At 31.9% G+C, this 52,570-nt stretch overlaps 1 protein-coding gene across 1 annotated transcript; it reads right to left on the reverse strand.

Moving 5' to 3' along the window:
- Positions 1-4,921: 4,921 nt before the first annotated feature.
- On the reverse strand, positions 4,922-46,995 carry LOC132754754 (leucine-rich repeat-containing protein 7-like). The gene is made up of 16 exons (XM_060745442.1): positions 46,533-46,995; positions 39,520-39,704; positions 30,960-31,077; positions 30,047-30,125; positions 24,003-24,092; positions 17,359-17,479; positions 16,079-16,153; positions 15,029-15,246; positions 14,379-14,508; positions 13,601-13,786; positions 13,129-13,228; positions 12,621-12,727; positions 11,817-11,957; positions 11,276-11,293; positions 6,409-6,547; positions 4,922-4,989 (listed from the first exon to the last, which is right to left on the reverse strand). The coding sequence occupies exons 2-16, from the start codon at positions 39,694-39,696 to the stop codon at positions 4,922-4,924; spliced, it is 1,767 nt and encodes a 588-aa protein (XP_060601425.1). The 5' UTR covers positions 39,697-39,704; positions 46,533-46,995.
- Between the last annotated feature and the right edge of the window lie 5,575 nt (positions 46,996-52,570).

Raw genomic sequence — 52,570 nt, forward strand, 5'->3', positions numbered from 1 at the left:
CACTCTAAATTCCCCAATTCCAAATACGGGATGTTACTTCAGGGGGGTAGGAGTTAATTCATTTTAATTTTATACTGGGCACCCTTTTGCTTTAAATTTCCAATTTTCTCTTCCCCAAAATTTTAAAAAAACCGGGTTCCATACAAATGGAAATTTTTATGAGAATGTTTAAGGGAAATTTTGGGAACTTTTAAACTTTTTCCCCATTTTTAAATTTTGTAAAGGGAAAAATAAATTTGAATACAAAAAAGGTTAGAAAAGAAAAAAAAATTTTGGTAAGGGTTTTTAATTTTAATGGGGAAAGATTTTTTTGGGCTGGAAAAAAAAACATATAGCGGGTATAGGTTTGGGACTATGAGATTGAGCTAATTGTGGCCACCCAAAGTGGGGGTATAAGAAAAATAAAAACCCTTTTCAGCCTGGCAGTTAGTTGGGGTTTTTTCTTCCCTTCAAGAACGGCAAAAGCCTCCATCGACTGAGTTTGGGTCAAATCTAAGAAATGATTTGTTAAATTAAACATGAGAAAAACACTTGTAGTTTATAATTGACCCTTTAACATCTGAGTTTGGTTGCCGGATCTTAGCAAAATCAGCAACTTTAAAAATTCATATGACGACAGAAGAGGAAAAAAATTCATGTGTCCCAGTGCAATTATTTCAGACACAATCGGTACACTTCAGTGTTGAAGTCCACCGACCCAAGAAGAGGCTTCCCCTGGCAATTTTACATTTGAACTACTACTTCAAATCAGGCATTAACAAAATAAAAGGTGGCGAATAAACTTCATATTTTTACAGAAAAAATGTATCGAAAAGAAAAAAGGATACAAACAAAAATCCCCGTTTCAACAACACATTATTGAATAAAAAGCTCTTTTAGAAAATTATGAATTTGAAACAAGGGACAAAATTCTTTCATAACTGTTTCTACTTAAACGCACGCATTTACTTTGATAGGAAAAAAACCACTAGCTTAATAAATAACTAACTTAAAAATGTTTTCTGGAAAAAAATCGCTTATACCAAAAATTTATGAAAACAATTGTAAATTTTAAAAAAAACATTAAAAGCCTTTTTAAAAGTTCGGGGTCTCATACCCAGGTTCTTAACATGACCTCCCTATTTTCAGTTGGCCAAGTTTGTAAATGATGTTACAAAGCCCATTCTAAATTTTACCCCTACAAATTAGTGGCTGCCCTGAAGACGCGCCGGTAATCTGTATCACCAAAAAAGAGGTGCCCCCAAATACCAGCACCATCCCGGTGGGAGGAGGAAGTTTAGAAATCTGAATTTAAAGTGACGGAGATGGGATCCTTTTAGGTTTTTCCTGAAAACAAACAAAATAATTCCGTGTGTCACACAAAAACAACGAAATGGTTTGGACCAAAAATGGATCCAGACCCCCCTGCGCCCGCCAACCAGGAATCCATCCCTTTTTCGCTTTACCAAAAACTCTATTACAAGTAGAGAAACTGATAGCGAACAGCATGGATCCTGATCTGGGTCCATGCTGGTCGCAAACGCACTATGTTGGTTTGTTGTGACGCAGCTCATATTTATGACATAATAATTATTAATGGTACAAATATTCTTCTAAAATATCTTAGAAGTTTTTTTGTCTACTGAAATCATGCCATTGATGATAGGAATTAATTGAATGAGAAAACTGTATAAGCTCATTTCTAAAAGAAGAAATTATGAGTTTTCCCCTGGCCAAAAAACAAAGACTTTATTCTCACCAAAGGATAATTCGGGAAGGGCTTTAAATCTTAATGTTGTGGAAGAACTTGTTGCCCAAACCCATTTGATTTTGATATATAACTTTTATTTGTATGTATTTTTGTAAACATGTAAAAAATGGGCAATAAAAATGTTAAACTAAAGGATAATCTCCAAAAATTAGTGAAGTTCTGTTTTTACAAAAAATTTCCCCAAATACCAAAACAAATTACTAAGGACATTATGAATTTTCTAACAAAAAAACAGGGAAGTTATCAATCATATGTTGGTAATATGGACGACAATGAAGCACTCTATCAAGAATTCAACAATTTAAGAAAAAAATTAATATTTGTATATTTTTAAATTGTGATTTGTTTTTTGCTTTATTTGTCTATGTTATAACAACCCGACATTGTTCATTTAACTCCAGAGGTTTACTTTACTTATTACCCAATTCTTTTTTTTAACCAAAATTAAATTTAACATTTTTGTTTATTCTAGGATTTTCTTCATTATATATGACAAACATTTAATTTAAATAACATTTATAGGTGAATTGATATTTATTTAGAAAGGAAGTTACAAGAACAAGTAAAAGCTACATGTCAAATTAGAATGCTTACCCTGAGAATCTCTGCGTCTCGAGCATTTTTTTCAAATAAATTTATGCCCGTATCCACTATCAGTAGAACTAGATTACTTGAGATGTTGGTGGTTCATCATTTTATACATAGCTATCCTCATCGACCTAGTTTGGTATATGTACAGGGTTGTTTGGTTCACGGGGAAAGAATGATCGTTATCTGTCAAAAAATTCCTCCGTTTGGATCATGAATATAATCTAAAGGAGAATTTCCGCGACCCACGTCTTTCCTGTACACCTGTTTAAGCGAGTTATCTCAGGTTTCACTTTGGTGGATGTTCACCTAGTGTTTCTGTTCCATGGGTAACTATAGTTACCCCAAGAATCCGTTTTTGATGACGGCTGATGTGACGTTTTCACCTTTTGGTTGTGAGCACTATAAACGTTCTTGACACGTTAGCACTGTCCGACGTTGATGGTCCGGCGAACTCACTTTGTCACATGTATCAGCCATAGTAACTCCTACTGTAATTGTCACTATTTTCTATACATTCTTTCCATTGTCAAGGTCACTATTTCTACCCATTCAGCTTGTGACCTTGACCTATTTAAAGATGTGTTACTGGTCTCTAGAAATTCCCCTTTAATATCTGGCATTGCCGTTTGGTTTGAAAAGTCCTTCATTGGAGAATTCCCCCTGGTTTGCTCGAATCATTACATTGATAACACCGTCGTAAGGCGAAGTTCCCTATGTTTGGTGTTTTGTGGTAGTTTTTCGTTGCCCTGGTGATTGAGGGATAATGGCGGGGCAGGTTTTGTAAGGTTTTGGTACTGGCCTGCTATCAATCTCTATTGGATCCCTGGAGATTTTGCACAGAAGTATTTGGCTGCAAAATTGAATTTAATGTTAACATTGTTAAAAAACTTTGCTGACTATAATTTTTATATGCAGAGAAGAAAATAAAATATGTGTGTGAACACTTAAAACCTTTCGCTGCCAGGAGGGGTTAAATTGTTTTAAAATTGATCCACCTATTTACCAAGAGGGTTTCTAAGAAATTACTATATTTATTTTAATTTAGTTATTTTATTATTTGTTATTAGTATTTATTAATAATTATTATAATATTTTTCCAAATCTTGCTAGTTTTAATAATAATTATTGGGCCCATGGTTAATTTTCTTTTATTTTTTTATTATTATTTAAATTTTTTATTATTTTTAAAAAAAAGGCAAAAAACCATTCCTTTTTTGGCAAATACGCCGAAAATTTAAAGGGGACGGCAAAAGGGCCGCCCCTTAGGGGCAGTGAAAGGGTTAAGAAAATAGAACAGAGTTCCCTTAGGGAACTTTTTTTGGCTCCCCAAAATTTTCAATTTAATACAAAATCGGGGTTTTTTGGAATTTTCCACTAAGCGGGTTTCGGACTCCCAGATTGAAATTTCACTATCCAAAACATTTTTGACTTGCATGTTTAGGGGTAGCCCGGTTGTGGGGAAGTTTAAAACCCTTTCCCTTTTCAAAAATTTTGGAGTAACCTTTGTTGTACAAAAAATTTTTAAAAAAAGTAGGGTTTGACTGGAAAAAGGGAAACAATAGTTTTCCCTTTTTCTCAAGCTTATAATAGTATAGGGAATGAAATTTAAATCAAAAACCATTTTCTGTCCTTCAATGAAGATCAAAATGTCTAAACAATCATTCTAATTTAACATTTAGAGATTTATTAGCTAAAATTTTCTAACATTTTGTTACATAATACCAAAATCTGGGATTGATTTTCAACACAACTCATTGACAAGTTTTATTATTTCAATCATCATTTTTAAATTAATTTCAAAATTTGTTTTGCTACAAAAGTAGCAGTAAAAATAATGTATCATCAATGCCATCTTGATATCAAAATCTATCAAAAACAAGCTCAACCATAATACAAAGTCAGCAGGTAAAATGGTTAAAAAGATGGACATAAAATTATCATATCTCACCATATATCTGTTTTCAGGATCAATATATTCCATCATTTCTTAAATGGGGTTGATCCTGGGCAATTAAACAAATTCTTTTTAATTAACTCAAACTCGGAGCTATCATTTACTTTTTTATAAATTACTCCTCGTTGGATTAGGTTTTGTCAATGGTGTTGATTGATCGACAATGTTTTCTTTTTGTAAAGGACTAGGAAAGAGGAAGGATGGGGTAATGACTTAAACTCGGGTCGGCCATGGTGTTTGTTCATACAGTTCGTCATTTCTTACTGTTTCAACTAATGCGAGATTGAGAATGAGACTTGGTTGGTGGAAAAACCCTGCTGGTTCGGTCATACGTAAAAACTACGAGTCAATTTGAATTATTTTCGGATTACTATAAATTCCTATTAATCAAACAGGGCACTAGTTTCATGATATGCAGCCACCCATTGACCCTTTTGTGAATTTATCCTTGCCAAGGTCACTTAGAATACAACCGTCGCGTCTAACGACCTTTTTGGTCGGTCACTGGCACTATTTCACTATAATTGTCGTTAAGTCTTTTGGTACATTTGTTGTTGTTGTTGGCGGAATTTGAAAAGCTCTTGGTTTCACTTCTTAACCTGTAATCAGAATCGAATCCTCGCATTCTACGTTGCCTTGAAGGAATCTGGGGTGATTTCCATGTGAAGCCATGGGCTTCTAGGATTGTCTGTTACTGCAAAATATGGAGATTTTTAATTATGATTTCATAAATTGGGTTTGTGACATGACATATTTCTTTTTTTTTTACAAAAATAGTGTTTTCATTCTGACTATTTCTTTTCTGTAATCATTGCCAACTATTTATATAAACACATTTAAATCAATTCTCTGCATTAAAATTGAATTTAATGGTAAAACGTTCACTAAGATGAAGAATAGCCTGTTCTTATAACTGTCATAATACAATAAGATTTGTTCGTTTTCTAAACCCAAATGAAGGAAGTCCCTCAGATTGGCAAACTATTCTCATTTCTGGCACAGGCAGACAGCAGAATTAAAACCATTCAACATGAAGATTGCTTTACAACGAAGGGATTTACCCCAAGATTAAGATGGGCAGGGTTTTTTTAGTTTATGTTTTTTTATGTTCCCCAACACTGTCAAGGAACAATATTTGGCGACACTCCAAAGCCTTTAGGTTATGGAGGGAAGATATTCGGGTGTGCAATATTTCAGGGTATTACCAAACAACCCTTTCAGTAAGCCAGTGGATAGCTTCCTCACATTGAAAGAAATATGAAGTAATAAGTTACTTAAACAGGCATGTATACCTATTTTGTTTATTTGGTTTTATGGCTCACCAACATTACTTCAGGTTCATATGCACTGATTTTGGCTAACCCGGGGTGTTAACAAACTTTTAAAGCAACCACCAAAGGTTAAAACCACCTCACCTGCTGGAGCCCAAATAGATGCAATATATTTCAGTAATTCCCAAACCGTTTTAGTCGCCTTTTATGATCACGGTGATTTGCAATTCTTGATGCCTCAACCTTAAAGGTAACCCCTGATCCGCAACTAGCGCAGCCATAATTACAGGTGAGAAGATTATCCACAGAGGTTCCTAACAAACATGAATAAACAAAAAATTAAACCCAATTACCTTAGAAGCTATATTTTGAGACAGTTCTGCAGGTGAGCAGTAAGTGAATTTGTTTGATGCCGCCCCTTTCCCACTAACAGCTGTAGAAATATCTGGGTGTAGATCCAAGGGAAGCTAACTCTAGGTCCCCTTGAAAACAACCATCATCCATCGTCTGTTGTCTTCAATATTAGATTTTTCCTTCTTTTTGTAATCACAATGGAGGTCATTATAAATATGTAACTGGTATTTAAAGTACAAGGTATCTCTATATTACATATGTCAAATTGACAATATAACCAGGAATAAACCAAAAATGTTTGAATGCAACAAGATTCATCAACTTTCTTATGTTAACAGTACAAAATAATCCACATGTAGAATTTTGTCATTATCCACAACAAGAAATAAGTATTTCCATGTACTAGTAATTATACTGACCAATCCTATTAAAAATGTTTTAAATTTTAGGACAGCTCATAAACTTGTTCTGCGCTTTTTAACAATTACCTTTTCTTGTACTACGCTCCGAAGCAGTCGGAGAGTTGTCTCGACTTCCATGTTTCTTATGCGAACGTTTATCATCGTCAGTCTCGTAAGACTGGGAGTGTCGCTGAAGCATTCGAGCCTTGTCTTTCGCCAACTTTTCCTATAATACAAACAGATTATTGTTAGTATCATCCAGATATTAATAAAGAAAAGTATCAACAGTGTCAAACATTATGACTAATTTATCATATTTCATAAGTTTAGTTTTTTTTAAGCCATAAAAAAGTCTAAATAACATTAAGCTATTTTTTTATCTACATTTGTGTTTCTCTTTTGTTACTTCTAAACATGTAAACTATATCAGGTTAAAGTTAGTTTATACATAAATAATTCTGCAAAAAAGCCACACTGATTATTTTTAACCCTTGCACTGCTAAAACAAATAATGTCTAAGCCTTGGCCACCAGTTCAGAGCAAGGTAAGTCTGTACTTATGTGCAGGACAGACCAGGCTTTTTATTGTTGGTAACTAAATTTTTGTATTTGATGATTACTAAATTCAAATTTCAAAGCAAGGAAAAGCCATTATGTTAATGGTTTCACAGTTTATCCTCTCCTAGTCCTACAGGCAAATTGAAATCATCTGTGTCCAGGCTGGCCAACAATTTAAACTAACAGTAAGTCTGAACTCAAGTAAGGTCTCAATCTAATCATCTTGATATTTAAAATCCATTAAAGTTGTAGTTCTAAGTTCATAATGGTCTAGCTTAATATCTTGAATTTTCTTTTATATTTTGGTTGGGTTTTACATTGCACCAACACAGTATAGGTCATATGGCAACTTTCAAGCTTTACTGTTGGAGGAGGAACTCAGGTGTCTCTACGTGCATTATTTCAGGCACAAACAGGCACCTTAGTTCTGTAACCTAACTGGATAGCTTTCTCACATGCAAAAATCCATAGATACTTGAAATATCTAAATATTAAACTAAAACAATATTGTTTTAAAGGCACTACTGGCAATTTTCTAACACATTTCACTCAAGTATGATTTAGAACAAACTACAAATAAAAATCTTATGCCGTATTTGAGAATAACTCCAATCCTGTATATTGACTTTTCATAATAATAAAAAAATCCCCCAAAAACAGATGCATGTTTTGTATCTGAAATTGAAGACAAATCATGGAAGTACCTTGTCATATTTATAGAGAGTGTAAGGTCAGCAAGAAAACCAGGCTTCGCCCACGTAACGTCCATCAAACCATCACCTTCTTGGAGTTAATTAAGTGTAGAGATGTTCTAATGTAAGGTGACGGAAATACAAACACGGGTTAGTTAGCTTACATACAGAAATACAAACAAACACACATATACAAACAGGCTGATAACAAACATGAAGCAGATCAGTGACAAAAAAGCTATTCAATATACAGTGATCTGATGTAATATAATGTAGTTTTAGTTTCCCTTGAAAATATATACAGAAACCAACATAAGCAGAGGCTGTGCTCAATCTCTTCTTATTTCAAAATACAAACACATCAGAATTAGGTGTGCAGAAGGGTTTTTTTTTTTAATCTTTTGTTTTTTTTATTTATTTTTTTTTAAAGAAATGTGGTGCAGAATTTGAACTAAATTTCATGTTTAACCTCAACAATCAGTAAAAGGAGAAAAGAAACTGACAAAATATAAAGTAACATAATATGGTAAGTATTTCCTTGACATTAATACGATTGAAACAATATCGAAATGTTCAAATCAGAAAAAATTTCCATACTTCGTAGAACCTTTAGAAATTCTCAAAAATTTTCAGTAATAAGCAACATTATTAATTAACATATCTTAAACAGATCTCAAAACCCTCTTGTAAGCTTAAACAGATCTCAAAACCCTCCTGTAAGTTTTTTTTGCATTGATGTCTTTTAATTAAATCATTACCTCTTAAACAATTTCAATGAAACACCATAATATATACAATCATAAAATTTTTACTCTATATGCAAAATTCGTAAATGTTTCTGTTCCAGAGATGGGGAAAATACTAATTTAAAATATAAGTTTAAAAATAACAACAAAGAACAAAAAAACAAAACAAAACATTTAAGTATCAAGGTGAATAAAAATACTAAAGACTATATGGGGCATGTTCAAAAACTACTATAAACTTCTAGTTGGATACAATCTTTTTATTCTTTCTTTTTGTTATAAATTTAAATGGCATGCAAATTAAAAGGGAGGTTAATATAAGAGGTTTAGAATATAATATTGCAAGATCAATAACCCATGCATTATATCATAAGTTGTGAAATCATTTTTTCCCTGTCAGTATTTATTATCAGTACTTGTTTCATTAATCTTTTTATTGACAAATCATGATAATAATAAAGTTACAATATTAAAGTTACAATCTATTTGGAATTGAAACATTCTAAATTTTCAAAATAGTGCATGTGACGATCTTTCCTTGAAACAAATTTAATCAATAAATGACTTTTGTTATGTTACTATTTATACTCTGATAATAAATACTTCATTTAACTAACAGAAAAATTGAAATTTAAAGAAAAATAAACATTCCATTTATATCAATTCATACTCACAACCCAAATATATAACAATAAAATTTCATCTTAAGACTTAATGTAAACAATTGCTCATAAATGCAAGTTTTCTATAAATAAACTTGTTTGCTTATCAGGCATAAAAAATGCTGAAATTTTTTTCAAGAGGAAGTCTCATCTCTAATCAGGGTTTTAATCTTTAATAGAATGGTGATCCATATCATTGGTTGAAATGCTGTTAAAATTGGTTGTTTTTTTCAGCCTGTAGATTTAAATATCCCCCTTTTTGACCATTGGCACATCTGTTGCCTTAGATAAAAATGTTATTGTTTTTTGTTTTTTTGTATATAACTGGGTTAAATGAGTAAGAATAGTTATAAGTATGATAAGTATATAATATGATAATAAAGACTAGAAATGTGTCATCATGCCACGGATGCCCCCGCATGCAGCCAAAATTTCAAATGTTATAATATTTAGTTCCAAATTTGTTTGCACAAATTATTTTTTTCATTTTAAGTTCAAAGCCCTTAAAACTTTTCAATGTTAACACAAACCATTTTCATACAATGTTCAAGGCACTGAAATTTTTCAGTCTAAACCTTTTGAAAATAGCATATTTCATATTTGTAGCCAAAATAATGGCTACATACATTTCAGCACTGAAACTGAAAGTTCAAAATTTTTCCAACATTCAAGAAAGATAAGTTTGTCCAAAATCATTGAACCACGACCAAATTCAAACTTAAACTGCTTATTCCTACGATGTATCTATATTATTTTCAAAGTAAAAGGGACATAACTCTGCCAAAAAATCATCGAACCATGACCAAATTCCAACTTGACCTGCCCATTCCTTTGACATATCCATATGTCAAATTTGAGTTGTTGGGTAGATAATGAACAGAAACTGTAAATTTCATATTATTTTCAAAGTGAAAGGGGCATTACTCTGCCAAAAATCATTGAACCATGATCAAATTCCAACTTGGCCTGGGCATTCCAAAAACATATCCATATGTCAAATTTGAGTTGAATGTGTTGTACCGTTGGGGAGATAATAAACAGAAACTGAAAATTTCATATTATTTTCAAAGTGAAAGGGGCATAACTCTGCCAAAGATCATTGAACCATGACCAACTTTGAACTTGACCTGCGCATTCCTGTGACGTATCCATATGTCAAGTTTGAGTTGAATGTGTTTTACCATTGGGAAGATAATGATCGGAAACTGAAAATTTCATATTATTTTCAAAGTGAAAGGGGCATAACTCTGCCAAAAATCATTGAACCATGACCAAATTCGAACTTGACCTGTATTTTCTCACGACATATCCATATGTCAAATTTGAGTTGAATGTGTTGTACCGTTGGGGAGATAATGAACGGAAACTGAAAATTTCATATTATTTTAAAGTAAAAGGGGCATAACTCTGCCAAAAATCATCGAAATATGACTAAATTCGAACTTGACCTGTATTTTCTCAAGACATATCCATATGTCAAGTTTGAGTTGAATGTGTTGTACCATTGGGGAGATAATGAGCGGAAACTGAAAATTTCATATTATTTTAAAGTAAAAGGGGCATAACTCTGCCAAAAATCATCGAACCATGACCAAATTCGAACTTGACCTGTATTTTCTCATGACATATCCATTTGTCAAATTTGAGTTGAATGTGTGCAATCGTTACTAAGATAATGAACGGAAACTGATGATGACGGAATGACAGAATGACGGAATGACGGATCAGGGTAACACTATATGCACCGGCCATTACATGGCGGGGGCATAAAAATGTATACATCCAATATATATGCATACAAACAGTGATTTAAAGCTCACCGATGATTTATTTCTCCGCTGGAAATAATAGCAAAATAAGCCGTAAGCATGCAAACTTAATAATTAACACTTCAAGCGAAAAAATAAACTGTTAAAAAATATCACAGAAAACTTAAAATAACAACAAAATTTTGTTAATCTACATTAAAAGTAAACTATTTTTTATACATTAAGTTTACTGGCATTAAGAAATCCCACTTCAAAAACCAAATTCATAAACATGTAGAATTACAAATGTTCATGTAAAAAAATTCAATTTTATCACCTTTTTTTTTACATTTTACATTTTTAATAACCAAATAAGAAATTCATATCTTCTTTAGTTCACAATCTGAACCTTGTTTTTATAGGGAAGTAAACCCCCAATAGAAGGTGTCCTATTCAAAGATCAAGTAAAATTAACAACAAAATAACCCATAACCAAAGTATATTAAAATACATTATATATTCTACATATTTATTTTCTAAAATTTCTACCGGTATTAAGAAGAATTTCTACAAACAAATAACAATATTCACAAAAATAAAACAAATATTTAAACAATTCTCATTAATTTATATAACAGCATGTACAATGTCTTTACAGAACTTCATTTTCTTTAAGATTCACCCTACCTAGATGCTCACATTTACATAAAAAGAATTTCGAAAAATTCACAGAATCAATTAAAATCAATAAATCTCATGTTGCATTAGAATTTAAACAAGAATCTGTGAAATCATGTATCAACATAGTAATATTCCTTCAGCTTTTGATATTGATAAAACCATGAATCCTTTTTGACATGTTTTACTAACTTTTTAATTTGTTAGACAAATCAAAATAAGATTCAGTCTGCCTAATTTCATTTCATTTGTGTTTCTTTTTTTTGGATAATTTCATTAAATTTATGTAACAAGATATTATCATTGAAAGCTTCATTGCAGAACTAAGCAAAAACAGAAAATAATATGACAGAGAAAGTTTCACATACTACGACAAGAAATATATATGAAAGGGGGGTAACTCTTCATTTACCTCTTCATAAGCTGGGTTATCTTCCCCTTGTCTAACACTAGATCCATTACTCATTTGTTGTCTAAGGGCAAGATTTTTGAGGTGCCGAGCTTTCTCCCTCATTTCTTTCGGGTATGGTGTTGGTTGACGTATTAAACTGCCCTGTACGTGAAATGTTAATAACATTATGTTATATAATCTTATTACCAACAATTACCATTCATAAACTTTGAGACAAATTTGAAATATTTCACACCTATAAGTAACACTTTAGATGGTTATTAAATGCCCCGGATTAAAATTTATTTAGTAAATATAAATTTTACATTAAACTTCTAAGTCAAAACCTCCCTCGTGATACTTTCACAGTTACATTTAATACAAATTTTATTTTCATATAGTAGTTTTCAAGCTTTTACTTGCATAGGAATATCCCTAGAAAGTTTTCTGTGCATTATATCATGCATGAGCTAAAATCCATCAATCTTGAAAAAAATTTACTAAGTGACATAATCCAACTCTTCTTGGTTTTTTAAAATTACATGGAGCATTTGTTGATTCAAAATCAGTAACTATAATTCTAAACCCATATTGTAGCAACAGAAAAACCCGCACTGTGGCAAATGAATTTACCCAAACATCCAGTACAGACCAAGATTAGTAGGCATATTTGTGCAATATGATCATGGTCTGCACTGTTCGCTATTCAGCTGAAATTATCCCTAAAACTGATGAATGATAATATTTTTGGGTGGTAAGAGATAATAAATCATCCTAGGAGACATATTACAGCAATACAAACAGTATTTATATAACAACACTCACATCAACATCAGAATCATCACCAAACTCAAAATGTATTTGTTGCCTGTTACGTCTTTCTTCCTCCCACATGGAGGCGTGAAAACTGTCAGTATCTCCACCATGATCACCTGATAAAATATAAACAAACTTACACAATATTTGACCATTTACATGCTGTGTTTTTTTCTGAACAGACTTGTGACAGCTGTTAAAAGTTATTTTTATACATCAATACAATTTTGTAAATTTTTCTGGTCTTTAACTCAATCAGATGTTGTGACAATTGGCTGGTCTTGTTTCAAAGTATCAAGGATTAAGCACTTATTTATTTAAATAAAAAAAAAAAAATTAGACCAATAAGGAAGAGAAAATAATGAAGAGAATCATTTAAAAATCACAGCCTTCAAAAAACTTATGTATAATGCAATAGACGAGTGAAGGTATTTCATAAAATTTCTTTTACACTTGTATGATATACTGTATTTTACCAACTATTGACATAATAATTAAGTAAATTTATTTTGGTTACCTGACTCCTGAAGTGGTCTCTGTGGCAAGAGGTAGCAGGTAAGAATCTTACGTCCAGTATCTGGTTCATGCTCTGATTGGTAGGTAATCAATGGTCTTGTCTATGTAATAAACATAAAAAGAATGTTAAAAGTCTGTCTTCATTTTCAAAATTTCCTTGACTTTATTAGGAATTGATACTACATGTATAGGAAACTTGAGAATTTCTTGACAATTTCAGTCAGACCATTCAAGGAAAGGATTTTATAATAAAGATCAGTGTCTACACATTAAATTTATGACAATTGTTTTGATAAAGCAGCAGCTATTGTAATAAATGTAACAATATAAGTACTGTCAGAAGTACTTTTGGTTTACTTAATTATGTCACAACCCTTTTTCCTCAATTTGACAAAATATTGCCCTTATATTTCCTAAAATGAAAAGGCTAAGACCTCTTCAAAATTTTTGGGGAAAAAGCCTGAAAGCAATACCTGATTTTCTGACAACCACAGTGCCTGTAATTCCTTACACTTGACAATTGTAAAGGGAAGACATCTCAGCTGATTGGCACTCAAGTTGAGAACACGTAATCTTGGAATACGTCCTATCTCATCCGGTATATAGGACAATTTGTTACTCCGTAGAGACAACACTGTGATACCACTGCAACTACCAAGCTGTGAAATATAATAATAACCTTTCAAAATATCAGCAGGTCCTAAACTATCTTATAAATTATTAAATATTTATAACTGGCACCTTACATTTCACTTGTACTATAGTTTGACCTCATATAATTATGCAGTAAGGAGGCTAATGTTGTTCATATTGTACCCCGTGCAACTTTATACCCTAATTCTTTATTTAGCAATTTAACAAACAAAGTTTTTGGTGTTAACTATCAAGCTAATAAGTAGAACTGAGGTGTTTCAATCAAGGTGCCGGCTCCTTACCTTAAATATATAATAGACCTTCATAAGCAAGAAAAGCTATTAGTAAAATAAGAAATTTGGAATAAGAAAAAAAAAGTGTCAGTACCAAGTTAAAACCAACCAAAATCATCAATAAATAAATAGATATTTTTATCACACACACATATTTTATGTAAGGCAGTAACAAAAGCAAAAAAATATTGCTATATAGTCAGTTTACCTGCATAATGCATGAATTTTAAATCTGCACTACTGTAACCACTTTGTTTTGAAGATTTCATATTTTCGAAAAATTAATTCAAAATGATTAAGATGAACTCTTTAACAAAATGATTACCTCTGCAGGAATGAATTTCAACTCATTTTCATCAGCATATAATGTTCGTAGATATCTCAGAAGTCCGAGACTTGATGGCAACTCCTGTAAACTATTTGCACTAACGTTCAACTCGGACAATGCAGACAAGCTGGAATATATTATATATCAATTTCATATTATAAACAATATGACTCAAGATGTAAAGTGCAATTCAGTACAGTAATAATCACTAAATATTTTAAATGGACTTGTCAATTTTTCAATCTAGACAAAACTATTTATTACTTTTAAGGAAATTTTAAAATATGTACTAATTGAATAATAAACAATGCAGACTATGGTCTAACTGCTGATCTAGGTCTGCACTGGTTGCTTGGGGAGACTCTGTTGTTGCCATTAAGGATATGTGTTAAAACAATATATACATGTAATAAGAGAAGTATCAAACAATGGAAACGGGTTCTTTGATGAAAGGTGGTCTTTAATAAAGGTAATTTTGTACTGAAATAGTATATAGAAAAGTATAATTGTGATATTTAGTAGCATGTTTCCTTTATAGGTTTAAGTTGTTTGTTGATCAAAGGTTTGACTGTAACAATGTAATCATGCAATTTGCTTTGTATTTACATAAATGTATTTTGCAAAAGAAGATGCTACAAACGACTTACCCTCCTAGGTTTTGTGGTAGAGTAGTGAGTAAATTATCATCCACCTTCAGTGTTGTAAGATTTCCTAATTCACCTATAGAATCTGGAAGAGACTGAAGCTGATTGGTTGTTAGATGAAGATCAGCCAATGAAACGCAGCCTTCTATCTCTGATGGCAGAGTTTGTAGACAGTTCTTGCAACCATCAAAGAACATTAGTTGTTTCAAGTTACCAATTGTCTGCAATAAATGACATGTTATCAAAGCTCTGAACTCTGCGTGCAATGTGCAATTCTTGTGTTGCAGAAGATAATACAAATTGAATTCCATTTAAGATATACTATGCTCTAATTTGATATGAGAAAATATTGACAATTTCTACACAAGACTAACTTTACTTAACCTGTTATAGGGAGCGCAGCTTCCAATGCAATTTATGAATTCTTTTATTCAAATAAGACAAAATAGTTAAGAATTTTATGGATTAGTGTAGTCTATCTTTAAGAACGTTTTCCGAAGTTTTCTTATAGACATTAATTATAGGCAAAATGAAAAATGTTCAATAGAATTTCTTTAAACTTGGCATGTTGTTAGAATATGATAATTGTGGTCACCGTTCTCGTTTTTGAGTTATCTGCCCTTACTAAATTTGCCCTTGCTAAATCTGCCCTTGCTTGCTAAATAGTTAATAGTGATAGGGAATAAAAGGTGCTTGTAATCACAATTACTCATACACATTGAATAGTATAGACTTGCTTATAAACCATTCCTTTTCTTTACTATGTAGACAGTAACAAAATTGGGTAATGGAAAAAGGGCTCATATATTCACAAATGACAAATGAAATAATCAAATGGGCTTCTAAATTGTCAAGTGACTAAATAATCAGACTGCTGAATGAAGAGTAATGTCATCTTCACTTTAGTTTGAAACTAAACATTCCCTAGTAAACTCACCAATTTTATAACAGGTTATCTACTAAGTATAACAATTGTCAAGTAAAAACATAACCTGTGCCAGTTATGTACATTTTCAAATACAACTGTTTTTCAAATTCCTGTAACATACTTACTGGAGTAATAGACTGTATTTGATTATTATCACACCAAAGTTCCAACAAACTGGACAAACTTCCAATAACATCAGGCTGAAAAATTAGTTTACTAACAATAGACAAACGTACATAATTATACACAACTGTATTTCTTGCTGGTTTGAACTGTAACAATTATAGTGCCTCCAAGGCTTTATATTTGAAGAAAGGCTCATTTACAGTTAAAACTATCTTTTAGAAACACAATCTTCTTTCAGCAAGCAAGAAACATTTTCTCACACAAAAAATAATTTCAAACCACAACCAGGATCCTTACTTATACAGGTGCTGCGAAACATTTCCTACTAGATCTTCCACTTTTACATTTACTGAGTGTGTATTAAAATTATTAATATAATCTACACAATTCTCATGAACATGAACTTAATATTGTGCTTTTATTTCCTGTAATAAATTGGTGACATGCATAAAATACAAGTAGAGTAATAATGAGGAAGTTTTCTGTAAACCTATGTATGGAGTTTTCAACAAACATAAATTTCTTATTAAATCTGAGCCAGAACAGGTTTTTTCTTTTCTGCTTTGTTGTGTAACTATGTTTGAAATGAACAGACTCTATTATCACTTATGTATCTTTACTGACTTTTCAGCTTTATGGCCATTTATCAAAATATATTTGTTTGTTTGGTTTTACGGCACCAAATACAGTCTATGTCATATGGAGTAGAAACAGGAAAGATAATTTTGGCTAGCCTCTGGTGCTACAAACTTTAAAGCAACACCAGGGGTCAAAACCACCTCACCTTCTGGAGCTAAGAGATGCATAGAATCCAGTTATTAAAACCCATTTAGTTGTCTCTTACAATGACACAGAGATAAATGGTGGTTGCAATTTTTCTGCCTCAACCAATAAAGGCAACCCCTCAGCCATCAAAAGCCAAAGGGGCTATCAAAATATAACAATTTGATATGATTATATAGTTTTAAGAACAGCATATTGTTCTAAGAACACCACTTTGTAGTGGTTTTACTGGAATCATGATTTTTGTTTATATTAAAGGCCATAATGCTGAAATATCAATAAAGATACGATACAAATGACAATAGAATCTGTTAGTATCACAACCCTACTATAAGGCGTATAGATTACATACGTGTATACATTGAAATGCTAGCAACAAAGTCTTTCTTAGTATGATCAAACACAGAAATCCACTCTGTATAGCATTTCAAGCTGTTACAAGAGCACTACTAAAAGTGTACTTAGACAATAACTATCTCTATTTTTATATCCTTACCAGTTCACTGAACTCATTCTGTCCTATATCAAGTTTCTCCAGTTCTACTAGCCGAGAGAAAGACTTTGGTAATGTCTTCAAATGGTTTTCTCTAATCTCTAAAATCTTCAACTTTGATAATCTACAAATAGCAAAAAATAAACTTGTTATTTAAAATGAGCCGTGTCATGACAAAACCAACATAATGCGTTTGCAACCAGCATGGATCCAGACCAGCCTGCGCATCCATGCAGTCTGATCAGGATCCATGCTGTTCGCTTACAAACCCTATAAGAAGTAGAGAAACTGATAGCAAACAGCATGGATCCTGATCAGACTGCGCGGATGGGCAGGCTGGTCTGGATCCATGCTGGTCGCAACCGCATTACATTGGTTTTGTCATGGCGCGGCTTAAATGTTTACAATAGTAGAGGCAATAGTAACACGGATTAATCGAATTCCCAGCTAAACCTTTACCTGCACAGGAAACAAAAATGACTACCCTTTGCCACCAGTATAGTGAGAGGCTAGTCTGCTCAACTGCGCAGTCTGTAGGGTTGGCTGACCGACTTCAATTATTCAATTCATTGAAAAATAAATGATAATAAACAGTTCAAGAATGGAAGGAAGACAACTCCAAATAAGAAACTCGCAGGTTATGAATTATAATATGGAGCTTTCTGCTGATCATTTATATTGTTTGGTCAATAGTTTACATACAAAATACTAACTATAATCAGTAATGAGTTAAGTTTAAGCTAGTCAGGACTGCACTGAAGTGCTAGAATGAACATAGGTATTCAATTGCTACTTGGGTGTCCAGGGTGAGTTAAAGATACCCTAACATATTTCTGTCTTAAGGTGACCCCTCAATTCGCTAACACTGTAAAAGGCAATTATAAACTCTACAATAATGAGACTAAAAGATTATAAATATGTGCCGGTTTTTCACAATTTTTATATTTGTAGGTATCCATCAAAAATATAGCACTTTAGGTATGACAATGCACCAAGACATAATAAAGAATCAGAAATCTCACACACCGAAAATAAGCAAATAGGGACAATAGTAAATACAGGTACCGAACCGATTTTTATCATAAAAGGAGGGGGGACCTACTTTATTACACGCTATCAAGTATCGTCAAGGTCTCGTATATCACGCAGTCATTATCATACACTATAATAACAAAATCTGACAAGCTGCCGCTACTTGTGATTCTATCTTGTGTATCGAAACATCAAAATTAGAATAACTTAAGGGCACTTCAAAACATTTTGGAGATAAAAATAATATTATCTACTGACAAGAAATTTGATATCTATACTTTTCTACAGCTTGAAATTCAACTGAAACTTTTTCCAACTGTGCAAATGTACACAGTTTGTATGAGAATTTTACTCCTGCCGTTGACTTTATGGGTATAAGTTATGAGGGGAAATGGTGCAAAGAAGACAAAACTACTCTGGTAGACAAATGGATACATCTGCAGGACAACATTAAATTTTTACATTTACAAACTGTAAGGTTAAAGATTTCTAATGTAAGGCAAAAATTTTAACCCTTGCCCTAATGGAACTGAAAGAAATTAGTCTTTCCCATCTGTGCAGTCTGACCAGGCTCTATACCATATCTATATCAGGCAACTCAATTGTTAACTTCATCCCATAAGTAATCAGAAATGGTGGTGATAAACAAATGGCCTTATACATTTCACATAGTCAACCAAAGCGCCAAACTGTGCCTAATTGGGGATTGAACTAACAAATCCCATCCAGGTCTTTTGACCTTATCCCCACCCTTCTAAAAATTTCATTTTCATACGTCAGGCCTTGTTTTAACATGTAATATGCCTTAAAATTTAAACCCTAGACTTAAATACTCTAACTTTCCCTTAAGCTTAATGCGCAGATTGGGTGTTAAATGAAAATAGAAGATAAAATAGCAAGGTTCGATGGTTTACTAAGGTATATAAACTAATGTTTCACAATAATCATTAAGCTAATGCGTTTTTTTTTTTACCAATCTAATTATCCTATCTCTAGATCAGAATTAGAAAAGTTCAACAGATAACTAAGATAGCATGCCATACAAAACGTTTAAACTTCTCAAATACACAAAAACCTTTTGTACAGCCAAAAATAAGAATAAAAACGCAGACGACTTGAAAGAAATAATCTTTTGTTATCTTTGCCGAGATAAGGAATTCTTTATATATCACTGGCATCATTAATAATTGGTGGATCAATGGGATTTTTTTTATTGTCTGGTCTTTTGTAAATGATCAATGATTTTTAGGGTTTAACAATGGAGTAAAGGGGGGCGGTGCTTAAAATGCATTATGGGTAAAGATGAACCTGACGACCTTTGTGTAATGGTATGGGGTAATAATTGTATATAATGAATTCTTCTACATTTGAAACTAATAATCTTAATATTGTTATCTTGAGATAAGCTTTCTGTAAATACATGCATGTACATACTGTCAAATCCAAAACAAAGTCTACGAAAATCAAAATACAATTGTTACAATGTCATGGCATATTTTTATCTCATCTTGGAAAAGCTATAAAACAAAATTGATTGCTTTAATAATTTTGCTACAAAAATAACATCAACATAATAACTCTTTACCCTGATAACTTTATTTTCACAAAAATAAATTGCCTTTATCCATACTTATAATAACAAATATATCTCAATCAGTAATTTATACCAATCTAAAAATAGAAACAAATTTACTGATTCATGAAGCCAACTGTAATTTAAGTCAGGTAACCTTTTCGAAAGTTGATAAGTGGTATTTTTCAACAATGGTATCCTTATGACTCTTATGTTATTAACACACCATTAAAGGGTACATTTGTGTGGTACACTGACCTGTAATTTGTAACTGTATATGCCCGACTGCTGCAGTGATGGTGTAAAGTTTCGCACAATGCAAAAATGAGATATTACCTACAGCTGAATGAAAACTTGTTTAAAACATTGGCTAATAGTTTTATACAAAGGAACAGAGTTAATCAAGGTAGAGCCACCAATTCTGTTGCCTTTGTCACTTCCTTACATGAAAGAGTTCAAAGATCTTTGTAGGCTTCGAACTCAAAGTTGTGAGTGGCAGTTGGCTGCACCCAGTGACCTTAACTACTCAGCTTTATAAATCTCTGATATCAGTCACCTGATGAGATGACTTCCATAGTCTTTATCAATTTAAAATATATTGTAGGGAAAATTTCACATTAAGTACTCAGTGAAAAGCCAACAGTTTACACCATGATCAGATGAATGTGCCAGCTGATCTTCCAGATTTGCACTGGTCATATTGGTAGAATTAACTGGCGCCTGCAGATTAAAGTCATTGAATTGCAAAACCGTATTGTTTTTTTTACAGAATGATATTTGGTCTGCACTAATGTACACTAGTGTGTGTATTTGAATTTATTTATACTAGCCACCAGTTACCCATATGGGCGAGTCCTCCAAAAAAGTGTAAGTCATTTTAGACTTTGGAGGATAGTGCAAGATACAGATACAGAAACATGCCCCGATTCCAGAAGCTTCTCCTGGTTATTTAACATGCCAAGTGTTACACTCGATTTAGTCTCATCTGAAAAACCGTTTAAGTAATAATAGTTGGCCAGCCTGGTAATCAAACCAGCAATGTCAAGATTACAAGTTTAACAGATTGACCCCTGACTCGGACTGGCATTGTTCTCTCTGGGCAGTAGCCTTATAATATAAGCAAGTCACTATGGCTACCAGCATCAAGAGTCAACCTATAACTTGCTGTAACAGAAAGTAATTAGCTTAGAGCAGGGCCAGGTACAATGTTACTTAATGCTCATGAGAAAAATAACATTATTGTACAGGAATAAGCAGTTGCACAACAACAAATTCATTAATAACCATTTACTAAACAGTAAAGAAATGTAATAAAAGTTTGAATGACCCTGTCTTGTATCTCTTATATTTCTATTTATAACAACTGATTCAATTGCAAACATGTAAATTGTCCTTTTTGACAGGTATAAATGAAATTCATATAAACAACCCTGACTTTGAAACATAATCCTAATTATATTATCTATGATTTATATAAAATCAATCAACCTATTTACCAAAAATATTTAACCATATTTATTTTTTATTTCATAACCAAAATTATTAAATTATGCAAATATTAATAACTGATCCCTGCCCTTCCCATTGAATACAAAATTATGTCAGTATTAAGTTTCTATATTGAGGAATTACATAACAAACAAGCAAATTCGTTGAATTTATATCCCCCGCCGAGTACTGGTTATTATTAACACAACAACTGAAGACATAAGGCTTTATTTATATATTAATCATGGCATAAACTGTAAAATTCTTTGAACTTGAAGCCTTGTACCTTCAAACAAGAAGAGTTTTTAAGTTTTCACTATATACATATAAGGAAAATCTATGACCCCCTGGAGTGGGGCCAATTTTGACCCCAGGGCTAAAATTTGAACAATTTTGGCAGAGGACCTATATGTTATATCATATACCAAATATCAAAGCTCTAGTCCTTGTACTGTCAGACAAGATTTTTTAATTTTGCATTTTTGAAACTCCTTTTCTGGCACCGTGTGACTGATGATTGTGATTGAAAATTACAAAATTTTACTAAGTCAAGGGCAATAACTCTAAAAATACTAAAAATATCCAGACGAAAATACCCAGGTGCACAACTGCACATGCTGATCAACATTCCCATAAAGTTTCGTTGAATTCCAGCCATTAGTTGCAGAGAACTACTCCGGAAACGAAATTCGGACAAAATTTTACTGAGTCAAGGGCAATAACTCTAAAAATACTAAAAATATCCAGACGAAAATACCCAGGTGCACAACTACACATACTGATCAACATTCCTGTAAAGTTTCATGACTCTAGGTCAAATACTTTTTGAGTTACATGCGACACAAGTTGAAAATTACAAAATTTTACTAAGTCCAGGGCAATAACTCTAAAAATACTAAAAATATCCAGACGAAAATACCCAGGTGCACAACTACACATACTGATCAACATTCCTGTAAAGTTTCATGACTCTAGGTCAAATACTTTTTGAGTTACATGCGACACAAGTTGAAAATTACAAAATTTTACTAAGTCAAGGGCAATAACTCTAAAAATACTAAAAATATCCAGACGAAAATACCCAGGTGCACAACTCCACATGCTAATCAACATTCCCATAAAGTTTCGTTGAATTCCAGCCATTAGTTGCAGAGAACTACTCCGGAAACGAAATTCGGACAAAATTTTACTGAGTCAAGGGCAATAACTCTAAAAATACTAAAAATATCCTGACGAAAATACTCAGGTGCACAACTTCACATGCTGATCAACATTCCCATAAAGTTTCGTTGAATTCCAGCCATTAGTTGCAGAGAACTACTCCGGAAACGAAATTCGGACGGACGGATGGACGGACGGACGGACGGACGGAAGGACGGACGGACAACGCCAAAACTATATCCCCCTCCCGATTCCATCGGCGGGGGATAAAAAGATATATGAATAGTTTTAATATTCAATACACTCTACAGTAATTACACAAGTACTTCAAGCAGTACAAGGCTATTAAAATACTGCTATCCGTGGCAGAGATGGGAAGGACTGAGAAAATTAATGCTAATTACCATATTCATGTCTGACAATTCATATACCCTTCACTATATTTAACCTTGTCATAAGAAAAAACTCGAAAAATAAAAAACAAGGTTTGGTATGTTTGGGAATTTCATAGATTAAGGCATACTACATGTGCTTAAAAAAAATGCACACAAAATGATTAAAGTTTTAAGACATTTTGTATGATACTTTTTTTGTACCCAGTGCCAAGCTTATGTTGCTTATCAACATTTTACCCAGCTGCAATGGACAGTCATTTGCCTCCGCCACCATTAAAGATTTCGGCCAGATCCTACAGATGTAGACCAGACCCTAAACAGTCTGCCAACTTACTTTAAACTTGCATTTAGTTGTCCCCTAAAATGAGATTGGACAGATCTATAATGGAAGTTGGACAAGTCTAAAATACAAATTCTGCAGGCTGAGGGTGAATGTGATGATGCCAGTATGCATAGATCAATGACTTGTAATCTCGGCATTGCGAGCTGGCCAATAAAAATTACTAAAACACTCTTTTGGATGGGACTTTGAATCAAGGTGCTGTGTATGAATGCTTAGAATACTTGGCATGCTAAAGGACTTGCCCATATGAGCAACTGGTGGCAAGTATAAGTAACTAAGAAATAACACAACAATGATACCCTCACACATACAGAAGCTTCTTGATGCTGCTATAACAAAACTGAAGGCATGGTCTTACTTTGATGTAAAATACAAAACTTCTCTTTAGCCTTGACCTTAAACCATCCTTTACATTCCACCAAAGGATAGAATCAACATACATGTACCAAACTTTTATAAAATTCAGTCAATAAATGAAGGTACTGGAAGAAACAGAAAGTAGGTGTGATAGGATATTGGAAGAAAGGGCGAACTGTAGACATCATTTAAATATTTTGACAAGCCTAAATATGTCCTTCCAAAATCCATAGCCGAGGCCCTAGCTGAATCTGGGAACCAGTGGCCTTATACAGAATCATAAAATAGGGTACCATACCTGCCAAAGTTTCCAGGGAGGTAATCCAGGAATGTATCATTGAGATACAGTTGTGTAAGATTGAGCAGTTGTGTAAATCCATCTGGCAACCTAAAATTAGAAAGAGAAAAATATATTCCCTTTATACATATTAAATACCACCTAAAAATAAATAAACAATAGAAACAATTCAGCAGTTTGCTCATGGACAATTTCAGTAAATCAGTGTCAATTTCTCCAAGAACTTTTCTTTTCTAAATTTCATGTATTTGACACAGACTTTATAAATAGATGGTAAAATCATTTTAAAATGCAAAACTGAGACAAAAAATTTAACTTAATCAAAATTTAAGGACACACACCCTATGCCTTTCATTTCCTAGAGAAATATTATTCAAGTCCATGAAAAGGCAATCTTGATACACAAAAAACATGTTTGACAGCGTATTGTACAAAAAAAACACTTTTTTTTTTAACTTAAATATTGAACTGAAAACCATGTAATATGGGAATCAAGTTTCATAATTAAATACTCAAAATATTTTCATTAAAGTTTTGCTCTTTTTTTAATGCCTCAATCCCACTTGTAAAAGTTTGTATAAGCTACTGTAATAGACAAGTCATGTCAGTTTTGATAATAAAACCTATGGTCCACAATACTCCGGTGTGGAAATGTTGAATTTTACAACATTCCCAATCAGATAAAAGCTTCAATTTCAGACAAATAAATTTATACAATATCTGATTCAAATGTCAAAAATTTAATACATCAATTACGGTTATATATGAAGGTCTACAAATTGTCATTTAGATATTTCATTGACAGACATACATCTAAATCTGCCATCAAAATCGCAATGCGATTACGGGTGGCCATAAAAAACGAGGCATTGTTGAAAAAAGTAAAACTTTCACTCACAAGGGTTAAGATAAATTAGCTAAAGTATAGCTGTTTTTAACACTGCTATTTTCTCAGCTTGATTCTTTTATGTACCTAACAAAGCCACTTAAACTTTCATAAAAGCAAAACTGTGACGGTTTGTACAAATTGTTACAAATTGCTACATTTTAATAGGGAGAAATTACAGTGTTAAATCATGTATTGTGATTGTTTAACAAATTATGTCTTTAATTCTGGGGTGAAATGGGACGCAAATTGGTACAAAGTGGCCCAATTTTGATAAAAATCTGAAACGCACCTAATAAACGTAAATATCTGAAAAATCATTACAAAATATACCTACAAAAAGCGAGAAAGGTGTATATATCAAATTCTCTAATATCAGATTGTTGACCTATCTCAAGAATTTTTGCATGTTTATAAGATATTAAGTCTATATGTTTGAATGTACATAAAAATGATAGGTAGAAATTTTATCCTGACATTATCGAAACTGTCATGAAATTCTTTAATTTTACAACAGGTGCAGGTATATAACTGTCAAAACTTCAGAAAAGACTTTCCATCCTGTAACAACATTTATGTAGATTTTATGTTACATACTATACTATATTAAAGAGAATACACCTGTAATAGGTAATGAGTATTTAATGTGTCATTTAATGGCATGTGGATAATACTAGTTTATATTTCTTCACCATTTCCCATTTTAATTTCAATTTCTGGTAAAATCTTCAGTCACCATCAGAATACAGGGGTCATGCATATGATATATGAGCCGTGTCATGACAAAACCATCATAATGGTTTTGCGACCAGCATGGATCCATACCAGCCTGGGCATCCGCCCAGTCTGATCAGGATCCATGCTGTTCGCTATCAGTTTCTCTACTTGTTATAGGGTTTGTAAGCGAACAGCATGGATCCTGATCAGACTGCGCGAATGAGCAGGCTGGTCTGGATCCATGCTGGTCGCAAACCCATTATGTTGGTTTTGTCATGACGCAGCTCAATTATATAAGAACTTAATGAAGAAAAATCTAAGATGTTTCTATATACATTATTTCAGGAATGAGCTGTCACATTTGCTGAGCCACTCCAAATGATCATCCCAAATTCTTTCACCTCTATTTCTTTTACATCTTTTTACAAGATAGTAAAATGATTATTTGGTATTATAGTATGTATTAAAAGAAACAAATCTGTGTTGCCTATAAGAAATTAACACTTGGATTTTTTTTTATTCACACTTTTCCAGACTTGAAAGTGGCTTTAAACATGACATTGAAAACTAGCAAGTCAAACAATGGGCATAATCATGTTAAACTCTAGGACAGTTATGTTCTCTTGTCTGAGCATACATGTTTAAAAATATTTATAGTTCAGGTTATTTGTTATACCGTTGTAAATGCTGTCAGAAAATAACCAAAGCAAACAACAAGTTTTGCTTCATTTTTCAATAAATAAGGAACAGTGCTGTGACCTAAAAGCTGAGTCCTCGTCCAAATTTTTTTTTATGAGAATAGGTGGTTATGTGCCTCAAAGTGGCTATGAAATTAGAAAGTACCCTACTCAAGCTAGCAAACATTAAACTATTTGATTTTCATACCATATAATTTTGATTGGCTCTTTTGCAAAGGCAAAATACATGCTTAGTTGTCAAATTCCAAAGGCAAAGAAAAAAAGGAAACTTTTCGTTCTGTCGTTCGTTTTGAACATTTTTTTATGGAATTTTGTAATTATTTTTTAACAAGTGAACCTTTTCTGACCACATAATTATCAATATACATAACGATAAATATGAATATAGGCTATTGAAAGTATGCTCAATTTATTGTGAATACCCCGATTGTGTTAATATTTATTTATTAGTTCAAAGTAAACAATTTAAACCATTGTCAATGAATACATTAATAGGTGGTTCTACCTTAAAACCCCCAATAATTGCTTATTAAAATTCATAAATCAGCACAAATTAAACATATTTTATGGGTATTTTGGAACCACGATAATTGAGATATTGAAGGATTTCTCTTATGAAATATGATTGATAAAATAACACTTAATCCGGTTCTTTGATAATGCTACCTATAGATATTTTTCTGTGGTACCTTTATGTATGGAAGTGAACAAATTAGTAGTAATAGAATATGAAGAGTGGTTCATTGTACTTTAAAGTATACTTAGTGTATAATGGCACAAATAATTGAAAAATGGAATTGCTATTTTAGTAATTAGTGAAACACTTCACTCAAAGCTTAACCCATTTTTTCCTCCAAATAATGATTCAACTGAATTTTTAACAATATTCCCATTATTTGTTTCCAATTTGTGAAGTATATATATCAGATTTTAACATAAAAATGAATTTTTCAATGTTCTATTACTTATTTCTTATTTATTCAGCAAATATATCACATATTTAACAATGAAATGCATTTTTTTATCAATGTTGCCATTATTTATCCATATATATCAGGTTTGACCACTACATGCATTTTTTTTTATTAAAATTCATCTTGGTACCTGTTAATAGATTTTACATATACAGAGGGACATTATTTAAATATGGATGGTCAGAAAAGTTTAGCATCAATAATTTAACAACATTCATGTTATATGCAGAATGACTGTTGTCATTACCGCGACTTATTAAACATGACATAAACAGACTGCGTGGATGCGCAGGCTGGTCTGGATCCATGCTTGTGGCAAACGCATTAAGTTGGTTTTGTCATGGAGCGGCTCAAATTTACAGATTCTGATCAAATACAGACCTCCTCTAAACAAGCAAAAGTCAATTTCTGTACATACATGTAAGTTGTTTGCAGCAAATGGCATAATACATAAAAAAATTAGTAAATAATTAGTCGTTAAACAAAGTTTCATGGAAAAACACAAACTCAAGGACTCAAGTATTATAGACCTTATCTATTACATGACGTCCTGGAATTCACAGGAAAGTGTAACTCAAAAGACCGAAAGCTCTCTTTCTTTTTTTCTTACACAAAAGAATATAAATCAGGTCAATTGACACTAAAGTTGCGTAAAATTCAGGAAAAAGTTTACATAAATTGGCCACAAATGTTTGTTTGAAGCTTGAAATTGGTAATGTTTATCTGTGAACTTGCTCCAATATAAATATAAGCTTATTGGATTTTTTTTCACATAGGTGATTAAGTATTCAACAGATTGGTCATGTTTAATAAGGTGTTTTCATGGGAAAATACTCCTAAAAACACCTTTGAGATCAGTCCTTCAGCTTTGCTATTTGAATAAATTTTAGCCTCATTTGATTATCAATCCAATTTAAGTGTTATGTGTATCTTTTAATCTTATTATACTATATTCTCATACATCACACTTCAAAAAACTTATTCTAATTTGTATATACAGTTCTAAGGCCTTAAAATAACTAAACAATTTTATAATTTGACCTATTATTACAACAGACAACTGAAAATTGAACTTCCGCGACAAACTTCTTATCCAAATTTGTAATGAAATTATTAAACAGAACAGTAATGTGACAATATCAAAATGTTAAAATAGTAATGCATAGGGCTGGGTATTGATCAGAAATTTCCGATACGATACGCATTGCGATACAGACCAACGATACACAATACGTATTGACGATACAGTACAATGATGCTTCATTGTTAGGATGTACTTATTAAAAGTACTATTTACATTTTATAGATGCCCTGGTGAAATATTATTGAATCTTTCTTATATCTGTTTTAGATTTTGACTTTGTTAATGATGATATATAATACAGAGCAGGTGCATAGGTACCTTAATTAGTACATTTGAGGTAATATGTTGAAAATGACATGATGGTCCCTTTTTTAGATAAAACAATTATTTTGAAAAAAAAAAATTAAAAAGCTTTGTAGAAAATAATTCAATGCAAAAATATAATTATGTAAATACTAGGAAAAGTTAACGCAGAAAATAATTAAAACATCACTATTTTATTATGACAGGAGTCTAGTACTGTCTACAAGTCAACTGTTCTAAATTATAAGATCTTTATAATAAAATCAAATTTTTGTAGAATTTGAAATATATACGCTGAGAAAGTATTGGAACCGAACATTGAAAATTTTCTAACAAAAATCATGTTTTTTCTATCTTAAACGGTAAAATTACAATAAAAATATAAATATCATGTCATGATGTTGTGTGTCGTAATCCGTAACGTACGCGGGAAACGGTGTTTAGCTACATCTTCGCGCAGTCACATTTATTTAGTTAGCAAACTACATCTTGGAAAATCAATAAATTTGTTGGATTTATGTGTTCACAATATGTGTTTAAAAAAATTACAAGTAAATGTTTGGTCTAATACAAACTACTGCCGACCTGAAAGTAGTTTTTACCAGTGTTAGAAATAGGAGATTGAATGGCCGGATAAATTTTGACACGGATTTATCCATCATTTTGTGTTTTGACAATATTCGTTGTTCCACCTGAACTAATCAATGCAGCCTTTTCAAATATTTATGAGGGCCTTCTTAACATTTACTTTAGAGAAAATTCCACACTTTTGACTTTTGTGCGGACATTTTAAAGACGATAGTTTTAATGTAAAGCCATCATGTTTATAAGTGTTATTAGGTTGTCTCCCTTTGTATCGGTATAGCTAAAACCCGATAACCGTACCGTATTGAAAAACGGAAAATCGATAAATACCGATTTACCGGTATATTGATCCAGCCCTAGTAATGCAACTGTTCATCAATTTCTTGCTTTTTGTTTCTAATTCAGAGTTTCTGCCTTAAATTTGACAGAGTCATTTGTTAACACCAGGATTTTCTTTTGAAAAACATGAGCGATTACTGATCACGTGTCGCCTGATGACGGACAATTGCATGTTGCAGATACTGTGTAGCAAGAGACCAGGCCAAAACACAGTTTTTTATTCAAGGGCCATAACTCAGTCAAAAATCATATATTTAGTTCACAAAACATTTTTGTTGTAAGTCAAATTTGTCTTTACTGGCCATAGAAATTTAAAGGATTTTTTCTATCATCAAAACTGAGCATCTGAAAGTATGAAGTCTGATTTAGCAGCACAGATATGTAGGGAGGCCCTGACTTCATACTGATCACACCAGCACTTAAATGCCAGTACTAAAATTGCAATGATTTATACTTACTTTCCAAGAGGGTTAACACTAGCATCAACTATCTGTAGGTATTTACATGTCTTTATGTTTTCTGGGATATCTATCACACCTGCAAACATACAGCATGGATGTCAACATCATTTCAATATCATTCCATCAATATAAAGAAAATTGAGTCTATTTCAAATTGTTTAATTTCCAGTTAGTAGTTTATATTTCTTACAATAATATATGAACACTTTTAGTTACTGTCCTAGACTTTTAAAGATATGAATTTTATAAAATGGAAGATGGACAGAAAACAATTACACCACCTTGTAACTATCATACAAAGAAATGACAATATTTTATTCCTGATAAATGTTATAAATATCACGTAACATTCTACTTTATTTAGAGTTCTGTCACATTTGCAAAACCCTTAGCTTCTTGGTGGCTACAGATTCTACCCATGCTGCTAAGTGCCCATAAAAATCAGCCAGTTGCTGACTGATCATGGCCAGAGTGCACTGTTTGCTATTCAGTCGGTACATATTTTAAATTTTTTCCAAAAAAATGAAAGTTGTTTCATCAAAACTGAAAGATGGATTAATCCATTTATGTTAGCATGGTAAGGAAGGTTTTAAACACTTTTGGAAATTTCTGGCATTACTGTTTTTAGGAAGAAATTATGGTATTTCTCCATCATTTTACACATAAGTAAAGACCAAGGTTACTAAGAACCATCAACCTTCTGTATGCCAGATGAATAGCTTCATCATAAAATAAAATCAATGTCCCCTTGCTGAAATCAAACCAAAAGCAAGGAGAGGCAAGGAATTCTGGATAAGCAAATTTACCACTAAGTGAACTTGCTCACTTAACAAGACTTTACTTCGCTAATTTAGAAACAACAAGTACTAATTTGTCAAAATACAATTACGAGAATGAGAATTTAACCTACCATTTTTACTGAGGTCAAGGCTTTCAAGACTGATAAGATGACCGATGGCCGCTGGGATCTGCTTGATCTCATTGTCACTGAGGCTCAACTTGCGTAGACCATGACAGTAAAACAGCTCCTGTAAAATTATACAAAATGTCACATATGGATCAAATCATGTCAAGTTATATTATGTATGTATTATATCAGATCAAATCATATCATATATGAATAATATCAAATTAAATAATATTATGTATATGTTATATCCGATCAAATCATGTTATGTATATATTATGTCAGATCAAATCATGTCATGTCATATATTATATGAAATAAAATCATGTTATGTATCATGTATGTATTAAATTATCAGATCAAATCATATCATGTATGTTTTAAATCAGATCAGATCAGGTCATGTATGTATTATATCAGATCATATCATATCATGTATGTATTATATCAGATCATATCATATCATGTATGTATTATATCAGATCATATCATGTCATGTATGTTTTAAATCAGATCAGATCAGGTCATGTATGTTTTAAATAAGTCAGATCATATCATATCATGTATGTATTATATCAGATCATATCATGTCATGTATGTTTTAAATCAGATCATATCATGTCATGTATGTTTTAAATAAGTCAGATCATATCATGTCATGTATGTATTATATCAGATCATATCATGTCATGTATGTTTTAAATCAGATCAGATCAGGTCATGTATGTTTTAAATAAGTCAGATCATATCATAACATGTATGTATTATATCAGATCATATCATGTCATGTATGTTTTAAATCAGATCAGATCAGGTCATGTATGTTTTAAATAAGTCAGATCATATCATGTCATGTATGTATTATATCAGCAAGATCAAATCATGTCATACCAACCTCATCCTTTATATATATATTTACAATTTATCTCTTGGACTTTTTTTTCTATCCATAATATCCTACATAATATCTGATTTATATTACATGTATACAAGTCATTTTAAATCATTTGAGTCGCGCCATGACAAAACCAACATAATGCATTTGCGACCAGCATGGATCCAGACCAGCCTGCGCATCCGCGCAGTCTGATCAGGATCCATGCTGTTCGTTTCTCCACTTGTAATAGAGTTGGTAAGCGAACAGCATGGATCCTAATCAGACTGCGCGAATGCCCAGGCTGGTCTGGATCCATGCTGGTCGCAAACGCACTATGTTGGTTTTGTCATGACACGGCTCATTTTATAGTGGCCTTCAGCTTTTATTTTCTGTTAAAAAAATATTTCTGTGTTGTTTCCAGGTAAGTTTTTTAGTAATTTTATTTTCCGGAAAGTGCATCATATCACTGTTTAGCCTTCTTCAAATCAAAGTCCAGTTGAGAACTATTTATAATACGTCAGTTTCTTAATCTTTTTCAAGTTTTCTCATTGTTAATGATCTTTGGCAAATTTCATTAACATATTTGACATAAGAACCTTCAAATTCATAAAGTAATGCTTGTTTGTATGACTTCACTTTTCCAGTTGGCATATAATATTTTAATCAGTAATGTCATCATGTTGGCCACTCTAACAGCATATATTTGTAACCCAAATATTGTCACTATAAAATTATGGTAGAATATGCACTGTTAATGCAATATGTCATGTTTTGATATTATTTTAAATTGTGTTGTTTTTTTCTTCAGTAAAATTTAATAAGGTGTAAAACCGTTGTCCTGACAACAGTGAAAGCAGGTATAAAAATTCAATGACAAGAAGTATTGCTCTATATAAACTCAATGGGGTATTGAAGCAGCACGACCTTAAGTAATATAAAACCTCAAAATTTATATAAACCCAGAAATTCATGTTTGAATAGGTATAATGTAAAAGGAAGTTTTTACAATTGCAGCGTTACTTATTCAAACATTCATGTTAAATTAACCTAAATTCGCATATATAAATATATATATTTGTATATGACCATCAAAGCTGGCTTTATCAACAATGACCATCTTTTTCTACTTTTTTCAGGAGTGAAAAATCACAAAGGGCTATATAGTAATGCCTGTGCTTTTTTCGACATTAACGTTTAAAAGGTCACCGCGTCCATGACCTGCAACGTTTAATGTTGCAGCTTTTAATCTGACTTTAACATTGAAACTTCACGATATATCATTAAAATGAACAAAGAAATCTTTTTTTCTAATCGAAAATTGTCAAACACATAATAAGGAAAGCCAATCCACGAATCCACATGGGGGTATAAATTGACTTTGATCAACAATAGAAAAACACGTTTTGTTGGCTCAACTTGATTCATACCATTTATTCTTGATAGACAAAGATAATATTAAAGATATTGGGTAGAATACAATTGTGGTCTATGTTTTATACATTACATATCCAGTGAAATCCATTAAATACTGATTCAATATTTGATAAGAAATTGTGTAACTAAAACTGACATTCATGCCCGCTATTTCTTAATATATAAATTGACCTGACATACTTTGAGACCACATAGTGACAGGTTTTATTCTGATAACAATTCAGTATGTTTAAAAATTCTAATACTGTAAACAATTAAATATTTATTTTATGTATCAATTATATATATGTATGTTTAACAATTAACAGCAAATCTCTCCCTAAAAGTGTAAAAATTTCAGGTCTATATATATATAATGAGCAGCTTAATTTATTTGAAGAAAGTAAAGTTACCTTTTCAAATAATTAGAAGAATTTTAACATGAATTAAGGCTTGAAAATATCTATATTAAAAATTAATTATAATGAGATTTCAAAAATTGTTCTATTTATTAAAATTTTTGTCATATTTACAAATAAACTGACTTAGGTTTGGGCTTATAAGAGTCCAAAAACTATGAACCTGTAACTTGTTGAATTTCTTAAATGGATTGCCAGCTTCCAGTTGTTGAAAATTTGTCATAATTAAATTGTATACATATACATGCACAGTGTGTTAACTGGAGTGCAGGTTACTTTTTTCTCTGGGGTTTCATATTGTGACATCAGGGAACATGTTTTTTATTTTTGCCTTTGATATAAAAGAGAAAGAACATCAAAACACAGGGCAATGTGATTTATACTGGGGAGGGGGGGGGGAGGGGTCTTTAATGCCCCCTCATACAAATTGGATAGCCTCTTTCTATTATTTATTTTAATAACCATCTGCGAAAATAACTGCTATAACAAGTGGAAGTATTCAGGGATAACCATAGAAAAATATATATCAAATATATCATTAATTCTAGGTATTTCTCTAAATGCACAACATTTTAAACACCATACAATACCTGGATAAAACATAACCTTCTGTAAACAGGAGTTTATTCAATATATTACATAATATGCATCAATCATGAATCATTACTAAATAGTAAAGATACCAAAATCAATGCTGTGACAATTATTGCCTTTATATGCTTAATACAATTACAAACTTTTTTCCCTTTATTACAATTTCCTGCCAAATAAAATAAGTTGTCTATGCTTTAAATTTATGCAGATAAGAAAACCAAAATCTCAAAAATTGTTCATGCAATATGATGTTATCAGGTCTATAATAGGCAACGCATTTTCGACAAGTTTCATATCATCCGATGTAAATTATGTTTACAACATGTCTGTATCGATTTTAATATATATTATATAGGTTGCCGTAAAAAGTCATTATCTAAAGTTAAACAAACTGATCAAATATGAAAACTGTTATCAAACAAAGATTTAATACCATAAGAGAATTTCATAGTTGACAACTGATCTGACACTGTCGACTTGTATAAGAAAAGACCGAGATGTATTGAGGGTAAAAGCAAAGTAAACATTCCCGCCACAATCCATTTACGCTACAGAGCAGCACACCATGACAGTGAGAAGAACAAAATAAATCTGGAATGTCTATTTTCCTTTGTGAATATTATCAAATTAACGTTAAGCAAGTGTAGTTTTTGTAACTAAAAGTACTTCTTTACTACCTCGATTTTTTTTTATGTAGATTGAAATATCATATTAAACTCAATCTTTAATTGTAGTAACCATTTTAATTCAGTCATTTCAAACAAAATATTCATTAACTATATGCACTTTTATGTAATGGAAGTATTTATTATTTTCATTTTACATTATGGGCTACTGCACAGGTGAAGAATCTGCTATCGAGGTAACTCAAGTGTTCAATATTCAAACAAAGAAAACATCAGTCAACTTATAAACTAGCTCTCCAATACAGCCTTAAACGAGCAGGCTGATGTTACATGTCCCGATGTCAATGTATTAGCGTATCTGATGACCCTTTTACTACCCTACCGACCTATTTCCGCTTTATACAGGTACGACAGTGTTACAGTAAGTTGAACAACTCTAATCCCATTATCTGTAAATATAAAAAGCTACTTCCGAACGGCAATACATAGTGATTAATTGGTTTACAATATTTGTGATTCTAATCTAGGAGCGGTGTTCTGACTCGTTTAAAATCAATGGCGTCCTTGATGAAAATCGCTCAACGGTATACACAATGGCTGACTCGCACTGTTGTGGGACGCCGCCTACAGACATGCATTTCATTCCTCAAATGTTTGAAGAGTTTTTAGTTAAAGTTGACAAATTCAATTTTAAAACCTAAAACTTCAGACATTTAGCATAAATTACGTTCAGCAGCAACAAAAACAATGTGAATGATTTGTCAGTAAATGACTAAAGTATTCTTAAATGTGAAATGAGTGAAAAATTTACTAAATTTAAAAGCCAAATATCTTGATATCTTTTTCTAATATCACTGTGAAGATGGTGAATGAGCACTTTGAGTGAACCATTTGAAGCTAAAAATATCTTTATAATTAAAGAATGAACCAGTGAAGAGTGTCAGAACCAGTGAAAACTTAAGACATCTTTATAGAAGAGTGTCAGAACCAGTGAAAACTTAAGACATCTTTATAGAAGTGTCAGAACCAGTGAAAACTCAAGACATCTTTATAGAAGAGTGTCAGAACAAGTGAAAACTCAAGACATCTTTATAGAAGAGTGTCAGAACCAGTGAAAACTTAAGACATCTTTATAGAAGAGTGTCAGAACCAATGAAAACTCAAGACATCTTTATAGAAGAGTGTCAGAACCAGTGAAAACTTAAGACATCTTTATAGAAGAGTGTCAGAACCAATGAAAACTCAAGACATCTTTATAGAAGAGTGTCAGAACCAGTGAAAACTCAAGACATCTTTATAGAAGAGTGTCAGAACCAGTGAAAACTTAAGACATCTTTATAGAAAAGAGTGAACCATTTCCAGCTCAGAATATCTCTGTAGTAAAAATGAATGAATCAAGGCTCATTATTAACTCCTTATAGTAAAAGAGTGAACCAACTGAAGCTCAATATATCTTTATAGCAAAAGAGTGAACTGATTGAAGCTCAATATATCTTTATAGCAATAGAGTGAACTGATTTAAGCTCAATATATCTTTATAGCAATAGAGTGAACTGATTTAAGCTCAAGATATCTTTATAGTAAAAGAGTGAACAGATTGAAGCTCATATTTTTACAGTAAGTAAACAAATTGAAGCTCAAGATATCCTTACAGTAAAGAGTGAACCATTTTTTATTAAAGCTAAAGATGATGCTTATAGGAAAAGAGTGAACCAATTGCAGCTCAAGATATATTTACATTAAGCAGCTAAAGATATTTTTATGATAAAAGATTATGCAATTAGAGCAAGATAAACCTCAATGACAGATATTGTTGAAAGTTACAGTTTGTGAATGTTTATTATCAAAATTAAACCATTTTGATGCTTCCAGGTCTGAGAAAGGTGATCTGTTCTCAATGTAGAAATCAAACCGCCGCTTTGCATAATCCGTAAATATTAGTTTATTCATAGCGGCATGTTCTACAAAAAACCTTGTAAACTCTTTCACAGTTTATCAATGGATGTGTAAAGAACATAAAAACTTTTTGTCAATCTTTACGACAGGATGTGGAAAAAAGATTCAATAGACGTTATAATAGGGGATAAAAGATGCAAATTTTGAATGTTTTCAAACTGACATAAAAGAATTATTTGCAGAGCTTACAAAACAGCGATACGCTTCACATCGGCCATGCCTTACCCAACATCCCTCTGCTATTATACCCTCTGAATAAAATATTTCATAACTATTGAATTACATGCATTATGAAATATGGCACCTTCGCAATAACAAAGCTTTGTGAAACCCTCACAATTTTAGAAGTCTCATATGACCGATAAAATTTGTTTTGAAAAAACATTAAAAGTGCTGAAAAAAGTGCAATCATTTTTGTTCTTTTTTGCTCACATTAAAATAATATTTATAATATCACAGTACCTGGTGTTTTTTTTAGTTAAGAGCATGTTTCGAATATTTTAAAATCTTTCAAAAAAAAAATCCCTGTATTTACAGGATGTTTTACAATAAAATTCATAAAATTGAGTTGTGAACAGCAAGCTGATTGGTCATAATTCAAGAAGGTGCAAACACGTCAGATTCTAAACTAACGGCACTATGGATGATTATAATTCATACCATTTACACTTGCTCTCAAATAGTGTTTAACAATTACGAATAAATATCAAGCCTTCGGGTGTCTCCATCATTAACATTGTTTACACTATAAATGTAACTATATTTTAAAATGGACAAAACTGTTTATCATTTTCAGGGAAATTTTCAAAAGTTACACAGCAGACCATGATAAAGACGGGCCTGGACATGCCGACTGATTAAGGTCTGCCGTGGTGGCATGGTTAAGATTCAGTTGACGCCAGCGGGCTTTAGGTTAATTAATATTAAAATGACAGCATTGGTGGTATAATCCCAATGGTATAAGACTGTAATTATTAGTCAATATTCTGTTACCCACACCTTGTGTCACATTTGATTATTGCTTACAGTGACATAATCTGATTAATTAAACATTATATCCATTCATAAGGTTTAAATAGCACCTTATATATCTAAATACATCATCATAACTTAGTGTGAAAACCAGAATCAATTATTCATTAACATTCATTGACCTATCTGACAACATCTTAAAAATTTATCATCCATTTTTCTATGGACTGGTTCTAAATCTACACTTTTTTGTACAGAAATGATCCTGTAAACATCTTTTATTTTCATGACGTCAAAAACAGACTGGTTGACTTCTTTTAATTTTAAATATTCAAAGACAATTAATATTAAACAAAGACAAGCAGCTCGAAGAAAGAAATCTATACCAGTCTGTTGACAATTTCAATAATGGCAGCAAAACCTGAACAAACAGCCTGGAACAGTTCTATTATAGACTGGGCTACAGGTAATCTTAATTGAAGCATGGAAATATTACATTAATCAACTAATGGCAGCTGTAAATGATCCATCGAACTGTTTTGGGCCGCTGCTTACAGAACGTTCAATGTTTTAATCAATAATATAACACATCAAATAGATTTCAAAACATCCCAAGTTGCTCAAGATTGCAGTTTTGAACATGCAATATCTAGGTGTTAAACATTTACTAAAGTAAGGTTTCTTTTTAACTTTGTTGCCATTCAGGTTTTTCTTGTGAATGTATTATGTCATTCAGACATTTGAAAAGACTGTTTCCTTAAAAACGTAATTAATTTCATAAAAAAATTTGCCTTTTATGTCCTATTTGATCCATGTACAGGTCTATATTGTAAATATGTTGCCTCATGGACCAGTCTGGTCTACTAGCTTTGTGAAATAAATATATATATACATAACAACAAAATATACGCATGACTTTAAATGTGAAGTTTTAGAAGTTCATAAATAAAGACACTTAGTTGATGCCATAGCAACATAATATAACATTCGCTATCATGATAATATCTGAAATCAGCACATATCATTGTCTTTTGATACATTTAGATTTGTTTTTCCTGACAATTATTAATATATACAAGTTGTAATACGGTAACTGTATGTGATGTAAAGACCTGATCAGGCATTGAACATAATATTGAACTGTTTTACTCTACCTCCCCTATTAAACAGATCATCAAACAGGACAAATCTGGTGACAGCTTGCTCAATTACCTTCTCTTTCTTTCAATTTTCTCTTAACTGTTCTAGTACAAAAAAGCAGCTTCACTAACTTGAACCCTTAATTACTATTAAACATCTGAGTTTGTGTAAAAGATTTGTGCTACTTTAAATCTAAAACTTGTTAATGAAATGAGTTGCATTTGAATTTGATAATTACAGTCAAATCTGTAAAAAAGGCCACTCTAGGGAGACACTAAAGGTTATCTATATCGACAATTGGTCTTTATTTGGAGGTTACTTTATTTAATTTTTTCATTAAAGGGTTATCAAAAGTGGCCTTTATTCAAAGGGTTATCTTTACAAAGAGGTGGTCTTTATCACTGATTTAACTGTATGCAACAAAGAGTAAAGTTTCGTCAGACTGCAGCCTGTATGTCTGCAGTCATGACTTACTAAATACCAATGGCAAAGACTATTTAACGTCTAGTTTCAGCACTCACAAGGGGCCACATATAATTTTACTGGTCAATTGTTACTATACTTACTCTAGGTAAATCCTTGATCTGGTTTGAATCAACAAGTAATTCCTCGAGAGTTCGTTCAAAATTGAACACTTCTCCGGGTACATCATTTAAACTACAATGTCTATAATCCAACAGTTTAACATCCTCTTCAATCTTTGGACGCAGACACGGACATTTCCTGACAAACAACTTAGCCATTACTCATCCTGTAATAAACAAAATATATAATATATACCGGTATCAAAAATAATCATGTGTACATGTGCAATTGGTCTATTGGCATAGGATTTCTGTGGTGGTCTGTTACCTTTCAATTTCGTTTTTGATGGATTATTTACCTTAAAACCAAAATATTTGACAAGATTCAAAATCAAGTTACACAAATTATAAGCAAGCACCACCTATTTTACATAAAACAATGGTTTATATGAAAAAATGTTACACTACTATATGTAATTTAACTACTTTTTTTCTCTCTCTCAAAATATTTGTACAAAGAAAAGTATATCCAAATGAAAATCAATTCTAAAAATATTTACACAAGTCAAACACCTGCTTTTATCCTTCTAGATTACTTAATATTTGAACTGTCCAGCCAGAATTTAAAGTACATGTATTCAGACAGTTAAATACCTACAAATGTGTATCAGTCATAGACAGGTGAAAGTTGGACATATAAAACAGCTTATTCAGCAATGTTGTAAAAGTTTTATACAGAAAAAAGAGATTTTGGGAACCTTTAGGAATCCTGAAAACTTTCATTGGCACAGTATTATAATATTATGTCTGTCTTCTTTGTTGGATAAGATGTACTGAATGTTATAATCTTTATAATTGCTTGTAATATGTTTATTTTTTATGTTTATTGAAGGCCTTGTTGAAAATAAGATTTTGCATAATATGTGTTATCTTTGATGCTTTGATGTATTGTCTTCATAAGCTACCTATGTTAAATTAACAGGTTATTATTATTATTATGATTACTATCACTTTTTATGAGTTGGCTCTAAATACAGACATCTAAGACATTAACACTTTAAAAGATTATATTCCTTTAAATTTGAAAAGCTTATGTCAGAGCACCAAAAAAGTACAGTTGACAGTTGTCAAATTCATATACTTTGCAACCAATATAAGAAATTAAAGGATGGATGATAATTGTGTTTACTTCTCTGACTATTTTGTATGTTTTGTTTAGCTTCATTTCAAGTTCATATCAGTATATGATTGTAAATATTGGCTATATACACCTTTCAGGTGTTTAGCGCTTAATAAATGTTGTTTTTGTTGTTGTTATATTACTATTATTATCATACAGTCACAACTAACAATCAATATGCTTTGAGTTAACTGCATTGGACCTACAATTTGACCTGCAATGCTTATAAGTTTTTCAACATTAAAAGATCATTATAGATGAAGGCTGACAGACCACCCTGTAAAGGTATATATTCACTTGGCTAGTAAAGCTTGAATAACTAAAATCATTAAAAATATTGACATACCTAAAAAATGGATTGCTTTTTTTATTAATGGCACATTATTTCTTAAATGAAATTGAGATTACTTGTATGTTGCAATTTGAACATAATTTCGGGAGGGAGTTGAAAAGTAATACATTTTTATTAGTTTCTATTATGTAAAGTAAATGCAACAATAATGTAACTTAAACAGTTAAAAACAATTTCATTCCAACACTTACCATCAGATATTACTTTTTAATCTACAAACTTAATCTTTTTACAAAAAAAAATGATGGCTGCAAATTAACATTATTACACTATCAAAATTCATTTTTCATTCTTACTGTAAAAAGAGTGATTTGAAAATCTTTCAAAAATTTTTTTTAGTAAATTTTAAATAATTTAATAATTGTGTTTCAATAAATATATGAGATGAAAAAAAAAATCTGACCACTTTACCTGAAACGTCCGACAGATAAAGTGTACAATAATCCTTATCACTTAAATATGTCAAAAATTCCTTATTTCCAAATAAACACCCTTTAAACTTTGAGGTTAACACTTTAAAACAACACGATCACTACAGCCAGTTAAATCCTTTTCAGATTTCGTATATCACAATGAATTCTTTCACATCAGACCAAAATGACAAAACATTGCCAAACATGCTCTAAATATGTAAACTTAGTCATTTTACTTATACGGTCACAGCATACTATCTTACAAATGTGTTCTTTTGATCGTTTCTCAAGCAGATATAAAAGAAAAATCAGGTAAAAGTTAAGTCCAGTTTATATTATGTCCGATCATCCGACTTAAATCGTGCCGACTATAAGATTGAATATAGATATCGTAATTTGTCCTTTGATGGACGCGTTATCTGCTTGCCCTGATCAATCGTCTATCTAATGGTCACCCTATTGGAATGGTAATTTTATTTACATTAGGTCTTAACAGATATACACTTCTTCAAGTATTAAATGTCAATTTAAGCACTTTCTGTCAAAAAGGCTTCACTTTGGGCATGAATTTCTTTAAAATAGTCAACCGTTGACACATGGTGAACCTGTCACATCCTTGTAATGGTTTATAAAAGGAGGAGTAAGAGAGCAACCCAGTTTGAAATTTAAATCTCTGTACTTGTGTGATCGCATTTCAACTTTTTGCTAAATGTTTCATACCTGATGATTTTTTAAACATAAAAAAAAATCTTAAAATCGGCCTTGTTATAAATAGCACTACAGTAAGTAACATGACAAATGTCCTACTTAGATAATCAAATTGGATATATATTTGGCACTTAAATATATATTATATATAAATTTCTCATATCAAATCATGTAATCAAAAGCTAATTTAGAAACTAGATTTAGAATTTTCCTGATATGATATAAATGCATAGCATTCAGGCAATTTAATGAAGTCCAAGCTCATCCCAGTTTGGTTTCAAATTTAGTAAGAATTCAAACCCTTGTAATAGACAGTTAAAATGCAATATAAGAAATTCTGTCATACATATTGAGTATTATAAGGGTTGAATATTCACTTTATATCTCTTAAAGGAGCACCACTGTGTTTTTTTACATGAAGATGCTGGAAATATTTTTTCAATTTTACAATTTGATGAGTCTGAACGCAAATTAATTTTCCCATCATTCTTCAACTCTGTTTTTTCCAGAATAATCATATTTATTGTGTAAAAATCATATGAGCCGCGTCACGACAAAACCAATGTAAAGTGTTTGCTACCAGCATGGATCCAGACAAGCCTGCGCATCCGAGTACTCTGATCAGGATCCATGCTGTTCGCTTAGAAACCCTATTACAAGTAGAGAAACTGATAGCGAACAGCATGGATCTTGATCAGACTGCACGGATGTGCAGTCTGGTCTGGATCCATGCTGGTCGCATACGCATTACATTGGTTTTGTTGTGACACGGCTCATATTTATTGTGCAAAATGACCCACAAATGAAAAGCATTGCAAGGCTTTTCACTCAAATCGGGCTAAGAACTGCACAGAAAATCAATATTTAATTTAATTTTGAGTATTATATCTTCATTTGCAGTAAGAATTTCATAGCTCAGCTCCTTTAATATGATATTTTAGTTTATCAATTAATCAGATGACAATATGATATACATTATTAACATAATTATGAAATTCACTTAATATATATATTTAAAAAATTTCCATAGATAAAAAAAAATTAAACTTACATCTTAAATCAAAATTCCATGTAAAATGAAAGATTTGACCTCAAAACAATAACTTCTATCCTTTGTTCAAATCTTAAACCGTCTAAATATATTAAAATACACAAAGAAAATGTATCCAATCTAAAAAATCAATTCTTAAAATATTTACAAAGGTTAAACACCTTATAACAATACAAAAGCAACTTTATATAAAAATTAATTGGATAGTTATACCGCAATATTGAGCCGATTAAATATTAATCAAAGCCAAATAACTTGTATACCGTCAAAATCAGATTACTAATATTTGATATTGTTTTAGGGACTTGAGAACATATATTTATTATACTGAAGAATGCTGCCTCCATGTAAGGGGTATTAAAGGCTTAAGTATTTTTGGCCGGAGTCAAACTGACTTTAAGACCCACATTAGAATACCAGGTGTCTCTGAGAATAATTTAAGTTTTCATGTGAAAATATATTAGCCTGTGAAAATGTTTTTCACAAACCATAATTTCATATTTAACTCTTTACTTACATGTAAGTACTTTAAATTTCTTTGAATTTCATATCCTATATAGATAATGTTAAGGATTTTTAACTGTAGTTACATTATGAGTGACGACACTACTAAGAAGTGTTGGTGGTCTTAATGGTGGCCTTGTTAATGGCCAGCAGTAATCACATCTGTTGCTAAATACTAGTATAGCTTAGTGTCATGAATAACAAGAGCCTGTAGTCTTGAAAAACCATATGAGCCGCATCATGACAAAACCAACAGTGCGTTTGCGACCAGCATGGATCCAGACCAGCCTGCACATCCGCGCAGTCTGATCAGGATCCATGCTGTTCGCTATCAGTTTCTCTACTTGCTATAGGGTTTGTAAGCGAACAGCATGGATCTTGATCAGACTGCGCGGATGCCCAGGTTGGTCTGGATCCATGCTGGTCGCAAACCCATTATGTTGGTTTTCTCGTGACGCGGCTCATTATTATATGTTTTAGAAACCATAAGCAATCGAATTTGTTCAGGTCCTCACCCCTCTAACCACCTTTCCACTTCCCCCCTCTACACCCAATGGCTCATTATTGTACAAATATTTCATCAAAAATCAAAACCTTTAGCCCATGAATAAGAACTTTACAAAACTAAACTGATGCAAAACTGCCGATTTAAGTGCAAATTAATTGTTCCTTATCATTTTCAACAACCCTTTCATACTTACATAAATTTTATTACTTAAACGTTTTTGCTGTAAACTGGTGTAAAACGAATGGTTGCACACATGAAAAAAGAAAATTGTTCGACTGATATCATTAAAACATCTTGAATACAGAAAATTTTATCACAGCAATACTAAAACGCAATATAATTTAAAGTAATTTCAACAAACACTTTTCATACACTGTCTACATCTTGATGTGAAGTAAATTAAAATGCAATTCTATATAAAAGAGAAGTTTATTTAATTTCAACATACGATGCAAAACTAGATATCGGGTCCCAGTATTTGATTTTTTGCATATAACAGGTTTTGAACCTTGATTAAATGCTTTTTAAAGAAATAAAAGCTAAGTCATAATTGTTGATACAACAGCAAAATTACTTTTGTTTATTTTAAATACTTAGGCATTAAACTGCTGTGAGGGGACATACCAAAGGTTAAAATTTGCCCTATTACAAATCCCCAACCGCCCGACTATCTTGTGCACTGCACAAATGTATGGGGGTGTCTGAAAGTTACACAATCATGAAACTAGTGAATAGTGACTGAGAACAAAATGAAGAGAAAAACACATTTTGTCTTATTACTTATTTTAGTGCTATATTGTCCACTGACAAGTTATATACGTACAGTAATCCTCTTCATACTTTTTTTTTCATTCAAAGTTATTAGTGGCGGCGGCATGGCCCAATTGTTTACATGTCAAACTAGTAATTTAATAACTACTAGCAGCAGTGGTTCAAACCCTATCAGGGGCACGGCCATGTTTCCTTGAGCAAGAAATTTAAACTCGTGCTCAGTACTGGTTGACTCAAGGAACAGATTCAAGAGTGTTTCTATAAACCATAAGCTTTCTACACAATCAAACCAAAATAAATTCTTAATTTATTAACCAAAGTCATTATTTTTCCAAACTTTCTAATAAATAATGTTTTCAAACTTTCATAAATGATGAGATTTGTATGAACTCATATTAAATTTTAAACAAAAATAAATCAATTGATAAAATTTAAATTCATACATGTATGACTCAAGCTTTGGTATCGAATTTCAAAAGGAAAATTTAACGGAGATATCTTAGATATTAGACTGTTTACCTGTACATAAATGACGAGATTAAAAACCGACCCCTTATCAATCTTATCTCCTCGATAACTTCCATATATACAACAAACAAGGACATCTTAATGCTTTTCATGTAGAAAAATATAAAAAGTTATATAGAGCCTTTCAAGATAACTATATATAAAATTTAAGGAAAAACAAATTTTATAGTGATTTTTACCTGTACTTTTGTTATAAGTGAAAAACAAGTTTTACCTGTAACAGCGGCTTCAATTCTCCCTTTTATACTGAAAATTCTCAAGTTTTTATATAAGATAGATATCAACGAATGATCTAAATAATTCTTCTCATGACTCAATTAAAAAAATTATTACCATTGCCAGTAATTGCCACAGTGTTTCAGGAATTTATTCTTACTTCTTTACTTTTGTTCCTCCCCATTGAACTAATGAATAAACTTGTCCTTAAGGTTTGAATTTGAACCTGACCATTATATTATGTATAAACTATGGAATCTATAAAATGAGTTTGTTTTTTTTAGTGTAAAATTAGTTAATACTGAATTTTAGTTTGACTGTGTAAGATTCCTAAGCTATAAGCGTATAGAAACACTCAAATCCTTTCCTAAAGCAACCAAATATTGAGGAATGAATATAAAACTGAAGTAATTAAAATCCAATTTTTTGAATACCTGGACAAGAAGAATTGTTATTGTTGTTTTTTTTCTTTTAAATAAAATCCAAAGTGAATAAATGTTTGGCTGAAATATCCCAACAAACACATACACACACACACACTGGTCATTAATTAAAAATCCTGTATTTTTTTAAATATATATTTAGAATATTCAATTCATATCAATCTAGTATATAAGGAAGAAGAAAAAAACTAATAAGGATAAGAATTTTAAGGTGGTATAGAAATATATTAGAGTTGACAGTCCAACCCATGTTCTAGCTAGACTATATGTGATAAAATCCACACACTGGGCAAACATTGGGCTACAACATGTCACTCAAACATGGATTATAGTCTACCAAAAAAAATATTGTACAACAGTATAGTCAGTGTCATAGCCTACCTTTATTAGTGAATATATCCATAAATGACAATATCTTATGAAATTAATATCCTCAACACTGTTTAATACACTTTCACAAATAAATTATACACACTGGTTATATTATTCCGAAAAAAAATAACCGAATTATATTTTAATCACACTTTTTAATGACACACAAATTTCAGCAGATAAATATCTTACGATAGATTTATTTTCATTGTAAATCCAATGTACGCCAATAAACATTTAGCTAACATTTCAATTTAAGACCGTTTACTATCCCACTATCTCAGTATCTGACAAACACGTCTTGTCGGGTAAACGGAGATTATTAAATATAATATTTTTGCGATCAATACCTTATTACTAACGTGCACACGTTTTACGATATTCACCGATTCAAGGTGGATTATCGCAACGTTCCATTCAAATTCACAAGTGATATTTGAGCTACAAGGTGCATCTATACGCTCGTTTTAATACGGTCTGTTTCTACCCCTTACACTGTATATGGTCCCATTGTAAATAAAATGGACGATTAATTTAACGATCTTTTTGAGGGGGTTGTTTGCTATCTTCAAACAAATTTTCTATCATGGACGATTTATGGAAACTGATCTATGGTATAATGTTTAGATACACCTGTAAAAGACTAGAAGATTTACGTGACAAGTAAAATCTTTTTTCTGTTCATATGAAATTGAAAACGTACAAAATCTGATAAAATAGCATAATGAACTGAATTTTTATGAGGATAATTTATAAAACTAAATTTCTTAAATTTTTAATATAAAATACATTACAGGATCTAGTTCTTGATGATTTAAAGGTATATGAATATTTTAATGTCCTTTTTATAATATTATCAGACATTATTTCAAAAGAAAGTTAACAAACACCTGGGGACTCTTATTTTTCTACAGTGAATTTTAATTAATACAAATTATCAGAAGCTAATTTCAGTGAATTAATTTAGGTATCCATTTCTTATTTCAATTTATTCAAACAGACAAAATTAAAGCATTTTTTATTAGTCTTTGATAGAGGAATCTTTTAAAGTAACACCTGATCATCTGTATATATTTAATAGTTAATAACTTATAGTTTATTTATATATATTAAATGCACATCAATTTATTTTACATAAACATTTCTACACAATTATATATAAAAAAAGGGTTTGGCCAAAGGTTTTGTGTGACATTCGTGAGGGGCCCTTCTTTGTCATTAACTTATTTCATCAATAAATTAATTGATTAAAATATATTGTCTATTTTTAGCATTTATTATAGTCAGCATAGCAAAATTTTCCTGTTGACTATGAAATTGATTATATATAAAATTAATGAAATATCTGTTTGTTGGTTTGCTTTTAACATATTTCATATTAGTCAATATTATACTATAAAGTCTAAAAAATCTTTTATATTTTTGTGCAAGTTTGCCAACATAACTGAACCAATTCAATCTTTGCCCACAAGTATTTTTCTTTATACCTTTTTAATTCTATTTGTCCATTGCACCTTTTCACTTTTAACTGTTAAAATCAACTTTGAACAAAAGTATGTTTTCTATAACTTTGAAAGGGCCCTTCAATAAAGGTCAGTTTTCATTCAAAATAAATGATAGTCGGGTAATAAACACTGAATTCCAATGCCCAGTCCAATCAGTGACAGGGAAATGAAAAACTGTTTACACATAAATTAAACTTTCAAGATTAATTGAAAATGTGACAAAACTGAAACAGAACTGGGTCTCCAGTAAATTGACACTACAGTGTTAAAATTACCTTGAAATTAAATTAAATGATTTAGTGAAAGAAAGAGAAAACTAGCCCTGATTTTTTAATTCTGTTTGTTTGTGCTATGTGCTCCAGTTTTTTCAGGTTAGTGATTAAAGGGACTCCACTGAGGTTTGTGACATGACAGAAGTACCATTTGATGGAGGTCTGGACCAATAACTTGTGTGCAAATTTTCAGATCATTCCCTCATTCCATTTTCTAGAACAATCATTTTTATTGTGCAAACTGACCTCCAATTTCACTCAAATCAGGCTAAACATCAGACAGAAAAAATGATATCCAATTTAATTCTAAGTATATTTCTTTATTATTATTTAAAAGATTTTCCATTTTCTATGTAAGAATTTCTGTATTATTTCAAATTTTAAGTTTTAGGCTTTTTGACCTCTGTGGAGTTCCTTTAAAGATCTAAGCCAGCGATTAGAGCAAATCTTCCAAAACATTTTGTTCTAGTTATGCAATAAAAATTATAATGTAAATAAATGATCGTCCTAAAAAAAATAAAACTGCCCAATCTTTGCAGATTTCACACCTTTGACAAATCTATTTAAGAACAATGACATGCACTTTTCACACAACTTGTAAGACAAAGAGGGGGGTACGTTAAGCCTAATATTTGGTGCTATTATAATTTTCCATTTTTTTCGGCACCTTTAATTTCAACTACATTGTAATGTGACATATTCAAGATGACACTGCAAATATTGTGACAAGAATATTATAGCATAGACTAAACTAATACACAAGGATTTACGCGATTATTTAAATACCCTTAAACAGGGATCATAACTAAGCTTGATAAATTGTCTGTATACGCAACTCCCTCAGACAAAGTTTAACATGTATAAAAAAATCTTAGATTATCTTTTAACTTGTATTATATGATATGAAAATAGGGTGATCAAATCAAAGTTGTCAGATTTTATCAAAATTATCTTTATGTCTAAGATATATTAATGTTAACATAGACATGACCTTGATAACACAAGTTTCCCATATTCCTACAGGTGTTTTTATCTTTTTTTATAGATTGTTACTAATCATTTGTTAGTAATCTAAGGATTGCTGGCCACATGAGTTCAAACCCTGTCAGGGACAAGCTGTTGTTTCCCTGAGCAGGAAAGTTATTGCTTAGTACTTGTTGGTTCCAGGAACAGATTCAAGAGACTGTTTAAACAAGAATTTGTAACAGAGTTACCAACGTCCCCCGCCCCGGGAGTTTTATATGAAGCATAAAATTGTGCTATTTCAAAAGATTGAGGTATGGATCTCATAACATTCAGTCCAAAATTATGATCAATGCTAGATCTGCAAATGTAACAATAAATTTGTTAAAAAAATAATATGAAACACGGAATTTAAAAATCTATCATGTTAAGCTTTGACCTCTAAGTGTGAACTTGACCTTGGAGGTAGAGGAGCAGGTGTTGTGCATGACATAACGTCTTATTATTGTGACTATTTGTGCCAAGTTATTTCAAAATCCCTTGAACTATGAAGAAGTTCTAGATTCAACACAAAATATACCCTATAACAGACTATGTTAATTTTTGACCTCTAAGTGTGACCTTGACCTTGGAGGTAGGGATGCAGGTGTTGCGCATGACACATCCTCTTATTATAGTGACTATTTGTGCGAAGTATTTTCACAATCCTTTGATCTATGAAAAAATTATAGACCTGACACAAAATATACCCTGTAACAAACTATGTAAGTATTTGACCTCCAAGTGTGACCTTGACCTTGGAGGTAGGTGACCGGTTTTTGCGCATGACACATCATCTGATTATTGTTAACAATTATGGCAAGTATTTACAAAAGTCCTTCATAGATAAGAAAGTTATGGACTGGACACGACATATACCCTCAAATAGACAATGTTGACCTTGAATGAACAAGTACAACCTTGACCCTGAAGGTACGGGTCTGGTTGTTGCGCATGACACATCGTCTTATTATAACAAACATTTGTGCCAAGTTATCTCAAATTCCTTTGATAAATGACAAAGTTATGGACCTAACACGAAATATACCCTGTAACAGACTATGTTAATATTTGACCTCCAAGTGTGACCTTGACTTTAAAGGTAGGCAACTGGTTTTTGCGCATGACACATCGTCTGATTATTATGAACAATTATGGCAAGTATTTACAAAAACCCTTCATAGATAAGAAAGTTATGGACTGGACACGAAATATACCCTGTAACAGACTATGTTAATATTTGACCTCCAAGTGTGACCTTGACCTTGAAGGTAGGTGACTGCTTTTTCCGCATGACACATCGTCTGATAATTGTGAACAATTATGGCAAGTATTTACAAAATCCCTTCATAGATAAGAAAGTTATGGACCGGACACGAAATATACCCTGTAACAGACTATGTTAATATTTGACCTCCAAGTGTGACCTTGACCTTGAAGGTTGGTGACTGGTTTTTGCACATGACACATCGTCTGATTATTGTGAACAATTATGGCAAGTATTTACAAAATCCCTTGATAGATAAGAAAGTTATGGACCGGACACGACATATACCCTCAAATAGGCAATTTTGACCTTGAATGAGCAAGTGTGACCTTGACCCTGGAGGTAGGGGTCTGGTTGTTGCGCATGACACATCGTCTTATTATAATAAACATTTGTGCCAAGTTATTTCAAATTCCTTTCATAAATGACAAAGTTATGGACCGGACACGAAAGTGTGACGGACGGACAGACGGACGGAGCCTATTTCTATATCCCCCTTTTTTCTTCGAAAAGGCGGGGGACAATAAGCTTATAGCCTCCTACACAATCAAACTAAAATTTATTAGCATAAACAAACTAACACACTACCTTAATACACAACGTAGGAAAGAATTCAACGCCCTTTGTAGGATTTGAACCTACAGTGGCAGATGCAAATTATTCAGTAATTGACCTTAACCATTTGGCACATTAGAGTCCTGACAACATATCTGGAAAAATTTAAAGCACAAACCTATCCTGGGCAAGTTTAAAGCACAAACAATCAATGATATTCGATGAATATTATCATGGATAATAAATGCACTTGCTTGTTCACCTTTCAAATATCACTGTGCATTGAGAATAAAATCAACACACCCTATTTTTATAAATACATTTGTTTCATAGAAATTCCTGTCACCTATCTAAAAGTAATATATACAAGTTTTTAAAATCAAGCTGCTTTACATAAAAATAGTCATAAGTATTAAAATTATTTTACATCATTACGAGAAATGGTACAAGAGCTGTCAGAAGGACAGCGCGCTCGACTTTTTTAGTGCTTGCCTATAAAACAAAACTTTGACAGTTAAGGGCACACAAGACTTTAACTAGGAATTTCTAAGTACAAATCAAGAAACATTTTCACAGAGTTATCTTCTCTTGCTTACAGATAGGTCTCATGATGGCACATAAGAACTCCAACTTCCAAAGTAATATCTCAAATGGTTAAGTCAACAAGTGGACAAGAATGAAAATTTTAACTGAGTTTCTAAGTCAAAAAGGGCCATAATTCAAATAAAATCCTTAACAGAATTACCTTCTCCTGCCCATGTTTTGGGACCATGATGGTAAACAAGTATTCCAACTTTCAATTTAATATCTCAACCAGTTCAGTCAAAAAGTTGACTGGTACAAAAAAAGTTAACCAAGATTCTAAGTCGATAAAAGGCCTTAATTTTTAAAACAAATCCCTGACAGAGTTACCTTCTCTTGCGTACAGATGGGGGTAATGATGTGAAATAGCATTAAAAGTTTCAAAGCAATATCTCAAAGGGTTAAGGCAATAAGTGGATTTTACCCATATTCAATGTATTTTCTAAGTCAAAAAGGGGCATAATTCTGTCAAAAACCTTGACAGAGTTATGTCCTCTTGTCTGTTGATGAAGGTCGTGATGGTAAACAAGTATGGTCAGTTTCAAAGCAATACCTCCAATGGTTTTGAAATAAAGTGAGGTGGTACAAAAAAACTTAACCAAGCTCAATACACTTTCTAAGTCAAAAAAGGGCCATAATTCTGTCAAAAACCTTGACAGAGTTATGTACTCCTGTCTGTAGATGGAGGTTATGATGGTGAACAAGTATGGTAAGTTTCAAAGCCATACTTGTAATACTTCTGAAATAAAGTGGGGTGGTACGAAAAACTTAACCAAGGTGTGACGCCAACGCTAACGCCGACGCCGACGCCGGGGCGAGTAGGATAGCTCCCCTTTTCATAGAAAAGTCGAGCTAAAAATGATC

This window comes from Ruditapes philippinarum, unplaced genomic scaffold, assembly GCF_026571515.1.
Source record: "Ruditapes philippinarum isolate M1 unplaced genomic scaffold, ASM2657151v2 ctg4547_1_1_1_1, whole genome shotgun sequence".
Lineage (NCBI taxonomy): Eukaryota > Metazoa > Mollusca > Bivalvia > Venerida > Veneridae > Ruditapes > Ruditapes philippinarum.

Coding starts and splice junctions, on each gene's coding strand:
- LOC132754754 (XM_060745442.1), bottom strand. CDS start 39,696: ATGGCTAAGTTGTTTGTCAGGAAATGTCCGTGTCTGCGTCCAAAGATT. Junction 24,093..30,046: donor AGTGTTAACCCTCTTGGAAA/GTAAGTATAAAT, acceptor TTCTAATTTTAG/GTTGCCAGATGGATTTACAC. Junction 13,787..14,378: donor TGAAATTCATTCCTGCAGAG/GTAATCATTTTG, acceptor TATATTTCACAG/CTTGGTAGTTGCAGTGGTAT.